Source organism: Nicotiana tomentosiformis, chromosome 10 (genome assembly GCF_000390325.3).
Source record: "Nicotiana tomentosiformis chromosome 10, ASM39032v3, whole genome shotgun sequence".
Taxonomy (NCBI): Eukaryota; Viridiplantae; Streptophyta; class Magnoliopsida; order Solanales; family Solanaceae; genus Nicotiana; species Nicotiana tomentosiformis.
Window position 1 is genome coordinate 7,071,137 of NC_090821.1, and position 72,089 is coordinate 7,143,225.

The 72,089-nt window shown below is 36.8% G+C and overlaps 6 protein-coding genes across 7 annotated transcripts; 3 read left to right on the forward strand and 3 right to left on the reverse strand.

Annotated features, from left to right (window-relative positions):
* Window positions 1–6,224: 6,224 nt before the first annotated feature.
* LOC138899708 (DEK domain-containing chromatin-associated protein 2-like) lies at window positions 6,225–7,270 on the reverse strand. The gene is made up of 2 exons (XM_070186394.1): window positions 6,937–7,270; window positions 6,225–6,853 (listed from the first exon to the last, which is right to left on the reverse strand). The coding sequence occupies exons 1-2, from the start codon at window positions 7,268–7,270 to the stop codon at window positions 6,225–6,227; spliced, it is 963 nt and encodes a 320-aa protein (XP_070042495.1).
* A 702-nt stretch (window positions 7,271–7,972) lies between these two features.
* Window positions 7,973–16,123, reverse strand: LOC138899709 (uncharacterized). The gene is made up of 7 exons (XM_070186395.1): window positions 15,591–16,123; window positions 15,108–15,531; window positions 14,637–14,713; window positions 9,114–9,531; window positions 8,848–9,036; window positions 8,402–8,545; window positions 7,973–8,245 (listed from the first exon to the last, which is right to left on the reverse strand). Exons 1-7 carry the CDS (start codon window positions 16,121–16,123, stop codon window positions 7,973–7,975), a joined length of 2,058 nt encoding a protein of 685 aa, XP_070042496.1.
* A 5,321-nt stretch (window positions 16,124–21,444) lies between these two features.
* LOC138899710 (uncharacterized) lies at window positions 21,445–22,140 on the forward strand. Its single transcript, XM_070186396.1, has one exon. The coding sequence runs from the start codon at window positions 21,445–21,447 to the stop codon at window positions 22,138–22,140; it is 696 nt and encodes a 231-aa protein (XP_070042497.1).
* A 2,127-nt stretch (window positions 22,141–24,267) lies between these two features.
* Window positions 24,268–27,232, forward strand: LOC104113520 (caffeoyl-CoA O-methyltransferase 5). Its single transcript, XM_009623713.4, has 5 exons — window positions 24,268–24,491; window positions 24,676–24,755; window positions 25,376–25,520; window positions 26,442–26,573; window positions 26,720–27,232. Exons 1-5 carry the CDS (start codon window positions 24,420–24,422, stop codon window positions 27,011–27,013), a joined length of 723 nt encoding a protein of 240 aa, XP_009622008.1. The 5' UTR covers window positions 24,268–24,419; the 3' UTR covers window positions 27,014–27,232.
* Window positions 27,233–48,081: 20,849 nt separating this feature from the next.
* LOC104113525 (uncharacterized protein At4g06744-like) lies at window positions 48,082–49,848 on the reverse strand. The gene has a single exon (XM_009623720.4). It carries the CDS (start codon window positions 49,539–49,541, stop codon window positions 48,141–48,143), a length of 1,401 nt encoding a protein of 466 aa, XP_009622015.1. The 5' UTR covers window positions 49,542–49,848; the 3' UTR covers window positions 48,082–48,140.
* A 15,845-nt stretch (window positions 49,849–65,693) lies between these two features.
* Window positions 65,694–69,430, forward strand: LOC104113542 (leucine-rich repeat extensin-like protein 5). 2 transcript variants are annotated; one of them, XM_009623731.4, is made up of 7 exons: window positions 65,694–65,871; window positions 65,966–66,070; window positions 66,275–66,401; window positions 66,578–66,649; window positions 68,432–68,477; window positions 68,589–68,898; window positions 68,983–69,430. In XM_009623731.4, the coding sequence occupies exons 1-7, from the start codon at window positions 65,826–65,828 to the stop codon at window positions 69,018–69,020; spliced, it is 744 nt and encodes a 247-aa protein (XP_009622026.1). In that variant the 5' UTR covers window positions 65,694–65,825; the 3' UTR covers window positions 69,021–69,430. The 2 variants fall into 2 exon arrangements, with proteins under 2 accessions (XP_009622026.1, XP_018632256.1); XM_018776740.3 differs by lacking the exon at window positions 65,966–66,070 and having other exon boundaries at window positions 65,706–65,871.
* The last annotated feature ends 2,659 nt before the right edge of the window (window positions 69,431–72,089 follow it).

Consider the following 72,089-nt stretch of genomic DNA (forward strand, 5'->3'; position numbering starts at 1 on the left):
AAACCCACTTTGAGATATTCTCAGACAACTGAAGAATCGAACGACGAAGCAATGCTAATCAACTTGGAACTGCTTGAGGGATGCAGGGACTTGGCGCATGTAAGAATGGCAGCTCAAAAGCAGAGGATGGAGCGATATTACAATCGAAGAGCTAATTTCTGTTTTTTTAAAGTAGGAGACTTTGTTATAAGGAAAGTAACACAAAACACCCGGGAGCTCAACGCAGGAAAACTAGGTCCAACGTGGGAAGGTCCCTACCAGATTTTAGCTATCACTGGGAAAGGTTCATACTAGTTGGAGAACCAGAATGGGGACAAGTTGCCCAACAACTGGAATGTGGCACACCTTAAAAGATATTATTGCTGATGAACAACACTCAAACAGAAAGTATGTGCTGCACTCTTTTTCCCTTCGTGCAGTTTTTGTCCCAATTGGTTTTTTTCTGGCAAGGATTTTAACGAGGCAGCGACATAAAGCATACTATGAAGACAATAACAATAAGACCTTTGATAGCAAGGCAAACGAACAACCTTCCACTCGGGCACGATTAGTTAATCTTTGGTTCGATAGCAAATTCCCACCGGGAATTTAAGTTTGCTACCGAGCAGAGGTTACCCGACTGTTCATAAGCACAAACCGCAAGGGGATTATTCGGTATTCTTTCGCTCGATAGCATGGATTCCTAAGGGGAAACAAGATATGTTGCCAAATGAAGGATTACCTAGCAATTCATTGGTTGAACCTTCGAATATACAAGACTTCCAGTGTTTCAATTTGCATTCTTCGTATTCAAACACTGGGGGAATGATATGAGGCTATGGCAACAATGACTACCACATCAACCGGGAATGAAAATCCAAAAACAAAATACATCATCGGGACCGGGGACTGCACAGCCAGCCCCGTAGAAACAAGTTGTATAAGATGGCCACAAGTAATGGTAGTTTCTTTTCTACATAGCTAAATGCTTATGTAATTTCTGAAAATAGAAGGAATAAAATGAAATCATTTTGCTTTTATCTTGTTTCTTGTTTGAACGATGAGCTAACTTTGTCATTTGAAAGTTAAACAAGTACTTTAAATGTTAGTGCCGTAATGAACATGGGATGTTCTCTTCAAGAGAACCGTAAACATAAGAGGGCCCTCTCTTATTAAAACCCTCACGTTAAAGGGTTGGTTCCGGAAGAATCAATTCCCGGAATCCAAAATGCCATCGGGAAAAAATACACCCGAAGCCGCATATGAAAAGGACGCAAAATGAAAACTTGCACAAATATTCATAGAAACCCTCATGTAAAAGGTAAACTTGCGCAAATATTCATAAAAACCCTCACGTAAAAGGGATAATACTCGGAACCAAAATGTTTCGAAGAAAGGCATCCGAGACTACACATAGTAAAGCGTGAATTGAACAACATGCGCAGAATGCTCGAGCAAATGCAAAAGTTAAAGGCTTGCATGGATATTCAAACGAAAGTAAGACTCAAACGGCACTTGAACAAAAAATTATGTCTTTATTTACAAGAACAGGCCAGAACGTTACAAGTACAAAATAGGAAAACAAAAAGCTAAACTGCAGCGCCTTCGGAACCAGGAGGAAGAGAAATATCCGTATTGCCGGGAAGCGTAGGTGGTTCCGTCAGTGGCTCAACACTTTCCCCAGTTTGGTCTTCGGCCTTATCACCTTCCGATCCTTCTTTAGTTTCCGAAAGCTCGGAATCGGAATCAAAAGAACCTGAAGCATCAGATTACACCGGGAGTCCATTTTTTGCAGCCAACTCAAGCTCTCGGGTCTTAGCAATTTCGGCATCGACATCAATGATACCAGCTTTGGCCTCTTCCAAGGTTTTTCTCCTCATGCTATACATGGAATAAATTTTTTCAACAATGAGGGAAGCCGCTCTGCGCTTAAGTTTGGCGGAAAGGTTTTCCCGGGCGGATCTTGCAGATTGGAGGCTGACGTCGAGCTCGCGGACAGTTGAACTAAAGAGCCTATTATGCTCGATAGTTTTGTTGTAATTCTTTTCTAGCTAGGCATGTTTCGCCTCCACGACAGAAAGCTCTTCACTTTTGGAGTTCAAGGCTGCTTCCAAGTTAATCACTCTTTTAGCATAGGCAGCCTCGCGGTCAGTTGCAACAAGAACGACATTCTGTACTTTTTCCCATTTGGCCTTGGCCTCATCGAATCGAACCCTCAACGACACAATTTCTTGGCTAAGGGTTACCACTTCTTTCTTGCTTTGCTACAAACAAGCCTCCTAAACAATGGCCTCAACATCTCTGGTTTCCAGTTCTGAGAGGCAGAGAACAATCTGGTCCCGTTCCGCCAAAAGATGATCCCATTCAGAAGTAAGTTCTTCCTTCTCACGAATCAACCTTTGAAGGCCCTCAGAAGCAAGAAAGTTGTCCAATGAAATAATAAGAGGTAAAATTTTGAATACATTCGTTCAAAGTAGAAGAAATAATAGAGGAAGGAAGGAATGTACCGCTGCGGCGTTATGCATAGCATTATTCAACAAACATTCTCCTGAGAGTTTCTGAATCTTTTTCTAGTCTTTTTTTGAAGCCAAAGGCTTCAGGTAATTAGCAAGCTCCACCGGTCGTGATAGCAGGTTGCACCCGGTAGAGACCAAAAGAGTGATGTTCCTCCTCATTTGTGGATCTTCAGAAGGAGCAACATAATTTTGCCCCAAGTTCCCATGAACTGGGGACTGTGGAAGAGGAACACCTTCTTCATGGTGAGATGCGGCCGATGCAGATGGTGTAGCAACCGCTGGTGGAAGAGTATACGAAGATGGAAATAATGTAGCAATTTCTGGTGTTGGTGAAGGTGGAGATGAAGCTGATGGAGTTGAAGAGTGAGAAGCAGCTGCATCAAATGATGTGCTGGTTGTTTGATGCTCGCCAACCACATATGGCAAGGACCGTGTACTTAGCCCCGCAACAGCGATTGCAACAATTAGGGCCCGAAAATGCGAGTTGGCATATTCTACCAAATCAAATTCTCCCCAAAGTGCCGAGACATCGTCTTCAGTTGGTGTAACTATCTCAACAGGTCGAGTATCATGTTGAGATGATGAGGATTAAAGTTACTATGATTTTTGGCCTTCCACCCGTATTTAAGGGCCAGTTCTTTCCACGAATTACTTTCGGGCGTTGTGACGTCCAAGATCTTCTGAGCCTACCGGTTCAAACCTTCCACCACCGGTAGGATCCATCGAGTTGCTAAAATATGCGAAGGGTGAAGAGATGATACGACCATAGAATAATGTCTAATAAGAGGAATACTATACAAAGAACTTACGAGTGCGATTCCAAGCAACCGGAAAGGATGAAGCTGTTGTCGGAATGGTATCATTGGTGGAAATTACAACGAACCATTCCATCCACCCACAATTATTGTCATCATCCATGCTAGACAATAAAGCATGGTGGCCACACTTGCAAAGGTTTATCATTCCCCCGCTGAAGATTTTGGGGGAATAAAGATTCATCATATGAGCTAAGGTTAGCTCCTCTCTAGTTTCTTGGCACAAACGTCAGAGGCAGACGATCTTACTCCATACTGAAGGACTTACCTGTGCCAAACACACCTGGTAGTGAAAGCAAAACTCCACAATCACGAAATCAAGTTCTACGTTCAAAGAAAATGCACCCAAAGTAAAAGGATACGTGAAAAAATATGTAAAACCTTTCTTGGGAAAGGTCACTCGCTCCGATAGATCAGGAGCAATGATTTCCAACTCATTGCAGCAGTAGTCCTCCTTCACAACAGGAATACTGGAAGGACAAATGGAAGAAAAGTACCTACTAACAGCCTATGTACGAGGGTTAGCAGTAAGAAATTTCTCTTCAAAATCCTTTGAAGTACTAAGTCTTCTTGGGATGATGAAACCTGATATTTTATATGTCAATGCCACACAAGAGTGGGATTTGTGTTGTGTCCAATTTTTGCGTGCACTGATTATAGAAGGACTTGGTTCTTCTAGGTGTTCCTTAACCTACTCTTGCTGAAATAGCAAATGCGGAAAGTAAAGAACACAAGTATTTTTATGTGAAAAACACCCGGCTCAAAAGGTGAAAAAGTCATGACCTACTACTCAGTAGGATTTTCCCCAACACTTCACTAAATCAATGAGCCAAAATAGCATTTACAAAACTCTTTGTAAACCTAAGGATTAAGTGTAATCCCGTTGTGGCAGCCGGCCTTTAACTGTTGCGACAACTTTAAGTTAACTCTAACTTAAATACTCAGAGTACCTAATACAATTGCTTCTAGATAAAGCTGAAAGGTACAATTTGAAAATCCACCTACTGCAATGAAAGTAGAATAAAAGAAAGACACTTGGAACTCGTTCTTCTATCCAGTTCATGTAGCTTCAGGTTCGCACACTTGAATCACATAAGAATTGCTTGCAAAATGCCTTGCTATTTTGCTCTCAATTCACGTTTAACTTCATCGTTTGTGCGTACCTGTAAAATGAGAACATCCTGCAATATATAGAGTTCCAATGCTACTCTTCCTTGGTGGAAGAGTTCTAGTTAACTTCAACTTTTAACTCCTCCCTTATCTTGGATAGTGTTCGCTTTGAGTAAGGAGTCCTTCTCCTTATCAGTTATGCAACCTTTTCAATCAGGAGATATCAGATATACCAAGCTAAGCTTATCGCCTTCATATGCATCCCTCATGCTCGAATCTGCCTGTGTCTGTGTACATAGGGGACGGACCTAGTTCATGCCTGAGTTCCTTTGTCAATCTTCAAAACAAACTTCATTTGGGCCAACAAATTCCCCATTTTTGATGATGACAAACTCTGTGCTTTTCATAAGCGTAGGACCTGTTTCAACTCAGCTCAACATCAACACAATGTTAGAACATTTTGCCTTTTTAAAGTCACTTATCATCAAGGACTAGGTTCATTAGGTTAGAAACATCATAGTCCAAAGTAAAAGCACAACCTAATTCCCCCTTTTGGCATCATCGAAAAGTTGCATAATCATGTAAGATAACCAGATTTTAAACTTACTCATGGCCACTAGGGCTACTTCAAATACAATCATGGATTTAATCATCATATATCATTTTAAGGATATTAGCCATCTAAGAAATATCAATAAACAGTTAGAGCAAAAGGCAGTGAATTTCATTGATTGATAAGATCCTACCACAAAGCATAAGAAGAAATAAAGACATTGGATCATGAGCAAAAGAAGCAAAAAAAATCCCGAACTGGGTCACTCATTGATCTACACTAGGCTAAGAGGCTTAAGGCAAGGAAGGATAAGGTTCTTGGTTTTTGGCTTGGAGCAGTTTCAGCAAATCCTGAAGAATGCCATCATTCTTATCCTTTTCTCTTTCCAGCTCAGCTTTGAGAGTATCTCTCTCAGTCTCCACCTCTGCCAACCTCTTCTTCAGCCTATCAATCTCAACATCCTTAGCCCCACTTTCTTGCATCAAAGCACGCACTTTGCTGTTCACTGGTACCTTTTTGGATGAACCAGGTTCTTTGGGAGTGGTTTGGACTTCATAGTCACAAGCAGTTAGAGTGTTTGCCCCAAAATGATCTTTGTTTGTACCAACTTCCCATTTATTAATGGGTACCTTGAAGTGTGCAAGTACATCCGTGAGAATAAAACCATAGGGTATGGCATGAGTCTTGGTGCCATTTAGAACCCTATCAAGAAGCTGGATGATAAATCCAGGCCAATTGATTTGCCTCCCACTGTCTAAACATTTCATAAGGACTAGGTCCATGAATGTGGCAATGTGCCTCATTTCCTGCCTTGGCAGCACACATTTGTTAACAAATTCAAATAACACTTTGTGGGGTGGCTTCATCTCACTTTTGTAAATAGTCTTGGGCTCAAGCTCCTCTTCATTATCACCAAACTTCCTAGTAATGGCAAGGGCAGTAGGGAGATTCTCTAGACTTGGCCATTTGAGCTTCTTATAATCATTGTACCCTTCATCAGGTACACCTAAGATCTCTCCCAGTTCTTTATCATCAAAAGTCACTGGTCACCCTACCATTTTTTATCTCACAGTTTGCCATGAACTCTACAATTTCAGTCCTGGCCAGCTTTCTATTCATCTGAAGGACCATGTCCTTCCAGCCTTGCAACTTTAACTTCTCCAGCTGCATTAACATTCCTTCCTCTTCCAAGTCCCTGAGGAGTCTGCCTTTCAATATGGTTCTCTTTCCAAATTTAACCATTTTGTCCTTCTAAGCATCATAATCTTCTTCTTCTTCCTCTCCACTCCATTCTTCTTCCTCCACAATTTTCACTTTTCTTGATTTCACAGCAGACCTACTTCTTTTAGCCAAACTGGATGGTTCAGCAGACTTTGACTTTGAAACAGACTTCTTTGTGGAAGTCTTGGCTTTCTTAGTTTTAGGAGTCACAACCTCCATTTCTTCTGTCTCATCTTCATCCCGAAGGACCAGGTCTATCTCATCAATTTCAACAGCCTCAACAGGCTCAACCACCTTCTTTTTTCCTTTAACAACAATATTTCTCTTACTTTCTGCTAAGGTCTTTTCTAGTTCAGCCTCACTCTGCTTCTTCTGACTCCTTGTAGCCCTTCCTCTTGTAGGAGGAATCTCTACAGGGATAGAAGAGGCAGCCTTTCTCTTTTTGTTTGCCCTAGCAGTGCCAGGAACTTTGACTCCTGAACTCCTTTTCTTTTTGGGATTGTAACTGTCAGTCACCCTTTTCAGTAGGTCTGCAAGGGTTTCCTGGTCAGATGGAACAGGTTCTTGAGCATCTTTCCTTAATCGAACCAACTCTTCATCAGCTTCTCCAGACCTACTTCCCCTGTTTCTCTCACACTCTCTTCTTCTCCAAAAGATTCCTCACTCCAAACTACCATAGCACCTGATTCATTAGTTAAACCAACATGAGTGGGTCAAGAATCAACCACTCCTTTTCCCGTACCCCTCACAACACTTCGAGCACCCTCACTCTTTTTTTCTTTTCTCTTTTCATTTTTACTACCAACCTTTCCAAACTCAGTAGTTTCAACACCTGCCACAGTTCCTACCAGAACAAACCTAGTCTCCAGATTTGTAGCAATCTCAAAAATAATTTGAGTAGTAACTTTAAGGCTATAAGTTACCTGCTCTGTTTCAGAAGAAACCATTTCTTTCCCCTCAGTAGCAGACTTGAATGATTCATCAGATTTTTGGGGTTCTTCTTCCCTACCCGCTTTCAATCTTTTATTTATTTTCTTGATCTGCTCTCTACCAGCGATAACCTTGCGAGCTATCATTTTTACCCTACTTTTCTTAGAGGTTGGCGTGGTTGAAGGGTTGATAGATGGTGTGGATATGATTTTCTTGGATGGTGATGAAGGATTCTCATAGGTGTTAGACATTTCTGTGCTTGGGAATTTTGGGAAAATGGGTTTGTGTGTGTTTTGGAAGATGAGATAAGAGAGAAATTCTTGACGGCTTGAGAATTGAGAAGTAAGGAAGCAGTTGAGGCCTAATCAATTTAAAGTGGAGGTCTTTGATTGGGTAACGACATCCTTTACAGAAGTCTAATCAAACTGAAATTCAGTTTGAAAAGGCGTTGAAGAGTGTCCCTAGTATCTAGGCACTTAATGTGGTTTGGACTCTGTTGAATGAAATCGGTCCATTTCGTAACTGATAAGATTGAGGGGTTTAGGATTGAATGGAACTCTCCTTTTGATCAAAATCCAAATATAATTATTCCAAATTATGCAGAGTGGAGAATACGTACCAAGTAATCTTGATAAACCAGGTTCTTCTCTCAGAAATCTCTAGTGTAAGTCTGAATTTTCCAAGAAAATAGAGATAATATCATTAGAGATTAATGAGTCATTTTAGCACATGGCACAAGAGTATACTGATGAAAGTATGAGACTGAGCAAAATCTAATCTAATTATGTACAAAATTTATAGATTTTCGGACCAATTTTTTTTCCGATAATGAATTTGAACTGGTCCTTTTAGATGATCTTAATCATCCCTAATTCTAACATGTTCCTTTCAAAGTGATCTCTACTTAGAGCTTTTGTGAAGATGTTGGCTATTTGCTTGTCAGTAGCACAAAACTCCACAGAAATTAAACCCTTTTCATAGTTATCCCTCAAAAAGTGATGCCTCTCATCTATGTGCTTAGTCCTTTTGTGATGAACCGGGTTCTTGGTCATACTAATTGCACTAGTGTTATCACAAAAGATGGGGATACAACTTACATCAATGCCAAAGTCCATTAATTGCTATTTGATCCACATCAATTGAGCACAACATAAAGCAGCAACAACATACTCAGCTTCAGCAGTAGATAAGGCCACAGAATTTTGCTTTTTGGTGGCCCAAGACACAAGACATGAGCCAAGAAAGTGTGCCATACCTGAGGTGCTCTTTCTATCCACAAGAAAACCTGCATAATCAGCATCAGCATATCCTACTAGATTGAAATTACTACCTTTCAGATACCATAAACACGGGTCAGTGGTGCCTTTTAGGCATCTCAAGATCCTCTTGACAGCAGTCAAGTGAGACTCCTTTGGATTTGCCTAAAATTTAGCACAAAGGCCTACACTGAAAATAATGTCAGGTCTGCTAGCAATGAGATACAATAAAGAGCCAATCATTCCCCTATACAACTTCTGATCAACAGATGAACCGGGTTCATCTATATCCAATTTTGTGATTGTTGCTATCGGAGTGTCAATTTCTTTGGAATCTTCTATTTAAAACATTTTAAGCAACTCTTTCACATACTTCTGTTGATGTATCATAGTTCCATTTGAGTTCTATTTAATTTGTAAGCCTAAAAAAAAATTAAGCTCACCCATCATACTCATTTAAAATTCACTCTCATTAGTTTAGCAAATTCTTTACTTAACTTATCAGTAGATGCTCCAAAGATTATATCATCAACGTATATCTGAACTACCAAGAGATCTTTACCTTTTTCTTTCAGGAATAAAGTATTGTCAATTTTACCTCTCTTGTATCCATTCTCAAGCAATTTTGATAATCTTTCATACCATGCTCTTGGAGCCTGCTTGCCTTGTCAAGCTTGTACACATTATCAGGACATTCCTTGCTTTCAAAGCCCGGAGGTTGTTTGACAAACACTTCTTCCTTTAGATAGCCATTGAGGAAGGCACTCTTGACATCCATCTGATGGAGAGTGAATTCCGTGTAAGCAACAAAGGCTATAAGGAGTCTAATTGCTTCCAATCTTGCAATTGGAGCAAAAGTCTCATCATAGTCTATGCCCTTCTCTTGACTATATCCTTGAACCACCAATCTTGCCTTGTTCCTTGTAACTATTCCATCTTCATCAAGTTTGTTTATGAAGATCCATTTAGTACCAATTAATGATCTGTCCTTGGGTCTTGGTACCATATGCCAAACTTGACTTCTCTCAAATTGGTTGAGTTTATCTTGCATTGCATTCACCTGGTATGCATCTTGCAAAGCCCCAACAATATTTTTAGGTTCAATAAGAGATAGAAAAGCATCAAAAGCACAAATATTGTTCAAAGAAAATCTGGTTTTGATTCCAGAGGTTGGATCAGTAATTATGTTCTCAATGTGATGGGAATTTTGTACTTATAAGGTTTCACAACCAGCTGGTTTCCCTTAGATGTTCCTTCAGTGTTTTGTTGCTGAGGAACAGGTTCATGGACAGGTTCCCTCAGGGTTTGAGGATCAGTTCTTCTTTGTTCAAGTTCCCCCTATCAGGTTGCCCTAGGTAGAAGGACATGTTCCATCACATGTTCCTTCCTTTGGTGCAACTTCAGTCTGGGCTGTGATTTTATTTGAGTTTCTAACCAGCCCAATTGCTTCATCTTCATGTTCCTGTCTCTCAGAAAGAATGTTAGTTTCATCAAAAACTACATGTACACTTTCTTCTACACACATAGTTCTTTTATTATAAATCTTGTAAGCTTTACTATGTGAAGAATATTTCAAGAATACTCCCTCATCACTTCTGGGATCAAACTTACCTAGAGAGTCTTTACCATTATTGTGCACAAAGCACTTGCATCCAAATGCCCTAAGATGGGATATGTTTGGCTTTCTCCCTTTAAGCAACTCATAGGGAGTCTTCTCTACAAGAGGTCTAGTCATGCACCTATTTATGATGTAATATGCAATGTTCACAGCTTCTGCCCAGAAACTATGAGGCAGTTTACTAGAAAGAAGCATAGTCCTAGCCATATCTTCAAGTGTCCTATTCTTTCTTTCAACTACTCCATTTTGTTGTAGAGTCCTAGGAGCAGAAAAGTTATGATCTATGCCACGTTCATCACAAAATTCAGCAAATTTAGTATTCTCAAATTCAGTACCATGATCAGACCTAATTGATGCAAGTTGATTACCTAGTTGTTTCTGAGTTTTTCTAACAAATGAAGTGAACATGTCAAATGCTTCTTCTTTAGATGTTAAAAATAATGTCCAAGTAAACCTGGAGTAATCATCAACAAGAACCATCACATATCTCTTACCACCTCTGCTTAATATTCTCATTGGTCCACAAAGATCCATATGGACCAGTTCCATCGTCCTGGTGGTGCTAACCACTTTCTTTCTTTTAAAAGAGGATCTTATCTGCTTCCCCCTTGCACAAGCCTCACATTATCTTCCTTGAACTTAATGTTAGGCAGTCCTATCACCAAGTCCTTGGAGACAAGTTTGTTGACTTGACTTAGACTGGCATGTCCAAGTCTCTTGTGCCAAAGGAGGGGATCATTATCCAACACACTTAAGCAAGTGAGTTCATTTTCTGAAAGTGTGGACAGATCTATAACATATATGTTGTTCACTCTTTTTCCCTGCAAAACTATCTTGTCAGTGGTAAGATTAATCACAAAGCATTTGGTAGATGTGAATGCTACCATGTTACCTCTATCACACAATTGTGATACACTTAATAGATTGTACTTTAGTCCATCTATCAAGTAGACGTTCTCAATAGAATGAGAATCATTCTTACCTACCTTTCCAACCCCAATGATCTCACCTTTCTTCCCATTTCCAAAGGAGACATTACCTCCTTTAGAGGTCCTCAAGTGAAAGGAACTGTGTCACGACCCAAAATCCTACCACAAGAGTCGTGATGGCACCTAGTCTATAAGACTAGGTAAGCCGATTTTCATTACATTTCGAAGCTATTTTTTTATAAACGAAACCAACAACGAAAATAATTATAACAATCTCCCAAGACTGGTAGTACTGAATCACGAACTCTAACATAATACATGAAATGATCTCAATGATTGAATACTCAATACGGTTTGATTAAACATTAACAGTACAATGAAATGAACAGACTCCAAGGGACTACGACGACCAAGCAGCTCTACCTCGAATCCTTGCGATCACACTCTAACTCTGTCCAGGTCCGATACCTCCAATACCTGGCTCTGCACAAAAATGTGCAGAAGTGTAGTGTGAGTACACCACGGTCGGTACCCAGTAAGTATCAAGACTAACCTCAGTGAAGTAGAGACGAGGTACAGTCAAGACACTCACTAGTCAATGAACCTGTGCAATATAGCAGTATACAATAGTACTGGAAAATAACTAGCAATAAGAGCATCATAATTATTACTCAGGCGAATAAGGAACACAAGTACAATCAACAAATATAAATCCTTCACATATTATTCTTTAAGATAAATATCTTTCGAATATACTTCTTTTGAATAATTATCTTTCAAATATAATTCTTTCTAATAAATATATTTTCAAGTAAAATTCACAATGTGACACCTCATTTCACAATCATAAAAATTACGGGTCTCAGCTCACTTTCATATTTTCTACGGCACCTCGTGCCCATATTTCTATCACCATTACACCGACAACTCACGTGTCAATAATAAAATTATCATATTTTTCCCCGGCATCTCATGCCCATATTATTTTCATAACTGCAGGGACAACTCACGTACCAAAATATCAATGTATAGAAGATCTGCATGATCAATTTATTTTCAATAAAGTAAGGTTAAAAATCTTTAAATCAAGTAATAAATCAACAAAAAGATAAGTTTATTTTAGAAATCGTTTGAGTGAGGAAAAATGACATTTTCATTAAAATAAAGCATCAGCTAAACTACTGATTTGGATATAGAATTTATTAAATTAAACATACTAGAAAATTTTCTTTTATTTAAAACAACTCAATCATCAGAAATAAGTACAACCCAAAAATATAAATCCTCAAAGTTTAGTACGAAAAAGTCAAGGTCAACACAATACTTCAAGAAATACAAAACACTTAATATTAAGTCAAATAATACATTACGGAAAACACAAGAATTTATAAATTACGGAAAAATAAAATAACCAAAGGCAAGTGCATCTATAGAAAAATATCAACAAAAGGGCACTCTCGAAGTACCACCTCGTAGTCCCAAAAGTAAGTATGCAAGATATGGGGAATCTTCTGAGGTACTGCCTCGTAGTCCCAAAAGTAAATATGCAAGATAGGGGGATCTTCCGGAATACCGTTTCATAGTCCCAAAGTAAATATGCAGGGTAGGGGGATCTCCCGGAATACCGTTCTGTAGTCCCAAAGTAAATATGCAAGGCTGGGGGATCTCCCGGAATACCGTTCCGTAGTTCCAAAGTAAATATGCAGGGCAGGGGGATCTCCCGGAATACTGTTCCGTAGTCCCAAAGTAAATATGATTTCAACAACTGCACATCAAGTGCTCACATATCACAAATGGCTCATCAAGTGCTCAAATATTACAACATGTCACAAATTGCACATCGAGTGCTTAAATATTTCAACTTGCCACAGAAATCAACAATACATCATTTTCCACAATAAGGAGCCCATGGCTCTACCATAATGTGCACAAAATCTTAATAAAATATATTTCACATAAATTCAAGGTGGCAATCACACCAAATCATCATATAAAAACAATTTCAACAAACAAGAATCTAGGCATAACAAATAGAGGATTTTATAAGTGCCAATAATTTCCAATTTAATACATAAGGGCATCTAAGGATTTTTCATCAATGAAATTCGCACATATAAACCAAGTACGTACTCGTCACCTCGCGTACATGGTTTTCAATTATACAATTTGCACATAAGACTCAATGCCTAAGGGAAAATTTCACCACTCGAGGTTAAGCAAGACACTTACCTTTTTGAAGTTAGGCCGATATTCCAAAATCGCCTTCTTGCTTGAATTGATCTTCGGACGGCTCCAATCTTTCTTGAGCCTTCCTTACATTACTACGAGGTTCCGAAAATTCTAGCAACTTCAATCTATTTAGAAGCATAACAAAATTGAACCATAATTAGGAAGATATTTTATGGTTTCAGCTCATTTGAGCATTTTATCAAACACTAGGTGTGCAAATTTGGTTACAAGGTTCTTCTACAAGATTTCCTTCATTCCACAACCCAATCTTTACTTATTTGATCTCAACAATCTTCCTACAAACCTTATTAGTACAAGCATATATACATAATACTCTTACACCCAATAATCATACTCCCAATCACCAATCTTTTACCCCAAACTCGAAATTGAAGCCTAGGGGTTGAATCTTACCTCTTAGATGAAGATCTTGTGGTTAGCTTTCCTTGATTCTTAAAGATTGGATGATTAGAATGTTAGGTCCCCTCTTTCTCTCTCTAAAATGCTCTTACCTCTCTCTAAAACCCTCATAAAAATACCCCAAAATAAGCCCCAAAGCCTATTTATCAAAAATGGGGTCGGGTTATGAAAATAGAAAAATTAATCCTCCGAAAGCAGGTCTGCGGTCGCATAATGAACCGCAGAAAGGGTATGCGGGCCGCACAATCTTCGCAAAATTGGTGGCCAGAACTAGGCTGTTCTGGTCCATTCTGCGACCAATTTTGCGGTCGCAGAAGCAGTTTCACGATCGCATAACAATTTTGTGATCGCAGAATCGCATTTTTCTAGCCTTTGGTAATTTGGTCATAACTTCTTGTATGAGTGTCCAAATGACGAACGGTTTGAAGAGTTGGAAACTAAACACATAAACCTTTCTTTTGATAGGGAACACACCATATAAATCTTTATATCAAGAGAGGTATGCTCATTTGAAGTTAGATCTTACGCGAACTCACTCGAAACTTTAGTCTATTATGAAATTTCCAACCTCAACATTCGATGCCGAAACCTATCGAATCAAGTCCGATTGACCTCAAATTTTGCACACAAGTCATAAATGACATAAAGGACCTATTTAAATTTCCAGAATCAGATTCCTACCTCATTATCAAAAATTCAACCTTCAATCGAAATTTCCGAAAATCGTCTATTTTCCAACTTTCGCCAAAATGTGTCGAATTGTCCTACAGACTTCCAAATCTAAATACGAATACGCGCCTAAGTCCAAGATCACCATACGAAGCTATTGACATCATCAAAATTCTATTTGGAGGTCGTTTTCTTAAAAGTCAACTCTTTGGTCAACTCTTTCCATTTAAGCTTCAAAATGAGAATTTCTCTTTCAATTAAATTTTAAATCTTCCAAAAATCAAACTCGACCATACTCGCGGGTAATAATATATATTATGAAGTTTTCCGGGACCTTAAGTCGTTGAACGAGGCGTTAATTCTTAAAATGACAAGTCGGGTCGTTACAAACACGTTCTTGTTTCCTGTCATGTGCTTTGAGCAGCCACTATCTATGTACCATATTTGACTGCTCTCCTTCACTTGGACCTGCAAAAAGAAATCATAGGTTAGTCTTAGGAACCCAAACTAGTTTGGGTCCCTTTCTATAGGCAAAAGGATGAATTAAATTCTTTTTAGCCCAACTTGGTAGCCTATTTTTTCCTTGAACAAATTTTTTGTTCTTCTGACTTGCCTTTTCTTTTGCAGTGCATTTACTTTTATAGTGATCTGTTTTACCACAGTGTGCAAATCTTGTTCTCAGGAAGTGTGAGGTACTTGCTTTTGGGATCCCATTTAGGTGTCAGTTCCCAAAGCCAAGTCCTCTTCTGTTGCTACTATGATGTTCCTGTAGCCATGAAAGTGCATCGGAGGACCTCTTCCATTTACAAGTTCTGTCTAGCTCATGCTTGACCTTGCTTAAATACTCATTTAGGATTCTTACTTGCTCATCATACAACTCATCTTTCATTTTTCCTATATTTTCTTCTAAAGTGAGTTGTGTGTGATCAGCTGTCTTTTTACCTGTTCCTAATTTTAGTTTTAGATTTTCAGATCTAAGCTCTAGGACAGTTGAGTCAAGTGCATGAATCTTGTTCTTCAAAACAGTATTTTCACTTACAGTTTCACTAACTCTAAGTTGCAGGTTTTTGCACTTAGCCTTCAAAATCACACATTCTTTAGACAACTGTTCCTTTTCAATGTTTACATCCTTAGATTCATCAATTAGTTCTAGAAGTAACTCAGATAACCTTTCTTTAGACATCAATTTAATCTTGTCTTTGAGATGAATTACACTTACCTCAGTTTCCTCATCAAATTCTTCAATGGCCATAAGTGCTTGTTCATCTCCATCATCATCATCTGAGCTTTCTCCCCAAGCAGCGACCATAGCCTTGGTTGATCCTTTGCTTTTCTTGGGTTGAACCTGTCCTTCTTCCTGTTCCTTCGTTCAGCTCTTTCCTTCTTCCATTCAATTTCCCATTGGGGACAGTTTTTGATATGGTGATCAATCTTTCCACACTTGTAGCATCCATCATTGGTTTGCTTCTCATGAACTTTTGATTTACTATATCTTTTACTTCTTGAAGGACCTTTTCCTCTCCTCAAGTACTTCTTGAAATCCTTGGTGATCATAGCCATTTCATCATCTTCTAGATCAGAACCTTCAGTGATTCTGAGTGTCAGGCTCCTTTCCTTCTTAGGTTCATCCATTTTCATTGTTTGTCTCGTATGTTCATAACCAGTGAGATTTCCAATTAATTCATCCAGTGGGAGGGTGGCAATGCTCTTTGATTCCTGAATGGCAGTGATTTCGCTCTCCCAAGTAACATGCAGAACCCTTGTCAATATTTTCTCGACTCTATCTTCTTCAGAAATAATCCTTCCAAGAGACTTTAGTTCATTTATCAATGAAGTGAACCTTGTGTACATCTCTTGAATGGTTTCTCCTTCCTTCATAGTAAAATTCTCATATTGAAAATGCAATAGAGTTCCTCTGGACCTTTTCACCTGAGGTGTTCCTTTGTGAGCCACTTGCAGAGTATCCCAAATTTCCTTGGAAGTGGTACAGCTTTAGATTCTGCTATACTCATCTGGACCAAGTCTACAAACAAGCCATTTCTTGGCTTTAGCGTTCTTCTCCCATTTCTTCAAGTCCTCAACAGTGCAATCAGCTCTTGTCTTTGGCACATCTTATCCTTCAGCATTTTTGTTCAGAGTAGCCAGTGGACCATCGGTGACAATATCCCATAGCTCATAGTCCTCTCCTATGATGTGATCTCTCATCCTGTTTTTTCACCAAGAGTAATATTGGTCGTTGAAAAGTGGTAGCCTAGCAATGGATAGCCCTTCCCAGTTTCCAGGTGGTGCACTCATCTTGATCTTCTCCTAAGGTGTTAGCCTCTTCAAGGATAACCCGCTTTGATACCAATTGATATTTTATATGTCAATACCACACAAGAGGGGGGTGATTTGTGTGGTGTCTAATTTTCGCGTGCACTAATTATAGAAGGACCCGGTTCTTCTAAGTGTTCTTTAACCTACTGTTGCTGAAATAGAAAATGCGAAAAATAAAGAACACAAGTATTTTTACGTGGAAAACACCCGGATCAAAATGTAAAAAAAAAAACACGACCTACTACTCAGTAGGATTTTTTCCCACACTTCACTAAATTAATGAGCCAAAACAGCATTTACAAAACTCTTTGTAAGCCTAAGGATTAACTCTAATCCCGTTGTGGCAGCCAACCTCTAACTGTTGCGACAACTTCAAGTTAACTCTAACTTGAATACTCAGAGTACCTAATACAATTGCTTCTAGATAAAACTGAAAGTTACAATTCGAAATCCATCTACTACAATGAAACTAGAATAAAAAAAAAGACACTTGGAACTAGTTCTTCTATCCGGTTCATGTAGCTTCAGGTCCGCACACTTGAATCACACAAGAATTGCTTGCAAAATGCCTTGCTAGTTTGCTCTCAATTCACATTTAACTTCAGCGTTTGTGCGTACCTGTAGAATGAGAACATCCTGCAATATATAGAGTTAGTAGAATAAGAAATAACTAGAGTTCTAATACTACTCTTCCTTGGTGGAAGAGTTCTAGTTAACTTCAACTTCTAGCTCCCCCCTTATCTTGGATAGTGTTCTCTTTGAGTAAGGAGTCCTTCTCCCTATCAGTTATGCAACCTTTTCGATCAGGAGATATCAGATATACCAAGTTAAGCTTATCGCCTTCACGTGCATCCCTCATGCTTGAATCTGCCTGTGTCTGTATACACATGGGATGGACATGGTTCATGCCTGAGTTCCTTTGTCAATCTTCAAAACAAATTTCACTTGGGTCAACAGAACCCATTGTTGGAGAAACGAAATCCTCGATTTTGTTCTTATTCTTTGAAGAACCAACACGTTTAGAGGAAGAAGCCATTAAAAAAGGAGATGGAAAAGGTTTTGTGTTTGAAGAAAATTAGAAAAGGGATTGAAAACAAAGATGCAAGTGAGAAGCTCAAGTAATTGTGAAACGCAAAGGAAAAAGAAGTTGCGTATAAGTAAAATTTTGGCGGCTAATTTCATGTCAATGATTACCTCGATAATCGGCAAAAGTTGTGCTGAATCGTGGGATGACGCGTGTTCGGGGGATTAAATGCGGAGAGACGTGTGTCTAATTAACTGTCAGAGACCTTCAGAGGAAATTATAGTAATTCCCGCCAAAAAAGGTGTTTCTACCAACTTTTCGGTAACACAAAGTTATGTCACCGAAAAGCAGAGAGACTATTTGTATAGGGTAAAATATGATATGACACGTGACTGACTAAAAGGAGGACACGTGGAATCCGAGATAGGATGGTTGAGGACCGAGCGCAACCACTCTGCTTGTCACTGGAAAGGATAACGTTCATGAAGGTGTATTGAATGCTCTGCGCCCGGTGGCATTTACTAAGGAATATTCTGCAGCATTAAGAGCGACGGTCCGTTACAGAGAATTTGGCATTTATATTCACCGTTATATCTTCATCAATGACCCTCATAATTCGCATTAAAGGAGGGCACGATCCTTTCACTAGGCATAGCTATAAATAGTGAGCTCAGTTATCATTGTAAAGGACATGAATTTTCGGGCAAAAACATATATAGTATTCTATACATAACTTTATACAATTTTATTTTCTTGCTTTTTGATCTCATCATTGCTGTGTTCGGAAACCGTGTTCACCTAGTCACCGTCTTTGCTATTTTATCTACATTTTAAGGCTAAGTATTGTGTATTTCTTCGATTATTATATTATTTCAGGATCAAATTAGTTCACTTATCTAGAAACCGCGTATAAATTCAACTGTACCGTTTTACAGGTAAACATAAATAAAATTTATTTAAGTATAAAGAGAACTTAATATAGGTAAAGCTAAACAAAGAGGATCTAAATTATCGTGCTTGATAAACATAATCGACAACGTATATATGAACCTCTTTCTAAGAATGCAAGATCCCAAGTCTTAAGATAAGGAAAAGAAAAAGAAAAAGATACCAGGTCTCGTCTTATATTTCAACATTCATATGCTTACGTTCGCCGGCTAAAGAAAATGACACTTCGCTAATCGAAATATCTTCATGTGATAAGAAGTACAGAAATTCAAAATAAGTTCACAAAAAATATTTTTATATAAAGGGTGTGTTTGGTATGATGGAAAAAAAAATTCTGAAAATATTTTTCCATTTTTCACTGTTTGGTTGCATAAAATAATTTGAAAAATATTTTCCTAGATATCACATTTTTCTAAAATGGGAGGAAAATGACTTCCCTAGAAAAAATTAGGAAATTATTTTCTAAAAACTCCATCTACCATCACATCTAATCGCAAACCCCTCCCCCTTCTCTCCCCTGCCCCACCTCTCTCACCCCCTCTCTCCAAAAAAGACTTTTTTTAGATTTTTTTTTCTTTTCCGTTACTACCCACCCTGCTAACTCCCCATCGATGCCTCCCTCTCTCCCCCCCCCCAACAAAAAATATTTTTTTTTTATATTTTCAGTTGTCGTTTTTTCATTTTTCAGTTTACATGTTCGAAATTTTATGAGTTCCAAAGTTATAGTTCAGAGGTTTATGTGTTTCGAAGTTTGCGGGTTTAAAAATTATAGAGTTTACGAGTTCGAAAGTTTAGCGGTTCGGAAGTTTATGGAATTTATGGGTTCGGAAGGTTGTTGGTTCGAAAATTTATGGCTTCATGTTTATTGTATCTAAATTATTTATGAATACTCTTGAGAAGTTATTTTCCTTAATTTGTGTACCAAACATCAAAAAATGAGTAAGATTACTACTTCTTTGCCAAGAAAATATTTTCACGAAAAATATTTTTCGTTATATCAAACACACCTAAAATAAGTACTAATTTTCTTACTCATTTTTTAATGTTTATTTGATAAGTATGCAAAAAATATTATCTCAAGAGCATTTATATATTATATGGGAACATTAAGGGAGTGGATTGAGGTTTGGGGTGAGGGTGGAAGGATATGGGGTTAGGGTGTGAGGACGGGGGTTGAGGAGCGAGTAGTGATGGGCAAACTCAAAACTCAAATTGAAATTTGAATTTTTTGAATTTTTGATTTGGATACGTCGGATTGAATTTCAGATTTAATTTTAAATTTTTTGAATTTCGAATTGGATGTTGAATTTGGTACTTTAGATGTTTGGATATCCGAAAATTCAAAAAATGTATACTAAGTATTTAGTCTATTATCCATATACAAATAGTAATAAGTCTAATACTCTACCTATTGGACATTATCTCATATGTTTAATATTAATTTACTGTCAAAATATTTTATATATGGACATGGGTTTACTATCGTTAATTCTTATCAGCCTTATTAATGTTTCTGTTGAATTTTTTTGATGATGAATTTCATTACTTGAATACTTTATTTGGTTGATTGCGGTGAGAATGAGGGACTTTTTAGGCAATTTAGTATGAATACTTCATTTGTATGTTCATTTTTGTAAGAAGAAGAAACATCTCAACTTATAGGATCAAAACCGAAAATTCGAAATATCCAAATCGATTAATCCAAAACCAAACTTTAAAAATCGATCCAACCTGAGCTTATTTAGATTGGAATTTTCATATCTTCAATCAAAAAACTGAAAATTCAAATCGAAATTTTTATATCCAATCCAAATTGCCCGAACGCCCATCCCTAAGAGCGAGGACCGAGGAGCGAGAGGCAAGAGGTGGGTTGGGTGTTCGAGGGTGGGCTGGGGTGAAGGCGGTTGGGGTACGTGTTGGTGATAATCGACATTATGAAATTTATTTTCCCTATTCCCACGAGGAAAACCATTTTCTGATTTGTTCGAAACTTGTTTTCTCAAGAAAAAAATGCTTTCCTCAACATTTAATTAACCAACCAACAAAGACAAAATTGAAAATATTTTTCAGAAAATTTTCCTCCATACCAAACGCACCCAAAATTTTGCTCAAGTATCTCTTAGTAGGTATAGGTATAATAATTACGTATGGTCAAAAGTTATAGCCAAGCGCTTTCGGTTGAGATATAAAGAGCGCAAATATGCTATCAAAAAAGACAAACACTCCTAAAACTACTCTGCAAATTAAACCTGATATTTAACTTTGTAGACTTCGTATATTTGGAGACATTTGATAAGACAGGAGCCAAACTTTGCTCATAAATTTCCATTGGATCATGAGCAGCAACAAAATTAGAACTGCTAAGATATTGAGTGACTTAGATAAATTAAATTAACGCATTTAGCTCTAGGCTGTAAATAATCGCTACACTAATAGTGCGTTTTTTATCTGTTCCTTTTTACTATTTACTTTACTTTCTCGATAAAGTAAGACTTATTGTAAATAGTTACATATATATTGTTATGGCTAGGTTACATAATGTTATAGCTAGGTTAATTTTGAGCCTCTTTGTAAAAAATAATGGAGGTTGTACATAGTCAAACCTCTGACCTCTTCTAAGATAATATAATATACTCCAACTAAACTAATGGGTCAAAACGCCTTAAAATCTACTATCTTCGTTCCGGTTTATGTGAATCTATTTCCTTTTTGGTGCGTTCCAAAAAGAATGATCCCTTTCTTAATTTGGAAATATTTTTGCTTAAACTTACAATTATACCCTTAATGAGAAGCTTTTATAACCACACAAATACTCTCGAACCCTTTTTGAATTGTTTAGGACCACTAATTCCAAAAGTATTCATTTTTTCTTAAACTCCGTGCCCAATCAAACAGGTTCACATAAATTGGAATGGAGGGAGTAAAATTTAATTACAAGTATGAAGTTGTTAGAGTATACTTGGAGTGCAAGTTCAGTGACGGGACCCATGATGCAAACGTAGAGGTTAAGCTTGATGCTCAAGTTATCCCCAAGAGAGCGAGTTTTAAGTATCTCGGGTTTATTATCCAGAGTAACGGAGAGATTGACGAAGATGTTGCGCATCGTATCGGAGCGGGATGGATGAAGTGGAGGCTCGCTTCCGGTGTTTTGTGTGATAGGAATGTGCCGCTAAGACTTAAGGGTAAGTTTTATCGAGTGATGGTTCGACCGGCTATGCTGTATGGGGCTGAGTATTGGCCAGTCAAGAACTCCCACGCGCAGAAGATGAAAGTAGCAGAGATGAGGATGCTGAGATGGATGTGTGGGTGTACCAGGAGAGATAGGATTAAGAATGAAGCTACCCGGAATAGAGTGGGAGTAGCCTCCGTGGAGAACAAGATGCAGGAGTCGAGGCTGAGATGGTTCGGACATGTTAAGAGAAGAAGCATTGATACTCATGTTAGGAGGTGTGAGAGGTTGGCTTTGGAAAGTTTGAGAAGAGGTCGAGGTAGGCCTAAGAAGTACTGGGGAGAGGTGATTAGGCAGGACATGTCGCTGCTTCAGCTCACTGAGGACATGACCCTTGATAGGAGGGTGTGGAGGTCGAGGATTAAGGTAGAAGGTTAGTAAGTGGTTTATAGTTGTTCACCGATAGTCTTAGTAGCATGCATGTCCCTTCATATTCTTAGATTTTTATTACGTTATGTGGTTTTGTTTGCCTCAGGTATTGTATTCCCTGTTGCTATTATTTGGTACTACTTATCCTTTATCTCTCCCTTTTTCTTTTTTCTTCCATCTTTCTTCCTTCCTTGCTTTCCCCTTCTTCTTCTTCTTGCCCTTCCTGAGCCGAGGGTGTATTGAAAACAACATCTCTACCTACATTAGGTAGGGGTAAGGTCTGCGTACAGATTACCCTCCCCAAACTTCACCTGTTGGGATCAATCTGAGTTTGTTGTTGTTGTTGTTGTTACATTAATTTGCTTATTTATTCACTTCTTAAAATGTTACCGTACGCCACTGATTACTTTAATTGATGATCTGTCAAATTTTTACAATGTTAATGCACATTGACCACAAAAACAAAAAAGAAGTAGCTAGAGTCCGTGATCCCTAAGATTTCATAGCATTATCCTTGCCCCCTGGACCGTTGACTACTACAAGACGGAGAGGAATTCGTATCATTTCAAATCCCTATTTTTATTTTTATTTAAGAGAAGGAGTTAGAAAAACTAAAATATTCCTACTCGAATAAGAAGTTCTATAATTTACAATTTTTTTTAATATAATAATTCAACATATTGCTCCGCATTTCCCATTCATTTACTAAAAAAATAAAAATAAAAATGATCAAACTACTTATTCATTATTCGGGGATGAAACATAGAATATCAAAACCGACAACAAAGAGAACAAAGTAACAAAACAAAGAAAAAAAAAGTAGAAGAGTATATATATGGTGGTCATGGGTCACCATTTTACCTACTATCTATGGGGTCAATTGATTTTTTGGACTTTTACAAATTTATTTTTAGTTTTATTATCTTATCTTTTTTTATACATGAGAGATTTACTTTTATATGTACGAGATCTTTCTTTTCCACGTAAAAGATCTAAAAAAAATATTTTCTTAAATTCAACATTATAAAAGGACATGTAGGCCTAAAACCTCGTATCTATGCATGTTATATTAGTTTATGTATTTATTCTTATCAACACATGTTTGTGGATCCAAATTCTTTGCACCAACCTCTCACCAACTTTGAAAATGAAGAACCATCCCTACTTAATTAACTTCCTTTTGCGTGCACGTCCTACTTAAAAGACATGCCAATGTTCCCTATTGCTTTCCTCACCCACCCACCAAACTTCTTGGGATACAATCTTTTTAGATATACTTCTAATACTTATATTTTTTGGTTGGGGTAGGGTGGACCAATGAATGAAAAAGAAGAAATAAACTATGATGATATTTAACCAAAAACTCATATATTTTTTGGTTGGGGTAGGGATTAAAGAGTGAGAGTTGCAACTATTAAATGGTAATTTCAATATATTGTCATAATTCTCCCGAACTTCTTAAGTTTATTTTTTTATTTATTATTGGAGGTTATAAGCTTACCATTTACTTTCACTCTATGTTTGATCTTTTCTCAATTAGGGTGTCTTTATAAACTTAGAGTTTAATTTTTATGCTAATTAATAGCACAATTCGGTCTCTTAAAGGTTAATTAAGTAAGTTATACACCAAACATGAATTGACAACCTAAAAAGGATATAGTTAGATTACGTGCAATCTTTTAGGAATTACATGCACCTGATTTTTAATTCTAATTCTAACTGTGCAACTTTTCTTTTTAATTTTTCATCTATTAATTAAATTGACATATCCACAACGCTACAATAAGCCTGATTATATTTTTCTTAAACATTTCACAAAGTAAAACAACTTCTGCATGACTTTAATAAAAGTTCTCTTTTCCTAATCAAGGCCAAATAAAAACAAATAGACTACTTGTATTAATTATATTTCCATTATCTATTACTCTCTGTCTTTGAAATAAATTAATCCAGCCGTTGAATGTGGTTTGTCGTGGTATCATCTAACGATTGAGAGTGATCCTTAACTACTTCCTTTGGTCCCACAATAGTGGGGTCCACACATAGCCTCACACTGTTGACTAAACTCTCCAACCACGGACCCGGTTGGCGGCCGGTCCATGCACAAAAAGGTCAAGACTCAAGAGTCAGTAAGCTGAAGATAACTAATAAACCGGTCCAAACCGGACTCATTTGTGTCCATATATACGTAGGTTCCTACCCCCAGAATACATAGAAATCAACGATCAAACAGAAATTTTTTTTGGCATAAATAAAGGAGAGAAAAGTAGCAAAAAAACATCAAAGAAATGGCAGAGAACGGAATTAAACACCAAGAGGTTGGCCACAAAAGCCTTTTGCAAAGTGATGCTCTTTACCAGGTACCAATACCATAACTATTTCCTCAATTTCCCTCTATATGTATTCTCCTTTTAGTGTTTTAGATAATAGCAATTGTTAATACGATAAAGATTTAGATTTAATAGATTCAGAATAACTTTATTAATTACATACATATTTCTATATTCCTGATTAAATTGTCATTTAATTTTCTACTTGTGACAGTACATACTTGAAACCAGTGTATACCCAAGAGAGCCAGAATCCATGAAAGAGCTCAGGGAGGTGACTGCTAAGCATCCATGGTGAGTAAATTACATTTGCAGGACGATTATATCTCAATTTATGTGGCGTCATTCGAGAGTTGAATTTCTAATTTTTGACCATGAATTTGGACATGATTTTTAAATTTTTTGAAATAAAATTTATATTTTTGAATACTATGTAAAAAATATTATAGGATGCAATAAGTAACAATTCAAAATATTTAAAATTTATATGAAAAATTTGTAATAACTTGTTTAACTCTCGAAATCCAAATAATAGTGGATGATTGACTCATTCCATACTAGAAATAATCACAGAAAATTCTTTGATAACCCGGATTCCTATTTCTCAATGATATTCCACGATCAAGACAATTGGCTGAATCTCATGAAACCATTTCATAGAAGTTTTGATATCTTCTTTTTATAAAGCAAATCGATTTCAATTCTTGAATAATCCACATCACTTCTGCTTCTATTGGAACACAAGATTTCCCTTTTCTAGAAAAGACCCGTATCAATAATTCTGATTTTACGTACGGACAATTCCTCAATATTTTGTTCATTCATGCCATATAAATTGGGATAGAGGGAGTATTTTTTTTTCTTTTATTTTTTCTGAATGAATAATTTAAATATGTAAATGTGGAAATTAACAGGAATTTAATGACAACATCAGCGGATGAAGGGCAGTTTTTGAACATGTTGTTGAAGTTGATCAATGCCAAAAACACAATGGAGATTGGAGTTTACACTGGCTACTCCCTCCTTGCTACTGCCCTTGCTATCCCCGATGATGGAAAGGTATAATATTAATTATGTCATAGGGATAACGATTGAATTATATTATTTTCTCCGTTTCAATTTGTTTGAATTTTTTCGGAGTAGGAGTGTTAGATTGATTCATTTTTTATGTGAATTCGGACACAAATTCTTTAAATTTTGTTTAAAATAAAATTTACATATTTAGAAACTACATAAAAAGTATTATAAATTCAAAATATTTAAAACCTTTTTTGACTCCCCAAATAATATTAGGTTCATTCTTGTTTAACGAGAAAGAACTACTCCATCTGTTTTTTTCTCTAGTTGTTTTGGTAGCTCCACCAGAATTGTCCCTAAGAGAAAAGGAATAAAAAAATATAGAAAGAATTAGGAAAAAGAGAAAAGAAAGTTCCTATCAGAAGGAACGTGGACATTTGACTTGCATTAAAGAAAGAAAGAAAGCAAGAGAGCTAGGAGATATAAATAAATAAATTTTTCGTTGGCATTATTTCCTTTTCTTCCTTTAAAATCTTGTTAGGTGAGAGTGGGTTTAGAATGATGGCAAAGGAAAGTAAAAGAAGGAAGCGTGAAGCGTCTTTGACAGGATTAAACCATGCACCTTTTGCCTCTTCAATTTTATATATTTCAATCTTAGTTTATCTTTTTCCAACAAAGTAAGGTGGCCATAAATATTGAACATATAATTTACAAATTGTGCGCACGGATTAATTTGAAATATTATAAATATTGTAATAAGCTTAATTTGGTTTTCCAAAAAATAAAAGAAATACCCTTTAATTAGATATAATACATTTATACTTTTATAGTGTATAATTTATTTACATTATCAATTTACATAAAATAAATCGTATTTTAAAACATACAAGACCCAATAATAAGTCCCCTTTGCCCATTAGCATGACAAAAATTTAATTGTTTTAACTTGTTTCTTTTATGCAGATATTGGCAATGGACATTAACAGGGAAAATTACGAAATAGGATTGCCCATAATCGAAAAGGCCGGTGTGGCTCACAAAATTGAATTTAGAGAAGGCCCTGCTTTGCCCGTTCTTGATCAACTGGTTGAAGATGTGAGTTTACTCCTTACCAAATCTACTTATCATTTGCTTTTAATTATCTCTTTATTACTATTTTTTATTATTGATAATGAGAATCCGATGAAGCTTATTTAGTTTAGGGATTTCCTACACAATTTTCATTTGAATTTTGGTTTCAGAAAAAGAATCATGGCACGTATGATTTCATATTTGTGGATGCTGATAAGGACAACTACATTAACTATCACAAAAGGATAATAGATTTGGTGAAAGTTGGTGGTTTAATTGGGTACGACAACACCCTATGGAATGGTTCTGTGGTGGCTCCACCTGATGCACCAATGAGGAAATACGTAAGGTATTATAGGGACTTCGTGTTGGAACTTAACAAAGCCCTAGCCGTTGATCCAAGGATTGAGATTTGCATGCTACCCGTTGGTGATGGCATTACCTTGTGCCGCCGCATCACCTGATCATTCCAATATTCTTTTGTTTCTTTTTATTTCTAAATATATAAAATAAAAAAAACATTTTCTTTCTTTGTTTCTCTTTTGGTTTATAATGTAAGGGAGGACTTCCTTTTAAGCTATGAGTTTCATATTTTTCACTATCTGTAATGGTAAAAGATTGTAGCTCAATGTACTTCTGATAATTTAAAGTAATATTGAGCATTAATTGCATTTCTTATTTTATTTTTATATTGTTTCTATTACGTATGTCTAGAGATGGAGAAATTAAAATTTAATTCTAAAAGTGCCTAATGGAAAAAAAAAATATTAATGTACAAATCGAAAATGCTGATTGTTAAAATCATTTTATATACATTATTTTAATTTATCAATAATTCACTTAATAAAAATTTAAAAAACTTGCAAGTATTAGAATGAAATATTCCAGAATAGGGTCCTGGTTTAATATTTGTTCCATCTTTTTTATTTAATTGTTTTAGCAAAAAATTCACGCTTCTCTTATTTCTCTTTTAGTTGTTTTTCTTTTGATTTTGAAAAGCTCATTTTGCTTCATGAGATTTCTTATGCAGAGCTTAAAATTATAACTATTCTTGATTCATTTGTTGCTTCTTACATTGTAAATATTTTTTAACTTTGTCAATTTTATGAAAAGCAAATTTTCTATTTTCATGTCGTTTCTACAGATTACAAGGTCTAATCATATTTGGAAATTTCTCATTGCTAATTATTTTAAATATATAAAGTAATTAACAATTTGAATGTGGAGTAATTTGCTCAACTTTTATTAGTATAGTTTGCCCCTCTTTTTTCTCCTTTGCTCGGATGTTTGTGGAGTAATTTAAAAAGCTTATACTATTTTAATTTCCTTTCAAAATTCTGTGTCGAGTACAATAAGTTTTTACAATAGATCAGATGAACTTTTGCTTCACATTTTTTATCATTTACAATTTTCTTGTCAATGATATTAAGACTTAAATTCGACAAAAAAAATTCGGAACATCATAGAAGGTAGGGGTGTATATGGGTCGGGTTGGGTCGGATTTTCTAATTATCAAACTAAATCAATTGTATCGGGTTATTAAATCTAAACACCAAATCAAACCAATTGTATCGGGTTATTAAATCTAAACACCAAACCAAACCAATAAAAATCAGATTTTTTAATCTCGGTTTTTCTCGAGTTTTTTGGGTTTTCGAGTTTTTTCGGTTTTCTTTTTCATAAAGTCTTCATAGCACAAAACATAAAATTTGTGCTCCAAATATTTCTTTAATCCTAGTAAGACAAAACTATATAAAGTATTTTTCAATAAAATAACATAAATATGAGATGAGTCATGACATTGTACTAAAATATTAAACAATAAAAATAATAAAATCTCATAAAATAAATATTATTAATAAGTCATAATGAAAACAAACATAATTTAAAATTATGACTAATAAGTACTATTATTTACACGACTAACCACTAAAATAAAAATAAGTTATATATTTTATCTAAACCATGGAAAAACTAAAAAATAGATATCCAACACTATTTTCATTCATAGTACAATTGAATTGAATGTCTTTTATTAGCATTAGTATTGACTTGATTTTGGTTTAGGATTTATTTGAGTACTAATATTTATGGACTATAAAACTTATTGGAGCATCCAAAAATTATAAGCTCAAGCTTGAAATAATACGTTAAAAGATAAAATTATGAAAAAACTTAAGAAATATTTATAAACTACACTAGCTACCATAATTATTTGTATGTATTAAATATATTTAAAACTTCTATACATATAATATCGGGTTGGTTTGGTTTCGGTTTGACTTTTTTTAGTTAAAACCAAACCAAATCAAACCAAATATGGTCGTCTTTTTTCTGTCCAACACCAAACCAAATCAAATCAAACCAAACCATAGTCGTTTTTTTTTTCTCGGTTTGACTCGAATTATCGGGTTGGTGCGGTTTGTCGGTTTTATTTGTACACTCCTAATAGAAGGTGATAAGACTTCTTTCTTTATTTCTTCATCTAGTTTATTTTACAATTTTCAGTAGACTGTATAAAGTTGAATTAATCTCATATGATATCTGTAAACTTTTCTTAATGAGTAATGAAAGTACTCATATAATAATTTTTGGGGTGTGGTCATTACTCGAACTCTGCGTGAAATCGAAATACTTTATGCACTACGTTTTTTTCTTTTTCAGAACAAGCAGTGAAACTCTTGTTGTGATTTTTGCATATATATATATATAGCCTATGCCAAGTGCCATCTAATTAAAAGCTAAACTTCAAGTTAATTTTATCAAATTATAAATCGGTTGCAATAATAGGTTTCATCAGTAAGGAAATGTTTAGTACTATATCTTTTTTCTCGGTTCTTATATTTTTCGGTCGGATTTTATTAATTACTACTCATATTTATCAAAATATTTCTACATAATTGCCTAATAAGTAACCCAATTGTGTAAATATTTTTAATTATTTACCAGATCACCAGTTTCTTGTCGGGATCTTTATACAAATAGCCGGTCGCATTTCGCTGTATAATTTTTCTAGATGGTATATATAAATTATACACTTATTACACACACATATTATATATTATTGGCTAATTTTTTGGTTTAAGCAATTGAGTGCACAATCTTTTTTGTTTTCGATTTCCCTTCTCGTATGGGTGAAAACTGGGCTAGTCTTGGGCCTAACTCGTCCAACTAAGGTGAGCCCACTAATCCCAACTCCGAGTCCGGTCGGGTCAATCTGTCCTTATGGTTCAGATATTTATTCCCATGTTTTGACCATTTGCCTAATTTAACATACAATGAAAAAGAAAAGGGCAAAAAATAGAGCAGAGAGTACCATATAAATTTTATACGAGGTATAAGCTTTTATAAATAATAAAATGTTATTCCCCCTTGGTCCGATATCAGAAACCACCCCCACCCCCTTTTGACGAACGAAACTTCATTTCTAGGCTTTACGCTAATTGTTATAAAAATAGCACGGGCTAGTCAGTTTTTGGACTGGTCATTCAAAAATAATCAGCGTTTGCAATGTCATTGAAAAATAGCCACTATTTTATTGCAACACGGAAAGTTCCAACATAATATGCTAGATATCGGTGCACCTGTGTATGAACTTCCAGCATATTATGCTGGACCGGTATATTATACTGGAACTCTAGTATATTATGCTGGAAGTCCAGTATACTTATGCTAGAACTCCAGTAAATTATGTTGGAACTCCAATATATTATACTGGAGTAATATACTGGAGTTCCAGCCTAAGTATACTGGAACTTCAGTATAATATACTGAAGTTCCAGTATACTTATGCTGGAATTCCAGTATATTATGCTGGAGTATTTTTCGGATTTTGAACAGTATTTTCGTTCAAATTTATCTTTACATGAAAAGTGACTAAATTTCGATTATTTTTGAAACTGTAGCTATTTTTGAATTACCACTTATAAATCTGGCTATTTTTGAATTTCTTTGACAAATCGTAATGCTATAATATAAAGAAATAGTAATATTTCTGTAACAAGAAAAACCAGAAACAGAAAAAACAGTAGTATAGCAGAAATGTATATAATGAGAAGCAGAACCTGAAAATATATTTCGGAATAAAATCGAGCCCACTAAATGCACAGTGTGTTCTTAAGGAAATTATTACCCTCAAGTACTCGAGGTGTTGGAATATTATCCTCACAGGATAGAACGATTTAACTCACGAGAGTATCGGTACTAAAAACGCCGGTGAAACAGCAAACCACTTGAAGGTTGTAAAACACACTGGAAAATTTTGTGCAGAAGAAGAAGATCAAAAAATTTCGTAAGGAAAAATTTTGGGATCAAGGCATATTTATTGCCATTTTCTGGCACTGTTTGCAACCTTTCAGAAACAACCATGTCTGTTAGAACAGGCGGGAACAGTTTCTGTTTAAAATATTTCGAGAAATTAATTTAAAATAATCCGAAAAAGAAATGGACCGGTCGCGGGTCCTGGGTTATTCTGGGTTGACTTTTCGTTAATTAATTAAATAATTGAAAGAAAGATTAATCAATCAATCTTTTTTTACCAAAGCCGAAGCCGAGCGACGACGACGCGAGACTTACTTTCTTTCCAACCCATTTAACACCAAGAGAAGTGCTTTCTCAATATAAGCATATTCATTTTTCTTTCCACCACCAATGAGGGACACTTGCTATTTCCAAAGCAAAAGGGAGCTCACTTTCCCTTCACTTTCTTCCCTCCATTTTTCATTTACTAATCTTTTAATCTCAACATCTTCTTCTTCAGCAAAGGTATTCAACCACAAACTTCATTGAATGTTTGCTGATTTCTACCATTTTTATATTTGAGGAATTTGTCTGCATTTCGAATTTTTCAAATTTCTGAACTCTAATTTTGCTTGTATAGCTTTTTTCTCAGTTTCATCTGAAAGTTTTTCCTCTCAAATTCTGAATCTCATGTTGTTGCCTTAATGTTGCATTTACTGTTTTTTTATTGTTATGTAGTGTAAACTAGTGGTATCAGATTTCGCATTCTGGTTTAGATTTTTTTTGTTTTGTGTTTGTACTCAAAGGAATGAGGATAGTTTTGAGAGCATAAAGTGTTTCAACAATTAGAAATCATCATGTTTTGGAAGTCAAAATATGTTACAGATGTTTTGACTATGAGTTACATTCCGAGCTATTTTCTTTAAGTTTTCTGCTAATAAAATTTTTAGACAAGATGCTATTTTTTATCTGATCTTGTGTAAATATGACTGTGGAGTTGTTCCTTTGAGAATCATTCTTTGAGATTTACTCTACTTGTATCAGTTTCATGCAATTAAGAAATGTCACAAATTTAAGGATAAGATCTCTAACTTGATGTTACTTGTTATAATGAGATTGACAACTATGATTGCAAAATTTTAAGAAATCGTCTCGTGATTCATGATTGAAATTTGAATAAAAGGAGCTAAGTGAACATTATTATTTGCAGCAGAAAAATCTTTGATGTTGTAGAGTCCATAGAAGCTTGAATGTAGAGAAAATCAAGCATTGGCTAATGGTCTTAAATCAAATGAGTGAAAACGGGAAATGAGTCTTGTAGTCTAATAGGGAAGAGAAAAATTGCAACTCCTTGAACGGTTGAACCGAGAATCTATCGGAAACAACCTTTTTATCTTCACAAATAAGGTCTGCGTACACACTACCCTCCCCAGACCCCACTCGTGGAATTATACTGAGTTTTTTTTTTTGTTGTTATTGTTGTTGTCGTCATCGTCATCTTTATTAAAAAATAAATCAACTGCGCATTCAGATTCATTTCCCAGAATCAATAGTACAGATGATTTGAGGGAGCTGTATATAGTTAGCATACATCCCTAATCTAGCTTGAAAAATAGATAATTTATCTAGATACAAAGAGATAAGGAAAATGTCATTGGTAAGATACATAAGGCTCCAAGCTATAATGAATGTGATGTCTACCTATACTAGAGGTGGGGGTACCTCCAAAAGATTTAACAACTATAGAGAATCCTCATAATTCAAGGTGGTTCAAAAGTCATCTCTGGCTTTTCCTTATTAAATATACAAATAATTGGGATACTCCACCTATAAACAGTCATTAGGCCTTTGATTTGAGTAGGCAGTTAAGAGAAGTAATCAGGAAATAACTTCTCTACCTTCACAAGGTAGGGGTAAGGACTACATACATATTATTCTCTCTCGACCTCACTTGTGGAAATAATACCGTTTACGTTATTGTTGTAGTTAAGAGAAGTTATGAAACATCTTAGATTGAGGGTATGTTAAGGTTAGGAGGCAAGTCTATCAACAACTTGGTTACATTCATCGCTTTAGGTTAAAAACTGAAAGCTACATAGTCTTTCTAAGTTTTTCAACCTCTTTAATAATTCTTCCAAGGTATGAGATTAATGCCATTAACATAATTTCAAGATATATACTACTGCATTTTACGGGTTGTGAACTTGCGAGGAATCTAGCACGTTTTAGTTAGTGGGTTCGCAATAACTATTTACACATATTTAATGAATTTTTTAATACAAATACAAAGCCTAAGGAAAATCTACTGGGTTCTTCCGAACCCGTAAGCAATAATATACCTCCACATTGCCCCTTCCAATCCTTAATTCATGTAAGCATGTTGATAGAGATGAACGTGCACATCAAGTGCGTGAACCAGTACAGACCCATATGCCACACTTACTGTTGAATTAATTTTTTGCTCGTCTAAAAGTTTAAGTTATTAGGTATATACTTGTCTACTCTCATGTACAAGATTAATTTTTTTTCCTAGGCCAAACACATGAATATTCTTTTCGGTAATGGTTGTGAGACGTGCATGTCGACCTCTATCAGTTCTTATACCATGTTGAATTATATAACTATCTCATCAAAATGCTTAAATGGTTAAAACTCATATATATGTAATAACTTAATTACAAGGGGTGGCTCAACGGTGTTTGGGGCCTAAAGCCAAACTTCAATGAGGGGCCCTAAGTTTTTCGATATAAAAAACTCATTTAGTAAAATTTTATTTTAAGTTTATTTTTCTAGTTTTTTTAGATGTAAAATTATTAATAATTTATTTATAATCAATTTCTTAACTAGGAATATATATGTTTATATTTTCTAGGATTATTATTCAATTCTTTTAGGATTTTCTGATTTTCTAAAAAATCTGTGACTCAACAATTTCTTCTTCTTCTTCTCGGTTTCCATTATCGTCTAGCTCAACTATATTAGTGATTTGTTCATCTACCATAAAATTTTTCGTAATTTTTTATTTAAATTTTTTTTGTTCGCTAAAAATTTATCAAGCGCTCCTTTTTGGGATTGTATTAAAGTTTTAATTCTTCTATTTTTTGGCATTTTTAATACGCAAATTCATATTTTCTCATTGACATATTAAAATTTTAATAAATAAATAAAAATATGATACATATACTTACAAACAAAAGATATCAAAAAATAACAAATTGTAGATGAAAAGTAATAAGAAAAGTACGTAACAATTGAACCTGGTTTAACAAACAGTCATAGATAGCTTGATATTACTTTTGTTGCTTCAATATTTTTGGTGCAATGCCGGGAAAGTTTGACAAAAAAAAGGTTGTAATTGCTTTTTGCTATCTTACTTGACGGAATATTTTATGAGATAGTGGACTTGTAAGTAAGGAGAGAGAAAGTAATCAAAATAATATGGGTCTCGTGATAATGATGATAGCGTATAAATGAGGCAAGAAACATATTCACACGTAAAATTTAGGCCTGAATGTCATGACCCGCCACACCATCATGCCACGTAGGTGCCACTTGGCACATATTTTTGCCATATGGAAGGGTTACAGAAGTTAAGGACTAGCTCATGGTAGAATATTCTAGAACTATAAAGAATTTCCTTGGGAAAGCTCTAGATATTTATGGACTTGGTAGGAGACTCTTTTGAAAAGCCTTGGAATGTTCTAGTCATGTAGAAAATTCTAGAGGGTGTACTTATTTGTAAATATAGAAGGACTTGTAGAATAATTATTATTTACACAATATCCCCTAGGTGATTAGTATAAATAAGGGGAATTCATTTGCAACTCACCAAGCAAAATAACCAAGTTCTCTACAATAAAAAGCTTCCTTTGGCAAATTTCTCTTGCCTTTCTTATCTAACATTCTCTTAGCGATCTTGAGTGTAGTATTTTAGGCTGACTTGGCACAGCAAGATCGTGACCGAGTTGTGTAAGATCGTAAGCAAGTTGTCACGTGTCGCACGACGTTTAGTTCAAGACTAAGAACGTGACAACGTGGTATCAGAGCAAAGGTTATGAATAAAGGAATGTTAGAAAGAATACAAGAGATTGCTAGAAGGAAGATTTGTAGGGAACCATGGTCGGGATTACCAAGGGCGTGGTACTTGCAAAAGGGACAAATGTGAAGGTCCCTAAGCAAAAGGAGCATGGAGGTACACGGGATGCACGCGATTTGGGCGACTTACTTTGGATGGACAAGTACTTTGAGGTAGTCAAGGAGGATGACGAAGTTGTTAAGGTATGCAACACCTCAATGTACTTGACCGAGGTTGCCTATGGTGGCGTCGAAAGTGTGTTGACATGGAGAAGGGGCTATGCAAGATTGAGATGTGGGAGAAGTTCAAGAAGGAGTTGAAGAAGCAATTCTACCTGGTGAATGTGGTGTATAAAGCTAGGCGGAAGCTAAGGGAGCTCCGACAGATGGCCACAATTCGGGAGTATGTGCGCGAGTTCACTACCTTAATGTTGCAAATCTCGTCGTTGTCCGGGGAAAATTCCCTCTTCTACTTCATGGATGGGTTGCAAAATTGGGCAAAGCAGGAGTAAAGAAGATATCAAGTAGCCAGTGTGGACGAACCCATAGCGGAAGCCGAGTCGCTTGTTAACTTCAAGATAGAGGCTGTTAAGTCCAAAGAAGGCAACACCGAGAGGGGTAAGGGAGATCATGACGAGGAAAATGGGAAAGGCATAGCCGAGGTATACAAGTGTAATGGCAAGGGGCCATCCCAAAACGGACAAGGGTCCAAAAGAAACTGCAAGTGGCCAAAAACCGGTAGCGAGTACGTGCCTAAATGAGGGTGCTACTTCTGTAAAGGATCACATCGGGCAAGTGAATGCCCAGATTTGGGGAGGCTTGCAACAATGATCGAGAACTTTGCTCAGGCAGACAAGGGTGACACTGGAGGGACCACCTGCATTGGGGGATGCGCTTGGAATCTAAGCCGAAAGTAGGGGATTCCAAAACATATCTTGGAGCCATGAAAATGGAGCATGGTGGTAGCAAGAAAAGTTTGGCGGACATAGTTGAAGAGGATGTCGAGTTACAAAGTGATGGAACGCTATCAGACTTAGACGATGCACTAAGCAGAGGGGTCAAGTTGGCTAGTAAGGTTGGGACCACGGAGGGCGGCCAAATAGGGAGTGGAAACATGGACCCTATACTTGAGAAGTTGCTAGACTTGGTTGAGTCATGGGGAGATTCAGGCCAAGAGCAAGGAGAGGCATCCGATGGGCGGAGGATCGAGGTCATCATTGCTAGTCGTCCAAAGTATAAACGGGGCGAGAAGAAAGGTGACCAGTACCTTGTGACATGGGAAGGCAAACCGCTCCATAGAGCATCATTGCTAATGGACAAAGATCTCCAGCGATGCCAAGGCGAGGTGCGCACGTACGTGTCGATGCTTTGTGCCGATGGTGGCAAATAATTGGGTATGGGAGAGTGTCATGATCTACCATATCATCATGCCACGTAGGTGTCACTTGGCACATATTTTTGCCATATGGAAAGGTTACATAAGTTAGGGACTAGCTCATGGTAGAATATTTTAGAACTTTTGAGAATTTCCTTGGGAAAGCTCTAGATATTTATGGATTTGGTAGGAAGACTCTTTTGGAAAGCGGTGGAATTGTCACGACCCAATTCTCCTATAGGCCGTGATGGCACCTATCTCCGCCGCTATGTAAGCCAACAGTGAACTAACCACGTGATTACTCGTTCTAATAAGTTTCCAAGTAATTAAATTCCATTGATTAAAAGATTACGAAACAATAAACTTAAATAAATAAGATGAAAGGAACTAAGTGCAATCATAACAGTAGTAATAATTCCAAAACCATGAAGTCTATTAGTGTGTGTGCCAAGACCTGATGTCACAGGTTAATGAGCTACAAGTAGAATATATAAAATACTAAGCTACTATCCGAAATAAAGTAGATAGAAACAAAACACAAAGAAAGACTTTGGGTGCTGCAGAACGGTTCGAAAGGTAGCTCACCGCTCAGTCGCGGAGTATCAGGGGTGTGCGCCGGGGTAACTACCAGATGCACCTACCTCAGAACCTGCACGGTTAATGCAGACGTGTAGCGTGAGTACATAAACAACATGTACCTAGTAAGTATACTTCCAACCTCGAAGAAGTAGTGATGAGGGGTCGACATCAATACTTACTATGGGCTAACAATAAAATGCATGAATTATAAATAAGTATGGATTATGTAAAACAATAAATACAATTCAGTAACTGGCAGAGAATAATAATTATTTCACTAACAATAAATTCTGAGTCAATTCATGTCATTTAAATAGTTATAACCGCTCAAGCCATAATTTAATATCAAGTAAAATTGGGCTCTGAGTATTATCACGCACAATTTATGCCGAGGTGATACGGTCTGATCCAGAAATATATTGTGCACTACCGAGGGTCGAACGACATGAATCATATATGCATCTATTAACATGCCGAGGCGAACGGCCCGCTCCCATGAGAGTAGAGGAAATTTACCTCGCTCGCGGAAATACTTGCGACACGAGTGAACATATATTTCTCAAAGTTATTATAAAATTCTTTCATTCTTCCCCACATATAAGAAATTTAAACGCGAGACTTTAAATCTTAAAATCCTTAACCCCTACTCTAGTTAATATGCATGACCAACATAATAGAGCAAACAAAGATGGTGTACGCCTAAGACTACCCGGACATCACATAGAATATAGCTACGCACGGACTCTCATCACCTAGTGCGTATGTAGCTCCCCACACATATAATTCACAATAAAATACACCTAAAGGGATAAGTTCCTTCTTACAAGGTTAGGCAAGAAACTTACCTCGTTTCAAAGCTCACTTTCGATCCACAAATATGCTTTAAATCCTCAACTCGGTGCCAAACGACCCGAAACTAGTCAAATGTTATATAAATTAATCAATACATGCTCAAAAGTTCATAATTTAGCTATTAGAGTAATTACCCAACCCAAATTGGACGATTCCTAAAATTCAGTCTCGCGCTCACGTGCCCGGATTCCAGAAATTTTTGAATTTAATCAATACCTATAACCTCACGAACTCAAATATATAATTTTCACTCAAACCCACAACCATTTTCGTAGTTAAAATCTATTTTTTTATCAAAACTTAGGTTTTTCATCTAAACCTATAATTTCCATAATTTTACATGTTAAAATCTACCCATGATCTATGTTTTAAACTTATATTATATAGAAATCACTTACCTCAAAGTGCTAGGTGAAAACCCCTCTCCAAAAGCTCCAAAATCGTCTAATGAATGAAAGAAATGAGTCAAAAATGGGTTAACTCCCGACTTAAATGAACCTCACTGCCTAGCGATTTTTCGCACCTCGCTTACGTGTTTGAGGATTATATAAATTCTTCGTGGCGAGCTTGCTCACCGTAGCTCGGACTTTTTGGGTTGAACAATGCACTGAAAAGTAAAGAAAAAAAAATTTTGGGCAGAAGAAATGCACTTCTGCGATCCACTATGCGGCCGCAGAATCACTCTGCGGACTGCATAATGGCCGCAGAGTGAAGCAGGCAACTGGGGAATTTTTGATGTCATTTCGCGAACCATTATGCGACCGCAAAATAATTTCGCGGGCCGCATACTGATCGAAGAACAAATATTGGAAATTTTGCGAATGGAGGTTCTGCGGTGCGTTATGCGACCGCAGAACAGGTCTGCGGACCGCATAACGGCCACAGAGTGGAGCAAACCAGCCCAGTTCCGGAGGGCCATTTCACTTATGCGACGGCAGATCTTGTTCCAGAGCTTCATTTTTGGGTTTTTAAACCCGACCATGCTTCATTAAATGCACGCAATGGACCATTTTTGAGCTAAAATTTGATGTTTTAGAGAGAAGTGAGTGTGTGTGTGTGTGTGTGTGTGTGTGTGAGAGAGAGAGAGAGAGAGAGAGAGAGAGAGAGAGAGAGAGAGAGAGAGAGAGAGAGAGAGAGAGATAGAGGAAACTCTAGGCTAATTTTCATCAATCTTTGCTCAAGATTTGGGGAAATGCACAAGGAAAACTCATAAGGTCTTCATCCTAGAAGTAAGATTCTACACCCTAACCCTCAATTTTGAAAGTTAACTAGAAATGGGTAATTAGTAAGATAATTCTTAGGTGTGGGAGTTGGTTATTTTGCATACATGTGTTATCAAGGGGTGTAAGATAAAAATGGTAAAGAATGATTTGTGGGATGATGGAATCCTCCATAAAAGGACCTTGAAATCTTAATGCATATCTAGTGTTTGATAAAATGCTCAAATGAGCTAGAACCATGATCCTCTTCCTAATTTTGGTTCAATTTATTATATTTCTCAAATAGATTAAAGTTGCTAAGAATTACGAAACATTTTAGAGTTTAAGAAAGCTCCATTGAGGTATGTTGGCTAAACTCCTATCCTAGAATTGAATCCCACGGTATCCATGTAATTTATGTAAGTTTCGAGTTGTTCATTATAAAAGTGGCTATTCTGAATTAGTTTGTGTTGAAAGATATATGTTCAATATGAATCCCCAAAATGTTTTTATCATGTTATATTATCATTTGAGAATATGTTCAAAGTATGGGTTGTGCATTAATAATATTGCGATTTCAAGTCAAGTTCAAACGAAGGGTATTATGCCGAATTTTGTAAAAAATCTCTATGTGCCTAAGACTCTTATTTGTTCATATGTGTGCTAGAAACATTGATTTGAAATGCCTTGTTATGGATGATGATAATGATGTTTGAAAATGAAAAAGGTGAGCATGAAATATTAAATACGACCGACGTGCCAATAATGAATTTATAATTGTGGCCACTAGTGCCAATAAAATAAAAAGATGCGAAAGAGGTATGAAATGAGATGATTGGTATAAGAAGGATGATGTCTCTATTGAGACAGTCTAGCCAATCAGGTCGTGACCGGACGCCATGCCGCACACATGGTGGTGATTGTACTGGAAATTATGATTATGGTTGAAGTCTCTAATGAGATGGCCTAGCCGATCAGGTCGTGATCGAACTCCGTGCTAAAAGTACGGTGGTATTGGTATTGTGAATATTAGAATCGTGAATGGTGCCATATTGGTACTAAAGACCTCCCAACTTAAAATCTGGAAATTTATTTGAACATTGCCTTGATCCTAATTTAAGGTTTGATGTTATTTGAGGCTTCACTAATATTATAATTGTACTTGCTCCTATTTTTTATCATTCTACTGAGAGTGTGTTTTGTCATTCATACTAGTATTATTCCATATGTACTAACGTCCCTTTTGTCGGGGGCGCTGCATCTTCAATAGGTGCAAGTGGTTCCACAGTAGGAGACACTGATCAGTGATAGCGGTACACCCTCTTCCCAGCAGACTTGGTGAGTCCCACTTCATTTCGGGGTCATGTATCTTTTGTTCCTTGTGTATTGTATTTGAGGTATAGCCGGGGCCTTGTTGCCGGCATTATTATAATACTCTCCTGTATCTATTATAAGCTCCGTAAATATAGCGTAGGTTGTGTATTGGTGCTGGAGAAGTCAAACCATGTTATGTATTTGAATTACTTGTTCTACTTTAGACCATGAAAATGTGTGTGAAATTTGAGACTCTAAAATGAAGTAATTAATGGTAAGAAATTGGTATTGCAGACATGATCACTTTATTGTTTGATTAACGAAAATATATATTCTCTTTATTTATGAATGAGTTTGGGTAGAAGGAAACTTATAGGCTTGCTCGACCGGGTTCACTCGGTTGAGCACCGGTCGTGCTCCCCGAGTTCGGGGGTGACACCGGGGCACCACTGAACTCTCCAGAATACCGAAATCACTTATCCCTCGTAGCCTGATCTCGATCACGCTGACGTGCACCCTCGATCGTCCGAGATATCTCTACAACTAGCTCTTAAGAAGTCTACATATCAACCTCTCGAGCCATAGTGGCCTAGCTAGCAGAGTGCAAACCTGTAACAAACCTCCACACTCTCTCTGCATCGGTCGCAAGTATCATAAGTGCATGGCGATACAACTCAGAGAATCTTGCCTCATAGTCGGTCACTGATATCTGGCCCTGCTGGAGCTGCTTGAACTGAAATCACAACTCTTCACTCTAAGAGGGTGGAATATATCGGTCCAAGAAGAGGCGTGTGAACTGGTCCCAAGTCATGGGAGGAGAACCTGCTGGTTTGCTGAGAAGATAAGACTGCCACCATCTACTACAGGCCCTGCCCTCTAGCTGAAAGGTGGTAAAGTCCACCCCGTGGGACTCCAATATCCTCATGTTATGCAGTCTGTCCCTACACCGATCAACAAAGTCATGGGGGTCCTCATGTCGCTCACCTCCAAAGACAGGAGGATGTAGCCTGGTCCATCTCTCTGCGGATCGCCGACCGCAGCTGGTATGGGCTCAGGTGTAGCTGCTGCAACTGGCTGAGCTCCACCCACGGGTAGTGTGCCCGACGTCTGATATACGACAATTGCATGCCCTGGATCCTGAGCGGTAGGGGTCTGTGCTCCCCCTCCCACCTAAGATGTGGCTGGGTCTATTGGAAATAAACCAGCCTGAGTGATAGAATCCATCAATCGCAGCATACGATCCATGACCTCCTGGAATCTCGGTGCAGACATGAAATCAACTGGGGCTGGCTCTGTTGCAGGCACCTCGCCCTACTCCTCAATAATAGTATCCTCTACTGGATCTATTGGCGGCATAGCTGGGGCAACTCTAGGATGTCCTCGTCCTCTACCACGAGCCGGAGCCCTCCGTTAGCCTCTAGTAACAGGAGGAGCAGCTCCTCCATGATCAGGTACATCTACTGCACTCGTTCTCACCATTTATGAGAGAATAAGAGAAAGATATTAGTACAACATCAACTGCACGATATGATATGAAGAAAGAGTAGTTTTCTAACACCCTATAGCCTCTCAAAGATAAGTACAGACGTCTCCATACCGATCCGCAAGACTCTATTAGGCCTGCTCATAACTTGTGAGACCTACATGAACCTAGTAGTCTGATACCATGTTGTCACGACCCAATTCTCCTATAGGCCGTGATGGAACCCAGCTCCACCGCTAGGTAAGCCAACCGTGAACTAACCACGTGATTACTCATTTTAATAAGTTTCCAAGTAATTAAATTTTATTGATTAAAAGATTACGAAACAACAAACTTAAATAAATAAGACGAAAGCAGCTAAGTGCAATCATAACAATAGTAATAATCCCAAAACCATGAAGTCTACTAGTGTGTGTGCCAAGGCCTGGTATTACAAGTGTATGAGCTACTAGTAGAATATATAAAACACTAAGCTACTGTCCGAAATAAAGTAGACAGAAACAAAACACAAAAAAAGACTTTGGGTGCTGCAGAACGGCTCGGAAGGCAGCTCACCGCTCAGTCTCAGAGTATCAAGGGTGTGCGTCGGGGTAACTACCAGATGCACCTGCCTCAGAACTTGCACGGTTAGTGCAGAAGTGTAGCATGAGTACATAAATAACATGTACCCAGTAAGTATCAAGTCGAACCTCGAAGAAGTAGTGACGAGGGGTCGACATCGACACTTACTATGGGCTAACAATAAAATACAGGAATTATAAATAAGCATGGTGTCACGACCCAAAATCTATTAAAGGTCGTGATTGCGCCGGACACCGTTGTCTGGCAAGCCAACAATAAATACTCAATTTGGTTCTCGTTTTAATATTTTGAAATCATATTTTTCCTTCCATTAAATAGTAGAAGATGAAATTACAGAGTAAATGATAATATTTTTAACAAATTTCAATACAAAACAACTCATAGTCACCCCAAAACCCGGTGTCACAAGTGCATGAGTATCAACTAGGAATGTAAAATAAAATACAGCATCTGTCCGGAATACAAATTTGGACAGGAGAAATATAAATACTCTGAAGGAGACTCTGCCGACTGCGGGTCGTAATGTGGAATGCAGCTCACGTAAGTCCCCATATGCATACATACATCTGCTCTCTCAAGGCCACTAGTCACATATATACATGCACAAAAATGTGCAGCAAGTGTAGCATGAACGCGTACCTAGTAAGTATCTAGCCTAACCCCGGAGGAGTAGTGACGAGGGGTCGACATCGATACTTACTAGAGGACCAGTTAAATAAATAATATGATAATTCATACAATTGTAAAGTACACAACAATAGGGGAGAAATCTGAAGTTTCATAATGTTTCAATTGTTTCCTTTTTATAAAAAATTTATCGATCATGTATCCTACCTCAATATCTGAGAATAAATGCCAAGTGTCAATACCAATCAAATAAGAAATACCATAAAATACCGGGCGTCAATGAAAAGTTTATCTCATGAATATTCAAACTACTAGCGGTATAACGCATGATTCTGCCAAGGTCGTTCGGCCCGATCCAGAGTAGTGTGTACACTGCCGAAAATCGAACGGCACGAACCAGAGATGCACCTTTATATACTGCCAAGGAGTTCGGCCCGCTCCACAAGAAAGGAAGGAATTTATCCCATTCCAAGAGATACTGTCGAGGCGTTCGGCCCGCTTCACAAGAAAGGAAGAAAGTTTCCGAATCACAAGATACGCGCTTACAATAAAGTACATGAGCACAATAATAAGTACATCTCTTTACATTTATCGAATACCTTAGCAACAACTCAGGGTATTAAAGCTTGACCTGATACTTTTATTTTTAAATCAATTTCAGTTATAACTTTAATTAAGTAAGCTAGCAGAACAAGTTCAAATAATTCAATTATTACAGGATAAGGTCCTAAGTCTATCCGGACATAGACATGCTTTAGCTACGTACGGACTCTCGTCACCTCATACGTACGTAGCACCCACAACTAGTTGCACATAACAATAAGTATCACCTAGGGGTGGTTTTCCCCTCACAGGGTTAGACAGGAGACTTACCTCGCTTCGAAGTTCCATAACCGGCTCCAAATCCCTCTAACACCTCAAACTGATGCCCGTCATTCCAAAACTAGTCAAACAATGTGCAAACCAATAAAAATATACTCTAATACTCATAACATATCAATTTAGACAAATTCCTAACTCCGCTCGAAAAGCCGATAAAGCAACCCTCGGGCCCACGTGCCCGGATTCCGAAAATTTTCAAAGGTAAACATTACCATAATATTACGAACTCAAATATATAATTTATTCTCAATTTCATGCCTAGATTCGTGATCAAAATCCAAGAATACCAATTTTTAGGTTTTTCTTCAAAATCTCAAATTTCTACTAATTTCCATGTTTAAATCCATATATAAACCATGTATTTAACCCAAAATGAGAAGAAGTCACTTACCCATAATAGAGGATGAAGATGGAACTCCAAACTTTCTCCAAAATCGGTTCCCATTGACAAAATGAAGTGAAATTGAACTTAACTCTCATTTTAAAGAAAACACTGCCCAGCCACAATTTTCTCTTCTGCGGTTCATCAGCCGCTCCGCACCTGCGAAAATTTCATCGCATGTACAGTTCAAGCTCGGCCCAACAGCCCCCGCATCTGCGCCCCATGCAGCACATCTGCGCTTCCGCTTCTGCGGTCCTCAAGTGCCCGCATCTACGACCCCAGGCCTTTTGGCCAACTTCGTTTATGCGCTTGCCTTGCCACTTCTGCAGCGTCGCACCTGCGACCCTTTTTCCGCAGGTGCGATTACACCAGAACTCAGGCCCTTCAGCAACACAACAAAACTCCAAGTTGATCCGTTGACCACCCGAAACCACCCCGAGGCCCTCCGACCCTTAATTAAATATACCAACACGTCCCAAAATACATTACGAACTTAGTCAAGGCCTCAAATCGTGCCAAACAACATCAAAACTACGAATCACCCTTCAATTCAAACTTAATGAACTTTGAAATTTCAAACTTCTACAATTGATGCCGAAACCTATCAAATCACGTCCGATTGACCTCAAATTTTGCACACAAGTCATAATTGACATTACGGACCTACTCCAACTTCCGAAATCAGAATCCGACCCCGATATCAAAAGTCCACTTCTGGTCAAACTTCTCAAAAACCTTCAAAGTTCAGACTTTTGCCAAATGACCCTGAAATGACCTACGGGCCTCCAAATCCACATTCGGACGCGCCCCCAATACCAGAATCACCATACGAAGATGTTCCCAGACTCAGAATCCCAAACGGACATCAATAGCATTGAAATGCACTCCAACCTAAATTTATGAAATCCTTCCAAAATGTCAACTTCCACAATAGGCGCTGAAACGTTTTCGGGTCATCCAAAACCCGATCGGGACATACGCTCAAGTCCAAAATCATCATACGAACCTATTGGAACCTTCAAATCCCGAATTCCGAGGTCGTTTACTCAAAATTTCACTTTAGTCAATTCCTCAACCTTAAGGCTTTCGAAATTAGAATTTTCTATCCAAATCAACTCCGAATTTTCCAAAATTAAATTCTGACCACGCGTACAAGTCATAATACCTGAAGTGAAGCTTCTCAGGGTCTCAAATCGCTGAATGATGCTCTAGGGCTCAAAACGACCGGTCGGATCGTTACCAGCAGAGAATAATAATTCTTTCACTAATAATAAATTCCGAGTCAATTCTTGTCATTTAAATAGTTATAACCGCTCAAGCCATAATTTAATATCAAGTAAAATTGGGCTCCACGTATTATTACGCACGATTTATGCTGAGGTCGTACGGTCCGATCCAGAAATATAATGTGCACTACCGAGGGTCGAACGTCACGAACCATAGATGCATCTATTAACCTGTCGAGGCGAACGGCCCGCTCCCATGAGAGTAGAGGAAATTTACCTCGCTCGCGAAAATACTTGCGACGCGAGTGAACATATATTTCTCAAAGTTATTATAAAATTCTTCCATTCTTCCCCACACATAAGAAATTTAAACGCGAGACTTTAAATCTTAAAATCCTTAACCCCGACTCTAGTTAATATGCATGACCAACATAATAGAGCAAACAAAGATGGTGTACGCCTAAGACTACCCGGACATCACTTAGAATATAGCTAAGCACAGACTCTGGTCACCTAGTGCGTACGTAGCTCCCCACACATATAATTCACAACAAAATACACCTAAAGGGATAAGTTCCCTCTTACAAGGTTAGGCAAGAAACTTACCTCATTTCAAAGCTCACTTCCGATCCACAAATATGCTTTAAATCCTCAACTCGGTGCCAAACAACCCGAAACTAGTCAAATGTTATATAAATTAATCAATACATGCTCAAAAGTTCATAATTTAGCTATTAGAGTAATTACCCAACCCAAATTGGAAGATTCCTAAAATTCAGCATATCGCTCACGTGCCCGAATTTCGGAAATTTTCGAATTTAATCATTACCCATAACCTCACGAACTCAAATATATAATTTTCACTCAAAACCACAACCATTTTCGTAGTTAAAATCTATTTTTATCAAAACTTAGGTTTTTTCATCTAAACCCATAATTTCCATAATTTTACATGTTAAAATCTACCCATGATCTATATTTTAAACTTATATTGTATAGAAATCACTTACCTCAAAGTGCTAGGTGAAAACCCCTCTTCAAAAGCTCAAAAATCGTCTAATGAATGAAAGAAATGAGTCAAAAATGGTTTTACTCCCGACTTAAATGAACCTCACTGCCTAGCGATTTTTCGCACCTCCGATGACACTGCCGCATCTGCGGAGAAAGGTCCGCTTATGCGGAATTTCTCAGGCTCAACACTGGCCGCTTCAGCGGACGGGATACCGCTTCTGCGGTCCCACTTTGCGGATGGTAAAGTGCAGTTGCGGCCTCATCGCACCTGCGGGCTATTCCTAGCAGAAGCGAGGCCGCTTCTGCGCGTGGTTCTCCGCTTCTGCGGCCACTGGCCAAGTGCCCCAAAGCTGCTTCTGCGGCCACATGCTCGCATCTACGGGCTCGCACCTGTGGCTATAAGCTCGCAGGTGCGAGTACACCAGATCTGGTGCGCTAGAAGCCCTTTTGAATCCTAATTCGATCCGTGCATCGTCTGGATTGCATCTGAGGACTCGTCCAAACATATCAACAAGTTCGTAAATATAAAACGGACTCGCTCATACCCTCGGAAAATAGATAACAACATTAAAACTAAGAATCATACGCCAAAACCAATAGAATCAACTTATGAACTTCAAGTTCTTCCAACTCGCACCGAATCATACTTCAACTACTCGGAATGACTCTAAATTTTGCGTGCAAGTCTTAAATCACCGTACGGGACTATTTCCATGATAGGAATCCCAATTGGACCTCGATAATACCAAATCCTACCTCAAACCAAATTTAAAGAACATTAAAACCTTTAATGTACCAACTTCCAATATTAAGCGCCGAAATGCTCCCGGTTCATCCAAAATCCGATCCGAACATACGCCCAAGTCTAAAATCATCATACGAACCTATTGGGGTTTTGAGGTCGTTTACTCAAAATATTGACCAAAGTCAAACTTAGATTTTTAAAGCCAAACTAAGGAACCAAGTGTTCCGATTTAACCCGAACCCTTCCATATCATGAACTAACCATTCCCGCAAGTTATAAAATTGTAAAAGCACATACAGGGAGTCTTATTTAGGGGAACGGGGATCTAGAAAGTAAAAAGACCGGTCAAGTCGTTACAGGAATGTTTTAGTCATATAAAAAATTCTAGAGGGTGTACTTATTTGTAAATATGAAAGGACTTGTGGAACAATTATTATTTACACACTAGCCCCTAGGTGATTAGTATAAATAAGGGGCATTCATTTGCAACTCACCAATCAAAATAATCAAGTTCTCTACAATAAAAAATTTTATTTGGCAAATTTCTCTTGTCTTTCTTATCTAACATTCCCTTAGCGATCTTGAGTGTAGTATTTTAGCGATCTTGAGTGTAGTATTTTAGGCTGACTTGGCACAGCAAGATCCTGACCGCGTTATGTAAGATCGTAAGCAAGTTGTCAAGTGCCACATATGCGCTTAGTTCAAGACTAAAGACGTGACATTAATCCCAAAAGTAACTATTCCTAGTTCCAAATTATCTCTTATTTCCTTTTTCACGAAAAATGCACTTGTTCTTTGATATACTAGATATTTTTAAAAAAAATTATCATATGCAGCTATTTACTATTAGAAAATTTTGGGAGCCCTATAGATATGGGCCTCAAGCAGTTGCATGAGTTGCCTTACCATCGGGCCGCCGCAGCTTAATTATAATTTCAACATGTCGGCATCGACAAAAATAGTGAACTTAACAAATTTACATTTACTGCTGCCATAGTGTAGTTTTATGCAAACATGGCATTTACAAGGAATGCGGTTTCAAAGCACCATATGTTCCTGGCGCTGGAGCCGGATCATTTGATGCCGAAACAGAACTAGTAGATGAGTCCAGTTGATTCGTCTGCTCAAAATTGCCAATTCTACAGGGAACTATTTCCAATGACTTTTCATCAGGACATGATCTAGGCTTACAGAAAAATGCTGCACATTCTGCTGCTGATCTTTGCATTGGCAACCCTGGAATGCAATTCATCCTAACATCAAGAACCTTTCTTTCAATTAGCTTCTTGCACTCTGACCCAACCTCAGTGAAGTAATTGTACGACAACGACAAATTCTTCAAGTTGGACAGCTTGCACACCAGTTCAGGCACAGGTCCATAAAACTGATTTTGCGCCAAGTTCAGTATCTGCATCTTAGCCAAACATCCGAACGAATGAGGTATTTTCCCTGTTAACTTGTTTTTGCTCACATCAAATATTCTGGCCTTAGTTAAAAGTCCAATTTCATATGGCAAGCAACCAGTAAGCTGATTGTTCAAGAACAGAACTTCAAGTAAAGTTTTACAAGCCTGACCAATGCTACGAGGAATGGAGCCAACAAATTTGTTGTTGGCTAGAGTTAAGTAAAGAACCGGAGTTGATCCCAGGTTATCAGGAAGTTTCTGCATTAAATTGTTGTTGTTGATGAAGAGAACGTCGAGGTTTAGCATGAAAACTTGAGGGGGAACCAATCCTGAAAATGTATTGAACCTAAGGTCCAAGAAAGTTAAGTTCTTGGCACCAAGAATATTATATGGGAATTCACCATTATAATTGTTGTTGCTAAGGTCTAACTCATAAAGATAACGAAGATTCGCAATCTTTTTTGGGATTGTGCCTGTAAACTTGTTGGAATTTGCATGGAATATTGTTATGTCTGGTAATTCATCTAGAAAGTCATTAAGAGTAAGGTCAGGACCAGCAAAATTGAACTGATTGAAGTCCACTGCAGCTAGTGCTTGAACCTTATAATTAGGAACAATTGCACAATGGAAACCTTTGTACTTGTTACAAACATCATAGCCAACCCATGTGTTTTTAATACCAAGAGGGTCATATTTGATTTTGGCCTTAAACTTTTGGATTACATTGTAGGCTATCTCGATACGTTTACTTTCAAAGAGGTATGGTGGTGGCGATGGTGGTGGAGGGCAAGGAGGTTCTGGTGATGGAGGTGGTGGTGGACAATCTTGATTATCCGGTGGAGGTGGTGGTGGTGGTGGTGGGGAATTTTCACCACCTCCGCCGATGATTATTTCCAAAGCTTCTCTATTTTGGCCAAGAATTGGACTAGCAAGGACTAGACAATTCTGCAAAAATATTTGGACGAAAAAAGTTATAGCTAATACAAATGATAAAGTGATAGAGATAATGGTAGTCATTTTTGCTCAGAGGCTGAGGGCAGTGGATTTTGGAGTGGTAGAAATTAAGATCAATTATATAGATTAATTGGAAAAATAGAGGGCTAGACTAGAATTGATTGATTCCTATTTCATAATTCATATTCACGAGAGAGCTATAAGAGTACAAGATGTTTTGTCGACAAGTAACAAAGTTGTTGCCCTCTCACTCTCACATATGTACGTTTTCGTCCATTTATGACTTGTCAATGATTCTGTGAATTATTATCTATAAATTATAAATTTCCATTGTATTATCACAGGTATTGCCAAGTTTTCAATAGAAGATAAAAGTTGAACTGCAACTTGGAGTCCTTAGTTGCCTATCTTTGTCTCTTTCTCTCCTTTTAGCCAATTTGGTTGATTGGTTATTAATACAAAGATAATTGACAGAGAAATTATATATAGAGAGAGAGAACATCCTTTTGGTCTTTTTAAAATGTGTTCTGCATTAATATTTCCCTCAATGTTGGTGGCAAGTCTTTAGTCCTTTTTTCTCTAAATATTTACCATATTAAATTTCCCCTCAACTTTGGCACGCCGATCTTAGTGGGCGTTTAGACACAAGAATTGTAAAATTTCGAAGAAAGATGGAATATTTTTTCAAATAAAAATAATATTTAAAAATTAGTTAGTCTTTCTCTAATGTTTTTCTTTTCTCCTGTATATAATTGAGCCAGGGAGTAGGAAAGGTTCGATTAGGTAACAAACGGCCACTAAACTTTAAACTTGTGATATAATAGTTTGAAATGACTTCTTATCCACGAATAATTTAGTTTTCTTTTGCTAGTATATTATCACATGGCTTTACATTCATGTACCAAAATGTTTTAACTTTTATTTGTTATGAAAATAATTATATTGTGGATGTTCATTTATTACTCCGCTATAAATAATCTTCCTGAAAAAGATTATCCATTTGGTACTCTGTTGAACTTTATCTACAAGCAACTGATGCAGGCAGGTTGCAAGCAGCTCAATGAATTGATTTGCAACAACTTCTTATTAAACAGGTAGGTTGCAAGCAGCTCATGCAGACAACTTACAAGCGGCTAAAGAAAAGCCTTGCAGCTACTTCCTGAAAAGCCTCGCAGCTGCTTCCTTTCTTCTATAAATAGAGGAGTTTTCAGTTCATTATGTACATAAATTTGAAGTTTGAATAATATATCAGTTTCTCCCTATACTTGTCTTTACTTTACAGTCTTTATTTAATAACACGTTATCAGCACGAGACTCTGTCATCTCGAGAAAATACTTTGAAAGTATCAGAGGTACGAACTTTTTTTTTTCTAAATAATGTCAAATCTTTCTAAACATGAGTTTGTAGCCCTGGATATATCAGGAAAAAGCTACATGTCTTGGGTGCTCGATGCCGAAATTCATCTTGATGCGATGGGTCTGGCAGACACCATCAAAGATAAAAATCAGGCATCAAACCAAGACCGTGCTAAAGCAATGATATTCCTACGCCATCACCTTGATGAGGGCCTGAAAATGGAATATCAACTGTTAAAGATCCAGTCATACTGTGGAATAATTTAAAAGATAGATATGACCACCTGAAGATGGTCGTTCTTCCATAGGCATGTCATGATTGAACTCATCTAAGGCTACAAGATTTTAATTCTATCAGTGAGTATAATTCTGCTATGTTCAGAATTATTTCTCAATTGAAACTATATGGTGATAATATTACTCATCATGATATGTTGGAGAAAACTTTCACCACTTTTCATACCTCGAATATGCACCTGCAACAGCAATATCGAGAAATGGGATTCAAAAAGTATTCTGAACGTATCTCACATCTTCTTGTAGTCGAGCAACATAATGGGCTATTAATGAAAAACCATAAAAGCCGACCCACTGATTCTTGTCCATTCCCTGAAGTGAATGGGACGAACTTCCACCAAGCTAAGCATGGAAAAGAACGTGGCCCCAGTCGTGGTCATAGCCGTGGTCGGGGAGGAAACTCTAATCGTGGTAATAATAATGCATCAAATAACCCTCCTCACCACCATCAGTGGAAAAGGAAGGAACAAAAGCATGAAGCGGTGCAAGCAGCAAAGCCAGAAAATGCATGCTATAGATGTGGAGGAAAAGGGCACTGGTCACGTACATGTCGTACGCCAAAGCATCTGGTTGAGTTGTATCAAGCCTCCCTGAAGAAGACAGAGAAAAATGCTGAAGCAAATTTTATTTCTGAAGATAATTTAGACTTCATGCATTTGGATGTAGCTGATTACTTTGCACTCCCAGAAGGAGAAACAAGTCATGTGATCGGTAGTGAATCGGTAGAAATATAAATATTTTAATTTTGGTTGTTTGTAGTAGATAATATGGTTATGTAATTGTTGTACATAAATAAAAGTTATGCTTTGATAATGATGTTTACTATAATATATTTTATTTATGCATTTTGAAGAATATGGATAATCCACAAATTATGTTTGGATCAAAGACCAATCACGAAGATATTTGTGTAATTGATAGTGGAACAACTCATGCCATATTCAAGGATCAGAAATGAAAAAGCAAATGTTTCAACAATTTCTGGTAATATAAGTTTGATTGAAGGCTCCGGAAGAGTCATTATATTTATGTCTAAGGGAACAAAACTTATTATTGATAATGCATTGTTCTCCTCCTAGTCCCGAAGAAACTTGTTGAGTTTTATAGATATCCGCCGAAATCGGTATCATATTGAGACAATAACTGAAATGAACGTGGAATATCTTTATATTACAAAGAATATTTCCGGCCAGAAATGCATTGTAGAAAAGTTACCAACTTTATCTTCTGGCTTATACTATTCAAAAATTAGTACAGTTGAAGCACACTCTATCGTAAACCAGAAGTTTACGGATTCAAATACTTTTGTGCTTTGGCATGGCCGTTTGGGCCATCCTAGATCAATAATTATGAGACGAATTACTGAAAATTCGAGTGGGCCTCCATTAAAGAACCTGAGATTCTTACAAATAATAAATTTTCTTATGATGCTTGTTATCAAAGCAAAATGATCACAAGACCATCACCAATGAAGGTTGGCATTGAATCCCCTGCTTTTTAGAACTTATATATGGGGATATATGTAGACCTATTCACCCACCAAGTGGGATGTTTAATTATTTTATGGTCCTAATAGATGCGTCTTCAAGATGGTCTCATGTGTGCCTACTATCATCTCGCAACCTGGCGTTTGCAAAGCTATTAGCCCAAATAATTTGATTAAGGGCATAATTTCCAGATTATCCTATAAAGGCTATTCGCCTTGAAAGTGCTAGAGAATTCTCATCTCAAGCTTTTAATGATTATTGTCTATCAGTTGGGATAAAAGTTGAACATCCTGTAGCTTATGTTCATACTCAAAATGGCCTTGCAGGGTCATTTATTAAACGCCTGCAATTGATTGCAAGACCACTACTTATGAAAACACAATTGACCACTACTGTTTGGGGCCATGCTATCTTGCATGCAGCATCACTTATTCGTCTCAGACCGATACATTATAATAAATATTCTCCGTCACAATTAGTTTTTGGTCATGAGCCAAATATTACCCATCTACGAATTTTTGGATATGCTATATATGTGCCAGTAGCACCACCACAGTGCAGTAAGATGGGCCCTCAAAGAAGGTTAGGAATATATATTGGGTTTGAATTACCCGATATTATTCGCTATCTTGAACCATTGACGAGAGATTTATTTACTGCTCGATTTGTAGATTATCGATTTGATGAAACAAATTTTTCACAATTAGGGGGAGAGAAAAAGAAAATCAAAAGAGAAATTGTGTGAAAAGTTTCATCATTATCTCACTTTGATCCACGTACCCCTATATGTAATCAGGAGGTCCAGAAAATCATCCATTTACAAAATATAGCAAATCAAATACCAGACGCATTTACTGATTTGAAAAGGATAACTAAGTTACATATCCCCGCAGAGAATGTGTCCATCCTAATTGATGTCCCAGCAGGACCATCTACTAGCATGGGAGCTAGTGAACCTAAAGCACGCCTGAAGCGTGGTAGGCCTTTGGGTTCTAAGGATCGAAATCCTAGAAAACGAAAATCGACAAATGATCAAAATGATATTATGAAGGGATCTCCTGAAGAGACCCAAGATCTGATTAGTTCTGAGATTCCTGAAGAAATCAATGAACCCGAGACTCAAGTGAGTGAGGAACTTTTAATAATTTCTACTGGTGATGGGATTAATTTAAATCGATCAGAAATAGTGGTGGGTAATATTTTTGCATATAATGTTGCACTCAACATTATGCAAGATGGTGAGAATCTTAAACCCCGATCTGTCGAAGAATGTCGACAAAGATCCGATTGGCCAAAATGGCAGGAGTCAATTCAATTGGAATTGAAGTCACTTGCTAAAAGAGAGGTCTTTGGACCAGTAGTCCAAACACCTGCTGGGATAAAGTCAGTTGGTCATAAATGGATTTTTGTGCGAAAAAATGAATGATAAAAATGAAGTTGAAAGATACAAGGTTCGCCTTGTTGCACAAGGATTCTCACAACGACCTAGAGTCGATTATGAAGAAATATATTCACCCGTTATGGATGTTACACCCCGTACTTCAGACGTCACTGTCATTATAGGATTATCCAATGTAAGCTCAAAAAGGGCGAAATCCTTTTACACGGATAAGAAAGGTTTACCGAAGTCTTAAGTAAGTTAAGATGAATATGAGACTTGTTAATCATGATTTAAATGATTTTAAAGTCATGATATGACTATATATGATGTTTGGATATGAAATATAAAGTTTGGAAAAAATCAGATTAAAGTTGCGGAAAAAACAAACTAAGAATTTGCCCTATAACAGAGCTTTTTGAAAAATATATTTCGTGTGCTATATGAGGTCTTTTTGGGACATATTATATACCAAATTGAAGGTCTTGGAATTTAGTTTCCAATTCTCTTAACCGTTCATTCATACGAGATCCGGATAAAAAATATATAAGTATCGGAAGATGGGCGAATCAGAGGGTGCCAAGCTAGCACTTTTTGACTTTTCAAAAAGTTATTATATTGTTTTAACTCGTCTCTCTCTCTCTCTCTCTCTCTCTCTCTCTCTCTCTCCCATTTTGCACATAATCTAACCAGATAACTTCATAAAAAATGGTCCTTGAGTTCTCTACAAGAGCTTCAACTAATACTAACATCCCGGGCACGAAACCGGGTGCCCGTCGTGGCCTATCGGTTTGGGTCATGACAGAAGTGGTATCAGAGCAGTTCTGTCCTAGAGAGTCTACAAGCCGTGTTTAGTAGAGTCTTGTTTATGGGTGTGTTGTGCACCACACTTATAAGCAGGAGGCTACAGGGCATTTAGGACTGTCACTCTTTCTTCTTACTCTAGATCGTGTGTTAGATCTTAGTTGTAAGAAATTCAAATTCCTAAATTCTAATTTATTCGTTAAAGAACGATATCTACATCAGAAAGACAGTTGGTAAGAGATTGAATATGGCTGTGGAAGAGTTGAGTCAAAGGAACTCGATTTTGCGTCATGCTTATGATGAGTAAATGTAAGGCCTTCAGTAGATATATATGTACTACGACGTGTGAGCCTCTTGATAAGGAGCCCTAAGGCATGGATATCTATCTACCTCTATGGTAAAAAAATCAACGAGAGAATCAGAAGGTAGATACAAGTTTCAACAAGTAAAAGAAGCTAGGTGAAGAAGGATACGAGGTACCCAGTTAGTGAAGATTATCTGTATTTACAATTCAGGCAGAGAAATATAAACATTCTGAGTTACTTTCAACAGTAACAGAGATATATACAATTGGTCACACATATCTCAATTATGTCCTATGGGAGCTAATAGATATAATTTAAGAGAAGGATGGGATATCAGCATCCAGCTGGAGTTAGAGTAACCCAAAATTGTGGATGGATTGTTATCATTAGCTCACATTTTCGAGGGATATTGCAAACATGGTAATGGTTCTCCTTGTGAGACACCCAGATGGTGCACTCTAGAATAGTATAATCAGATATGAATACTAAAATGTTCAGAAATTTCAGAAGATTGGTATTGGAATCCTAGAAGGGATAACTATTTACCTTTGTATGGCTCTCGTCCCTAGTAAAGAGAGAGTGTTAGGCGACCCGAAGAGCCAGTGCGTTGAACCAAGGGGGGCTAAAAGTGAAAGAATGTTTTGAAGAAGTTTTCATAATAATCTGATAGATAGAAATATTAGCAAGAGAATAAGAAGAAAGTAAATGAAGCATTATGAGTAAGATGTGATAAATGGATGATAACGGTAAATCAAAATATGACAAGACTACAGATTCTATAGTCAAGTGAAGGAAAAGATAAGAAGTTACATGCCTTGAGACAATAAAAGAGTATAAGCCATAAGGTCATGTCCCCATTTCAAGAAATAAGTTGGTGACTCCAACGTGATTACCATAAGGAAACGTTAGACCCCCGAGTAATAGAAATTAGTATGAGATGGTGAACAAGATAAAATGAACATGAATTAGGGACCGAATGATTTGACAATAGCCAGCATCATGAGAATTTTAGAGATCATGTTCTGGCGATATTAGAATGGACAACAGAAAAATAACTTTTAAAGGTCATTCAAGAAGGCGTTTCCCTAAAACAAGCGTTGTGAGCAGAGTTAAGCTTAAGGGACCGAGTGTGCCAGTTACACTAGGTGTCACCTTTGTGTGTAAGAAATTAAATTATCCGTGGTACAGAAGAGTTACCGCAAGGCAAGTAAGAGTCCGTGAAGATGTAAAAAGACGCCAAATATGAAGAGGTGAAGCATTTATAGGTAACTCTTCATAGCAATAAATGTTAGTACTCCCCTTAAGGGGGGAAGATGATATGATATGGTATTAAGTTGGAGTTATGTGGTTAAGGTAACTATGGAATAGTAAAGTAAAAATGTAGTAGAAAGATGACAGGAATGAGATTGCATTTATTCAGATCCTACGGATATGATACGATTCCAGAACATTATGTAAGCATGACGACGGAGAGAGGCAGTAAGGGTTCCATCACTAGATGTTATTGATAAATAAGTGCAAATAAACACTGGATACATAAGGAGCCAGTATGCGGGATAAGTTAAGCCAAAGTATATAACCCAAGAGAGATTACACAGAATATAGATATGAGAATGGACTAACGTGTAGTTAGTAGTTGATTCAGGAAGAGCCTAGCCATGGCTAAACAAGAGGGTACCGACAAATCAGCAGGTTGTGCAAGATAAATATAGCGAAACCCAATATAGGGAATTCAGTCTCGCAAATATGATGACATTGTAATCCTTGAGAAATATTCAGATAAGCGTTGGGGCTGTTAAAGGTACCGTATAAGTGTTACGGAAATAAGAGAGAGTGCCACTAAGGAGACAATCAAACTTTGAGTTCAGAAGTAACCCTACGAGCACAAGGGCACGGATGTATATAACTAAGGATATTTGTAGGCGAGTAAGAACATAAAAAAAAAAAAAACTTTCTTTTGGGTATACGATGTAATAAGCTCGCAGCTTTACAGAAGTCAAAGGGTCTCTCTTAAGTACTACAAAGAAAGACTAGCTGAGGGAATAAGGAAGAAGGCTTCAACTTAAGCATAGTGACATAAGGAAGAAATGGTCTTGTAACAACAGTCTCACAACAACATTATATGCACTCCATAAGAAAGTGGCAGCTATCGTGGCTAATGAACGAAAAAAATATATCAAAAGATGATATTTGAGATCATATGAGTTACAGGAAATTCCATTATTTGTGGGCAATGAGATAAGCCATGTATTCATGCAACAAGTGGCAGAACGACCATGAAAAGTAATTGATTGTGTTTAAAGACAACTAAGAAAGCACAAGAAGAATTTTCTGACCCACGATTTAGAGTTAGCCGCGGTGATTCATGCACTAAAGATGTGGAGGCATTATTGTATGGCATTTATGTTGATATATATATATATATATATATATATATATATATATATATATACGGATCATAAGAGCCTTCTATATATCTTCGATCAAAAGGAATTGAATTTACGCCAAATGCGATGGTTGGAGCTACTAAAAGACTATGATGTTTATATTTTATACCATCTAGAAAAGGCGAATGTAGTAGCCGATGCTCTAAACTGTAGATCTATGGGTAGCATGTCATATTTACAGCCAGAGAAGTGTGTGGATAGCCCATGAGATTCATCAGCTAGCTAGTCTAGGAGTTTGATTACTAGACTCAGGTGATACCAGAGTTACTATTTAGGACACGGCATCATCCTCTTTAGTAACTGAAGTGAAGGAACGCCAGTATGAGGATCCTGTGCTAGCTCATTACAGAGATACATCCCCTCAAAAGAAGAATACACCATTTAAAATTTTAGGAGATGGAGTCCTCAGATATCGAGGTCGATTATGTGTTCTAATGTGGTAGGGTTGTGCCAGCAGGTTATGGGAGAAGCCCATTATTCTCGTTGTTCTATTTATCCAGGAGCGACGATGATGTATCATGATATCAGGGGAATATACTAGTGGGACGAAATAAAGAAGGATATAGCAGAGTTTGTTGCTCAGTGCCCAAATTTTCAACAGGTTAAGATAGAGCATCAGAAACCCAGTGGATTATTATAAGCTATAAAGATTCTGACTTGGAAATGGGAAGTGATTAATATGGATTTCATCATAGGCTTACCTCATACCCAACGTAAGTTCGATGCTATATGGGTTATTGTCGATAGACTTACAAAATCAACCCATTGTTTTTGTCTGTCAGGACTACTTATTCAGCAGAGGATTATACAAGGCTTTACATTAGGGAGATAGTACGACTTCATGGTGTCCCTATATCTATTATCTCAGATAGAGGTGCTCAGTTTATAGTTAATTTCTGGAGGTCCTTCCAAAAAAGATTGGGGACTTAGATAAGTTTAAGTACAACATTTCATCCCCAGACAAATGGTCAGGTTGAACGCACTATTCAGACACTAGAGGATATGCTACGGGCTTGTGTGATGGACGTCAGGGGTAGCTGGGATGATCATCTTCCACTTATTGAGTTCGCATATAATAATAGTTATCATTTAAGCATCCAGATAGCTCCATATGAAACACTTTATGGACGGAAGTGTAAGTCACCTATCGGATGGTTCGAGGTTGGGAAAACCAAGTTAGTATGACCAGAGTTGGTACAACAGGCAGTTGAGAAGATTAAGCTTATACGGGAAAGGCTATTAGCAGCTCAGAGTCATCAGAAGTCCTATGCATATAATCGACGACGAGACTTGGAGTTTCAGGTAGATGACTGGGTATTCCTAAATGTATCACTGATGAAAGGCGGTATGAGATTTGGTAAGAAAGGAAATCTTAGCCCTCGGTACATTGGACCTTATAAGATTATACGCAGAGTAGGACAAGTAGCATATGAATTAGACTTGCCTTCTAAATTAGAGTCTGTACATCCAGTATTTCATGTGTCTATGCTACGTAGGTGTGTTGGAGATCCCTCTAAATTCATTCCAGTTGACGATGTTCAGGTTACAGAGCAGCTATTATATGAGTAAGCTCCCATTGCTATAATATATAGACAAGTTCGGAGATTAAGCACTAAGGATGTAGCTTCGGTTAAAGTACTTTGGATTAATAATAATGTGGAGGAGATGACTCGGGCAGCTGAAGAATAAATGAAGACTAGGTATCCTCACTTGTTTCCACTTTCGGAGGAGGATTAGACTGAGACATCACAACTTTTAGGTTGGTAGTAGTACCGTTACAAAAGGAGACTCTGCCAAAATTTCTATAGATTTTTGGGATTTTAACATTCGAGGACGAATATTTCTAAGGGGGGAAGATTGTTACACCCCGTACTTCAGACGTCACTGTCATTATAGGATAATCTAATGTAAGCTCAAAAAGGGCGAAATCCTTTTACACGGATAAGAAAGGTTTACTGAAGTCTTAAGTAAGTTAATATAAATATGAGACTTGTTAATCATGATTTAAATGATTTTAAAGTTATGATATGACTATATATGATGTTTGGATATGAAATATAAAGTTTGGAAAAAATCGAATTAAAGTTGCGGAAAAAACCAACTAAGAATTTGCCCTATAATAGAGCTTTTTGAGAAATATATTTCGTGTGCTATATGAGGTCTTTTTGGGACATATTATATACCAAATTGAAGGTCTTGGGATTTAGTTTTCAACGCTCTTAACCGTTCGTTCATACATTATCCGGATAAAAAATATATAAGCGTCGGAAAATGGGCGAATCAGAGGGTGCCAAGCTAGCACCTTTTGACTTTTCAAAAAGTTGTTATATTGTTTTAACTCATCTCTCTCTCTCTCTCTCTCTCTCTCTCTCTCTCTCTCTCTCTCTCTTAATTTTTCCACATAATCTGACCAGAGAACTTCATAAAAAATGGTCCTTGAGTTCTCTACAAGAGCTTCAAATAATACTAACATCCCGAGCACGAAATTGAGAAGCGATAACATTAGAACGATCCCTACGACGTAAGTATTGCTATATCGCCTCTCTTTTTCTTTGTAATTTGAGTTTTGGAATGTATTTAATAGTTAATAAAAATTCCTAATTTCTGTATTTAAGCTTTAGAATATCAAGAAAAGTTGATAAATTCATTTCCTAAAAGGTTAGACCTCACGGGACAGTGATCGGAAGCCGTGAGTTCGAGTTATTTTACTTATAGTGGACTATTTTGTGGGTTGTTTCGTGTTGCTCTTGGGATGTATATTGTGCTTCTGATTTATGGAGTTTGGAAAGATAAAAAGGGTGTGGAGAAATTCCACATGTGGTAGGGTAGTAGGTTGGTCACTCGTCGTTGTAGTTACAGGCTAATTGATAACTTATTGATTGGGTGTATTATGGTATATTTGGGGGTTTTGTTGTATTGAAGGTCTCGGATTGTAATTAGATTGGTTTTGAGTTGCTGATACATTGTGTTTGTATCTCGCCTATAGTAGGCTTGAGGGAGCAGTAAAATTAGGGGAAATGCTGCCCGTTTTATTTTAGAATCGAGTTATCGTTTGAGATACGTAATATACTACCGCCATCTAAATTGTACACATATTTCTTTGTTATAGGGTTGGCGCGCTAGTTATCATAAGCTTGTTGTTGAGTTGCATTGACGACTTGAGGTATGTTAAGTCTATCCCTTCTTTCTTTTTGGCATGATCCAAATGATACAAACGAAACGAGCAAAATACGCAACTTTCATAAATGACTCTATTCATAGAAATACTAGGGGTGTCTATATTCTTGATTCCCCATGTGAATTATTATTATATCCTCTATTCATGGGTCTCAGAAAAATACGTATTTGATAAAGTTTGTCCGAAAGGCATATTGATTTTATGATATTCGAGAAATCTTATTAACGTATTTCTTATGCATTTCATGCATTTATACATGTACATTGACCAATGACCAGAAGATGTTATATACGCGTATATTATATGTATATGGGATATGGTAAAAGGTTAAGGCGTTATATACGCACCACCACCTTATCAGCTGGTATACGTTGATGATTTTGCCCACAGTGGCTGAGATGATATGATGGGATGCCCTCAGAGGCTTGATGATGTTATGTACGCATATACCTATGCATGGTATGGCATTTATACGCTCATGCATGACATTATAAATTTTCATGATTTACAGAGCTATTCAGAATTACAGGTTGAGTTCTTTACTCCAGGTTTCTTTCATGTCTTTTATATACTACTGTCATGCCTTACATACTCGGTACTTTATTTGTACTGATGTCCCTTTTGCCTGAGGACGCTGCGTTTCATGCCCGCAGGTCCCGATAGACAGGTTGAGAGTTCTCTAAATAGGCTATCAGCTCAGCAGAAGATGTTGGTGTGCTCCATTTGCTCCGGAGTTGCCTATTTGGTCAGTATGATTTGGACGTATATTGTTTAGTATGGCGGGACCCTGTCCCGACCTTTATGGTATTTATGTACTTTTAGAGGCCTGTAGACAGATGTCATGTATACGAAAACTAGTATGGCCATATAGGTCAGTACGTCATATGTATAAGTCGGTATATTAAGTTGGGTCACCCTATATTGAGTATTTCCTCATGTTTTATTCTACTTATTTCACGATAGCCTCTCCGGCTCATTTACCTATGATAGTACGATATGAAAGATACGTTACGTTGGTACTCGGTTGAGTAAGGTACCGGGTGCCCGTCGCGGCCCATCGGTTTGGGTCGTGACAATGGATGCCATAACATTTCGATAGCTCATCAGTTTAGCCTTACGTGAAAGGCTTGAAATACATCTAATGGATACGGTTACAGCTTATCTGTACGGGTCACTTGATAATGAAATTTCATGAAAATCCCTGAAGGATATAAAATGCCTGAAGCATATTCAAAATCTCGAGAAATATACTCAATTAGATTACAAAAATTTTTGTACGGTTTAAAACAATCTGGGCGCATGTGGTATAATCGCCTCAGTGAATATTTGTCGAAAGAGGGCAACATAAATGATGTTATTTGTCCATATATTTTTATAAAGAAAATGGCTTCAGAATTTGTTATACTTGCTGTTTATGTTAATGACATAAATCTTGTTGGAACTCCAGAACAACTCCAAAAGGCAATTGAATATCTTAAGAAAGAATTTGAGATGAAAGAACTTGGAAAGATAAAACTTTGTCTTGGTTTGCAATTTGAACATTTAGCAGACAGGATCTTTATCCATCAATCTGCCTATACAGAAAGGGTCTTAAAATGCTTTTACATGGACAAAGCGCGCACATTGAGTACACCAATGGTTGTTCGATCACTTGAAGTGAATAAAGATTTGTTCCGAAGACAATGCTGCATGTATAGCCCAATTGAAGGGAGGATTTATAAAAGGAGATAGAACGAAGCACATTTCACCAAAATTATTCTACACACATGATCTTTAGAAAAATGGTGACATCGATGTGCAACAAATCCGTTCAAGTGACAATCCAGCAGATTTGTTCACTAAATCTTTGCCACCTTCAACTTTTGAGAAGATGGTATACAAGATTGAAATGCAGAGACTCAAATATTTGAAACAAGATTTTCATCAGGGGGAGTAAAATACGCGATGTACTCTTTTTTCCGTACTAAGGTTTTTTCCCACAGGGTTTTCCTTATAAGGTTTTTAATGAGGCAGCTAGAAATGCGTATTACTAAATATGTGTACTCTTTTTCCTTCACTAGAATTTTTTTCTACTGAGTTTTTCCTAGTAAGGTTTTAACGAGGCACAATACCTTTTAATGAACATCCAAGGGGGAGTGTTATGAAAATAATTATATTGTGGATGTCCATTTATTACTCCGCTATAGATAATCTTCCCGAAGAAGATTATCCATTTAGTATTCTGTTGAACTTTATCTACAAGCAGCTGGTGCAGACAGGTTGCAAGCAGCTTAATGAAATAATTTGCAGCAGCTTCTTATTAAACAGGTAGGTTGCAAGCAGCTCATGCAGACAGCTTACAAGCAGCTAAAGAAAAACCTTGCAGCTACTTTCTGAAAAGCCTCGCAACTGCTTCCTGAAAAGTCTCGCAGCTGCTTCCTTTCTTTTATAAATAGAGGAGTTTTCAGTTCATTATGTACATAAGTTTAAAGTTTGAATAATATATCAGTTTCTCCGTATACTTATCTTTACTTTACAGTCTCTATTTAATAACATTTTCAAACATTGTAGGCGAATTGTTAGTAAACATGTTATTTCTAAAAGAGTAATATTTTTATAAATATTTGAGTTATTTTTATGAAGCGATTTCGAATGACACCCTTACAGGTGTGGGAGTTTAATCAACACAGCCTTAAGTAGCTAACAATTGTCTTTATATTTTATATTTAAAAGGTTGGAATTTATTTGGATTTTTTCTCTATTAATGACACGCGGCTAAACTTCATTTTCTATTTTTTAATGGAACGTGGCGGGTGACGTGTCAATCAAAATTCTTTTTTGGGTTGGAAAAGTCTTCTCTTGACAAAACTTGCCGCAACCTCAATGCAAGCTTGATCTTAAGCTCTCCATATTCAACTTCTATTTCTCTACTTCTATTTATTGTCAAATTCAATCAAATATGCGAATCTAACAACATGACTGTATTCCCATCTGTTCCCTTCGGCATAAGCATTTTTTTTTTTTTTGGGGCTTATTTTTAATACTGTAATTGTTTTGATTTTATTCAGTATTTTTCAATTGGGTCCTCAGGATTACATAAATTATATTTGTTTAAAAACCAACTCAAACGCAGAAAAATAAATTGTTGGGGGTGTTTCTCCTTAATATCTCGAACGTGGATAGACACATAGCTAAAATAATGAAAGAAATACAACAAACAAGTAAATGTCTGAAACAATCCGAGGTGAAGTAAGTGAGCAGCACATATTATAGACAGGTTTACGAAAATAAAATGTTTCAATCTTAGATGGTTGAGCGACTTTACCGACTTGAAAGATGATATCAGACATAAACTACAATGCAGATTCAAAAGTGAACTTAGATGAAACAAAGTGAGGAAGGGACGAAATTTGACGAGATTAGAGTAAGGGAAAAATGACATAAGACAAGACGAGTTACAACTTTGTCGTTTGGTTATTGAACAAGTTATATCAAGATAACCGGATAATAATACGGCGATTAAACAACAACAACAACATACTCAATATAATTTCACATGTGAAAGATAGTGTGTATGTAGAACTTACCCCTACCTTGTGAAAGTAGAGATGTTGTTTTCGAACAATTATGACAAAAAAAAATATGGAAAGAGCCAGAAAAATAATATAAACGAAGCAAAAGAAACAACATATAGTAATAAAAATATAAGAATAAGAAATACGAGAATAATACTAATACTACAGGTATGGAAAAGAAATACAGGTTGAAAAAAAAATATGCTCGACTACTTACTAATAACCTACTATCCTAATTCTCGATCTCCAAACCCTCCTATCAAGGGTCATGTCCTCGGTAGGCCGAAGATATGCCATGTACTACCTGATCATCTCTCTGCAATACTTCTTCGGCCTACCTGTACCTCTTCTAGGACCTGCCATAACCAACCTCTGACATCTCTTCACTCAGACATCTGTACATCTCCTTTTCACATGCCCGAACTATCTTAGCCTCGATTCCCATATCTTGTCCACCACACAGGCCACTCTCACCTTGTCTCAGATATCTTCATTTCTAATCATATCTCTCATAGTATGCGCACACATCCATCTCAATATCCTCATTTCTGCTACTTTCATCCTGAACATGAGAAGTTTTGACTGACTAACACTGCGCTCCATACAACATAGTCGGTCTAACAACCACTCCATAGAACTTGTCTTTAAGTCTCAGTGGCACATTCGTATCACACAAGACATCGGATGCGAGCCTCCACTTCATCCACACTCCTCTCTCGGAGATGACTTGTGTATTCAGGCTCATGTCAATATCAGCTTCCTGGGTCACGTCACTGAACTTACACTCCAAGTATTCTATTTTAGTCCTACTCAGCCTGAAACCTTTAGATAAAATTTTTCTCCAAACCTCCAGTCTAGTGTTAACATCGCCTTGCGTCTCGTCACTTAGTACTGTGTCATCTGCAAAAAAAAATAGTAATTAAATTATGATGAAATTATTTTATGAATATACTTTTATTGGTAGGTGTTGATTTCTTTGGCCTAAAATTGTGATATACGAGTTATTATAAAATATCTGTTAGAAATCACACTAGATAAATTGAGAAAAACTTTAATTTCGTTTTAACTTTAAGTTTTTTAAAGAACCATAAATAAGGGCATTTTGACCATTTTAATATTAATCATTATCCCGCATTGAATTGGTGATATAAAAATAATATTAAAATTATAGTATAATTAATCTCGACATAAAAAAATTCAACCAAATAGCAAATAATATAATTTTGTATTTTAACCCAGATTTATTATACTCCCTTATTATTAATTTCTTAGTAGTAACTGCATTTTATTTTATTCTATTTTATTTATATCTTTTAGCCGTTAACATTATCACTCTACGCGTATTCTCTTCTGGGGTCAACCACTGGATGTTTAATTATTGTACTACTATCACATTTTCAAATTAAAGAAATGAACAAGAAACCACCTATTGGTTGATTCGTTCTATTTTTAGTCCCATATAAAACCGTCTTTGCTACGTATTTCTTTGTTAAATCTCCTACAATTTATACCCAAATTCGTCGCCGTCTTCTTCTTCTTCTATGTCGATAGTATATGGCATCCAAGGCCAGCTCCTAGAAGTCACTGGTATCAACTTCAATCTTCATTTAACTATTATAAACAACTGAATTTCTATGAATCCATTCTCGTAATTGTTTGCTTTGAATTTTCGATTTTGTAGTTGTTGCTTGTAACAAATTGAAGGACACTGAATGGATTTCAAGGCAAGATCCCTATGTTTGTCTTGAATACGGCAGTTCTAAATACCGTACTCGTACCTGTACTGGTAAAATTTGTTTTTTCTCCATTTGTTGACTTACAATATGAAAATAGTTACTTACAAATTAAATTATTTGAATAGAGTCCGACGAATACAGATGATTTATATAGTTTATTGGAACTAGTATTTTGATTGAGACGTAAGACTGTTTTCTCTAATTTGGGGAATTTTTGTGAAATTAATGCTGTTGTTCTGTTATTTTTTCTGTAGATGGAGGAAAAAACCCTACCTTTCAAGAGAAATTCGTGTTTACTCTCATTGAAGGGTTGCGAGAGATTAACGTTGTCGTCTGGAATAGCAATACCGTTAATACTGATGATTTCATTGGAAGCGGAAAGTAATTTCAAATCTTAGTGCTCCTTTTATTACTTACTTTTTCTTTACACGGAATATAAATGGATTTAAAATGATTTGTATATTCGACCTGTCTAATTTGGAATTGACGCGTAATTGATTGAACGATCTATTTAGTTTTTGTTAGTTGAGTGCTAATCCTTAATAATTTATTTCTAGGATTCAGCTACAGAAAGTTCTGTCACATGGATATGATGATACTGCTTGGCCACTCCAGACGAAGAGGGGCAGGTAAATCGACAAAAAATCCACATTGTTCATTTTTAGATGATGTTTGCTTCTTTCCTATGTATGGGTCTTCTTTACTGAGTAGAATTGCAAGTAGGTCGTCCTTTAGAGTTAAAATTTGTTTTTTGTGTGTGTTTCTTTGACAAAATCTTGTACATTATGCTTCCACTTTTTCATGTGACATTAATATGACAAGTTCCTCAATTGCACTGAGGTCTTCGACGTATGGATCTGATGTGAGTTTTTTTCTTTTGGATCAAGTAAGAAGTTGTTTCATTAATAAAGAAACCAGAGGATGGCAGCATCTTACAAAAGAGAAAGCTCCAGCAAGCAGAATCTAACAATCCACCTAATTGTTCAGGGAGCTAATAAAATCTAAAAGTAAAATGGAGCTATTTGCATTATAATGATTACACCAAGCAAAAAGATTAAGAAGGCATCTAGATTTCAAAATATAAGATTAAGAATCTCAAGTAAATATGATTTCTGTAGATATTTAGGTTCATAGCCATGGAGACCACAGAAAGCTTTAAGTATAATGATATGTTAAAGGTAAAAAGATTAAGAAGGCATCTAGATTTCAAAATATAAGATTAAGAATCTCAAGTAAATATGATTTCTGTAGATATTTAGGTTCATAGCCATGGAGACCACAGAAAGCTTCAAGTATAATGATATGTTAAAGGTAAAATGTGGTCAAACACGCAACCTAATAAAAGATACTTCAGATCGGTTTGCCTAGTGTATCAGTAGACAAAACTATTGTTAACATACCTTATTGTGATAGAGCTACATGACTTGAAGCAACAAAGAAGTGCCGTTAAGAACTTCTAGTTCTGGAATAAAATAGTACTTAATGGACTAAAGACTTGCAGATAGCATTCAGTTAGTCTTAGCTTCTAAACACTTCCTGCTTCCGATGGATTAAAGATTACAACCAGTAGTAAAAAGCATTAATAGCTTACACCAAAGTGAAATAGGATAAATGAAAATCAACTTGAAATCAACTTGTTGCTTTGTACCTTATATTACTTTTCTGAAGTCCAGAAGTAAGTAGGAGATAAAAACTAATATGCCTTAGCCAGTTTGTAGAAGAAGTTATCTTCTGCCATTTTCTTTTTCTTCTATCTCTTAAGTGACTGTACAGGGATGGATTTCCAGCTTTTCTTAAAGAAATATAGGATGCTATGTAACTCATGAATCGAGGATTCAATTAGTTAGGCTACTTCCGATCAAACTTCTCCCCATTAATTGTCTTACTTCTTCTCTTCTCGACTGTACAGGGATGGATTTCCAGCTTTTCTTAAAGAAATATAGGATGCTATGTAACTCATGAATCGAGGATTCAATTAGTTAGGCTACTTCCGATCAAACTTCTCCCCATTAATTGTCTTACTTCTTCTCTTCTCGGCTGAGTCATGGGTCGGCTCATTCAAAATAACAAAGAGAGCCATATGTCTAGTTTAGACATACTAGATACTGTTGGGTGTGGGCCAGGTGTAGGCCTCTAGTTGGGTGAAGAATTAGGGACAGTTGATGTTTGATATATTAGATTAATATCTCAGAAATGCAAGGACGGATTGTGTGATTAACAGAAAAATTAATGGATTTCCTGTAACTATCTCTGTAGTCGATCAAGTTTATTTGAACCGTGTGAACCTAAGATTCCAAAGTTATCTGATTTTTGTGAAGTTTTCTTGGGTCTTTTGCACTGGCTGTTGGGACTGTAATGAATGAAATTGCACCGCGTAACAGAAGTACCGTGGCTTGTATTTTCTTTTACAGGCATGCAGGAGAGGTTCGACTAATAATGCACTACGCAAATGCCAATGTAAGTGCCACCATCTTTTCTTAGAATTTCTCCCTTGCCCTTGCCCCCCTCCAAACCCGAACACGGACCTGCTTTATATATCTTTGACATGACTTTTACTCCTACTTCCAGAAGCCTGCAACAAGCCATGTTCCATCAGGCTCTCCATATGGAGCACCAACTCCTGGATCATATCCATATTCTGCAGCTCCGCAGCATGCAGTTTCTCACCCACCACCTTCTGCCTATCCAGCACCATCTCACCCACCACCTTCTGCCTATCCAGCACCATCTCCTTATCCCGCAGTCCCGCCTCCTTCTGCAACATATCATCCACCATCTCCTTATCCTCCTCAACCGACAGCTTATCCTTCACCTTACTCATCAACTTCAGCATATCCACCTCCGCCTTATCCTCCACAGGGTTACTCTTATCCTCCAGGTAAATATTCTTGTAAGACATGAACTTTTTTACTCTACTCTCTCCCGGCTTCTCAACTACCTATATATTTTAATGTTTTGCCAGGTCCATACCCTGGAGCCTATCCTCCGCGATCACACTAATGCTGTGTTCTTAAATGCTTGGACAACAAATGCACATATATGCTTTCATGTAGTAGTCTTATAGCTTTGTCTGACATCGAAATTTCAGGACTTCTCATGACATGTTTGTGATTGCTATGCTTGAAGCTGTATGATATTGTAGAATCTGAAAAGGATCCAAAAGAAGCTTATGTTTTAGTTGCCTGTTTTATATTCCCTGAAGCGGAATGTACAGTAATCTTCTATCAGATAGGTTCAACTGGCGTTTGTACAAGAATTATGATGCCCATAGTAGAGTCTGGAATCACCGAATTGTCATTCTTGTTTACAGGGCACTTTTCAGATTATATTCTTTGGATTTTTACATCATGTTGATAGTTGATATGCCAGCTTTATTTGTTGAACAAAGCAGAAGAATTTTTTTCTCGGAATCTTGCCTCCTGGCCACTGAAATTGAATTTATCATGTAAGTTTTTTTAAAAATTAATAATAGCATGTTGGATTGAGAATAGTAGTTTTCAAATGGTATGAACTTCTTTTGGATACTTGCAGAAAAGTTTTTGTGCCTGATGATTATCAGTCTTTTGCCATCTCTGTTTCTGTTTTACTTCGAGCAACAATGTTATAAAAGTACTACATACTAATAAGGTAATGATCTGTGTATCAACATGTATCTGAGAGGCCAAATATTCGACCTTAACTGTCTAGCACTTCTGTTTCTACACCAAAATTAAAGCTTAAGAAAATTATGAGCCATTTGAGATATGAAGAAACGTCTTTGTAAGTACTCCTCATCTCCAATCTTAAGGTTGTGATTTCAGAGTCACTAATAGGAGCAAAGTAAGGAATTTCTGGGGAGAAAAAAAGTGTCTTTGTAAACACTTGAACCAATGGTGTCTAACTTTTCAAGAAGTTATTGTTGTCGACATTCTTAATTCTTTCTTTCTCTAGAGAAGGTGCAGAGAGGTTAATGATGCGATGATAGTCATGTCACATCAGGTTGAATGATCAAAAGTTTAAAACCATCTGATGAGTAGACATTTGAACTGCAAAATCATTTCGTTACTTTTGACCAATTTGACAAAAGGGTTCATTTGGTTTGAAGGCCAAAGCAAATCTTAGCTCCCCGTTTTACCATAGATTTTGGCTTCATTTTTTAATTTTATTTTTAAAATAATGTTTGTTTATGAAATATGATCATGCTTAGGAAAAAAATTTTAAAAACTTTCAAGTTCCCAAAAACTGATTTAGGGTAGTTTTTGAGTGAAATTTTTTCTTCCACTCACAAAACCTCAAGTTCTCTATGCATAAAATGCATGTCCAAACACAATTTCAACTTTTAAAAATTAATTTTCAACACAACTTCAAAAACTCGTTTTTCAAGTTTCAATCAAATCTATACTCAAACGCTAGCTTAATCTCCTACTTAAACTTTGGTTTTTCTATATAAAATTTTGCAGAACTTTCATATAACTAATAGTCTAATCGTTTGGTTCCCAGTATTAACTCCGCATAAGTTTTTCGTAAAAATTATAAGTGAATCTATGTATTAAGTATTTTATATATATGATAGAATGTTAGATAAGAGAACACACATTAGCAATACGTGGATAAGAGTATCTAGAGACAAACTACAACAAATTATCCATCAACCCCACATAAGTTGGGGTTGGCTATATCCATATATTATTATTCATATATTACTATTCATTGCACAAAAATCACTGTGTAACACCCTATAGACTATCATTATTCATCGCATGAAACAATCCTGCATTATAATTTGTCGTAAACCATATAACCCTAGTTCTTTAGTAGGCTATGGACGTGACTTGTTTGATAATTGAGGGGGAAAAAAAATAATATTTGAAGTTGAATTGAAAGCTATTTAGAATTCAGTTGTGATTGGACAATGAAAATACAATTCAGATTTTGTGAAGGCAAACTTGAAAATTCGTGAAAAACCCCCAACACCTATGTTTCAAAGTTCAAATTTTATATTTCATGTTTAAAGTTGAAATAATTGTCCATTTTGATAAACAAACACTATATATAATCTCCAAATATATTTGAAACTTGATCTTTAGCTGTATTAATAGGGAAATCCCGATAAAGATTCAACATTTTACTACAAAAAGTGCTGAAATCGCTTTCGGTGTTCCACATCCATTGCCTTTTCAAGGAAGTTGTGAATCTTGGTTGGCCTATTGCTCGACTCGAATATGAGTATAGGCCACTGCTTACTTTCTCTTTATATCTTAGCTATATAAAGGAAAACCCCTTTTGACTTTAGATTAAAGTCATGTGTGTTGTCGTGATCCTTAAAACGTCTCTGAACTTAATTTTTTCGTCTTTTCACTTGCAGAGATCCATAAATAGCTATGATAGTTTATACATCGAGGAAATGACAACTCCAAATAACATGTTGTACTATAGTTTTAAATATAAAAGAGGTTATATTTGTATTGGAGCAGTTTCTATAATTTTTAATATTATACTCACGCAATTAGTTCGTGTAAAAGTGAAAGTTTTTTTTGGCCAAAAGTGTTTTTTCCCCAAAATTAAAGTATTTTGGCCAAGCTTTTAGAAAGAGAAAATGTAAAAATATGTTTCTGAATAGAAGTACAAGTAGTTTCTGAGTAGAAATACCGGCTCAACCCATAAGTCATTGAGGAGATCCTACTTCAAATCAACTGGGCAATCCCGTAGGGTTAAGTCTACATATTTTACCGGAGATACATATGATATTCTTTAGTATGTAATGGTGGTAACATGAATTATTAATAGTGGTAGCAATAAAATAATTTGTGGCCAATTGACACAGCACGAGCCAGAATATGATTAACCAGATCCACCAAATAGGGTTCTAAGATTGGGAAGTGGAAGAGATGATTGAATGTTTTTCCAAAAAGGAGATTTGGTCTGGTATTTTGGAGTAAAATGAACTAAAATATCAAAAATTAAAGCAGGTGGGCCAATTTTGACTTTTAAAAAATAATGATGCAATTAGATGTTTTGTGCGTTTGGATGTTAGTGATTTGACGGGAATTGATACAGATTCATCCACTTAATTAATTATGCATTATTACC

Bases quoted from the DNA above. Each gene is read 5' to 3' on its own strand.
- LOC138899708 (XM_070186394.1), bottom strand. From the start codon at position 7,270: ATGATAGCTCGCAAGGTTATCGCTGGTAGAGAGCAGATCAAGAAAATA. The intron at 6,854-6,936 runs GTACGGGAAAAG...GTTTGGAGTGAG, and splicing joins TGCTCGAAGTGTTGTGAGGG to GAATCTTTTGGAGAAGAAGA.
- LOC138899709 (XM_070186395.1), bottom strand. From the start codon at position 16,123: ATGAAGGAAGGAGAAACCATTCAAGAGATGTACACAAGGTTCACTTCA. The intron at 14,714-15,107 runs GTAAGAATCCTA...TTCTTTTTGCAG, and splicing joins ATGAGTTGTATGATGAGCAA to GTCCAAGTGAAGGAGAGCAG. The intron at 9,037-9,113 runs GTGTTTGTCAAA...CAAGGCAAGCAG, and splicing joins ATGGCTATCTAAAGGAAGAA to GCTCCAAGAGCATGGTATGA.
- LOC138899710 (XM_070186396.1), top strand. From the start codon at position 21,445: ATGGAGGGAGTAAAATTTAATTACAAGTATGAAGTTGTTAGAGTATAC.
- LOC104113520 (XM_009623713.4), top strand. From the start codon at position 24,420: ATGGCAGAGAACGGAATTAAACACCAAGAGGTTGGCCACAAAAGCCTT. The intron at 24,492-24,675 runs GTACCAATACCA...TACTTGTGACAG, and splicing joins AAAGTGATGCTCTTTACCAG to TACATACTTGAAACCAGTGT. The intron at 25,521-26,441 runs GTATAATATTAA...TCTTTTATGCAG, and splicing joins CTATCCCCGATGATGGAAAG to ATATTGGCAATGGACATTAA.
- LOC104113525 (XM_009623720.4), bottom strand. From the start codon at position 49,541: ATGACTACCATTATCTCTATCACTTTATCATTTGTATTAGCTATAACT.
- LOC104113542 (XM_009623731.4), top strand. From the start codon at position 65,826: ATGTCGATAGTATATGGCATCCAAGGCCAGCTCCTAGAAGTCACTG. The intron at 65,872-65,965 runs GTATCAACTTCA...TCGATTTTGTAG, and splicing joins CCAGCTCCTAGAAGTCACTG to TTGTTGCTTGTAACAAATTG. The intron at 68,478-68,588 runs GTAAGTGCCACC...TCCTACTTCCAG, and splicing joins TGCACTACGCAAATGCCAAT to AAGCCTGCAACAAGCCATGT.